Source organism: Microchirus variegatus, assembly GCF_963457635.1.
Source record: "Microchirus variegatus genome assembly, chromosome: 2".
Lineage (NCBI taxonomy): Eukaryota > Metazoa > Chordata > Actinopteri > Pleuronectiformes > Soleidae > Microchirus > Microchirus variegatus.
The window spans coordinates 12210201-12264663 of record NC_139803.1 but is presented as its reverse complement, the minus strand read 5'-3'; the positions used below and the strand labels follow the sequence as shown (position 1 = coordinate 12264663).

General features: G+C 41.4%; 5 protein-coding genes across 6 annotated transcripts; all 5 read right to left on the bottom strand.

The window, feature by feature from the left end:
* Nucleotides 1–1467: 1467 nt before the first annotated feature.
* On the bottom strand, nucleotides 1468–10384 carry exoc3l2a (exocyst complex component 3-like 2a; the record flags this gene model as incomplete). Its single annotated transcript, XM_083910805.1, has 12 exons — nucleotides 1468–2076; nucleotides 3184–3305; nucleotides 5099–5254; nucleotides 5342–5464; nucleotides 6341–6476; nucleotides 6568–6678; nucleotides 6766–6866; nucleotides 6973–7083; nucleotides 7164–7278; nucleotides 7355–8108; nucleotides 8737–8954; nucleotides 9846–10384. The coding sequence occupies 12 exons, from the start codon at nucleotides 10382–10384 to the stop codon at nucleotides 1758–1760; spliced, it is 2805 nt and encodes a 934-aa protein (XP_083766931.1). The 3' UTR covers nucleotides 1468–1757.
* A 3476-nt stretch (nucleotides 10385–13860) lies between these two features.
* ppp1r14aa (protein phosphatase 1, regulatory (inhibitor) subunit 14Aa) lies at nucleotides 13861–22327 on the bottom strand. The gene is made up of 4 exons (XM_083910723.1): nucleotides 22071–22327; nucleotides 17950–18030; nucleotides 17763–17795; nucleotides 13861–15160 (listed from the first exon to the last, which is right to left on the bottom strand). Exons 1-4 carry the CDS (start codon nucleotides 22269–22271, stop codon nucleotides 14966–14968), a joined length of 510 nt encoding a protein of 169 aa, XP_083766849.1. The 5' UTR covers nucleotides 22272–22327; the 3' UTR covers nucleotides 13861–14965.
* Nucleotides 22328–24406: 2079 nt separating this feature from the next.
* On the bottom strand, nucleotides 24407–28696 carry dlb (deltaB; the record flags this gene model as incomplete). Its single annotated transcript, XM_083885787.1, has 7 exons — nucleotides 24407–25122; nucleotides 25229–25445; nucleotides 26240–26601; nucleotides 27764–28021; nucleotides 28140–28197; nucleotides 28311–28550; nucleotides 28646–28696. The coding sequence occupies 7 exons, from the start codon at nucleotides 28694–28696 to the stop codon at nucleotides 24407–24409; spliced, it is 1902 nt and encodes a 633-aa protein (XP_083741913.1).
* Nucleotides 28697–37469: 8773 nt separating this feature from the next.
* LOC310944734 (uncharacterized protein) lies at nucleotides 37470–40060 on the bottom strand (the record flags this gene model as incomplete). Of its 2 annotated transcripts, XM_083910542.1 has the most annotated exons (4): nucleotides 37470–37891; nucleotides 37994–38047; nucleotides 39378–39806; nucleotides 39922–40060. In XM_083910542.1, the coding sequence occupies 4 exons, from the start codon at nucleotides 40058–40060 to the stop codon at nucleotides 37470–37472; spliced, it is 1044 nt and encodes a 347-aa protein (XP_083766668.1). The 2 variants fall into 2 exon arrangements, with proteins under 2 accessions (XP_083766668.1, XP_083766669.1); XM_083910543.1 differs by lacking the exon at nucleotides 37994–38047 and having other exon boundaries at nucleotides 39922–40012.
* Nucleotides 40061–42030: 1970 nt separating this feature from the next.
* capns1a (calpain, small subunit 1 a) lies at nucleotides 42031–48033 on the bottom strand. The gene is made up of 11 exons (XM_083904175.1): nucleotides 47955–48033; nucleotides 47100–47156; nucleotides 46975–47011; nucleotides 46773–46865; nucleotides 46507–46564; nucleotides 46079–46143; nucleotides 45464–45532; nucleotides 44829–44907; nucleotides 43889–44005; nucleotides 43710–43768; nucleotides 42031–43611 (listed from the first exon to the last, which is right to left on the bottom strand). Exons 2-11 carry the CDS (start codon nucleotides 47144–47146, stop codon nucleotides 43585–43587), a joined length of 651 nt encoding a protein of 216 aa, XP_083760301.1. The 5' UTR covers nucleotides 47147–47156; nucleotides 47955–48033; the 3' UTR covers nucleotides 42031–43584.
* Between the last annotated feature and the right edge of the window lie 6430 nt (nucleotides 48034–54463).

The window sequence follows — 54463 nt, the reverse complement described above, 5'->3', positions numbered from 1 at the left end:
CCCCCTGTGGAGCTGCCTCGGATTGTTTTGAGAAGCTCACGAGCAGCTCGGGTTTGAAAAAGCTCAACGGCTGCAGCACGTTCACTCAGAGCAGCAGAAGGGAAGTTCCCTCCTAGTGCATAACGTAAACTTGGCTCCAATAAAAGCATCCGTTGGCACCTCAGTGGACAACAGGAAATCTTTGTTTATTAAAAAACATCCCGTTGTTGGCCTCGTGGGTGTGTGACCCCTTTCGTGTGGATATACTAGCCGTGGTGGAGCCCCATATTTCAGGATCTTGGTTGGCTGAAAAAAAAAAGAAAAGCTGCCACATCCTTAGGATAAACAACAATGGCATAAAGCATGCGTGTGTATACAGTATGTATTCACAGCATTAGTTCTGCGTCAGATCCTCTGACCCTTGCCTGTGAGGTATGTGTTGTTTAACATACTTCTAGACTTAGTGTCGGACATGCCCAGCATACATAGGCGCCACAGTTAGAAGTGGGCACAATAAAACAATCCCAAACATGCTCTTTTCTGAGCTTCAGCTGAAACACAGCATTACAATACAAATGCACAAACGGCAAGAAAAGGTGCTCAATCGACCCAGTCAATGGGTTTTTTATTACGTTTCCAGCGACAGATCCACTTCATTCACAGTCAGAGTTCAACACATTTACATTTACATACACTATGGCCTCACATAAGTATGAACTATATACCAGAGAAAGGGTATTCATATTATATATATATATATATATATGGTTGGGTAAATGAAGTTCTAGGGTGAGTTCAGTCAGGAAGACGACTCTGTTGCATGCTTCACACTTACTGTTTTCATCTCTTGTGCACTCTCAATCTGAAGCTATTAAGCACTTTTTCCAATCACAATGTTGCAGTCTTTTCAAATATGTTGTCTCTTTCTGCTTTATTTATTTATTGTGCTTTTGTTGTGCACACCCTCCCTCCTTCCCATCGCAATCAAATCTTATCTGATCATTCTTCAACCTGCATCACATCAGGAGATTTCCCTTTAAGCAGACGCTCAGGTTTGATATCTTGCTTATTGTGTCCAAGCGCAACAGAATCTTCAAAGACTATTAGTACATTATTCTCATCAATCTGTAATAAATTCCTTTTTATTTAATAGTCCCTACACTCTTAGAAAGTAGAACCATATAAGGTTCTTTGGCTTGTCCTCAAAGGAGAACCCTTTTTGACTCCAGGTAGAACCTTTTTCCACCAAGAACCCTTTTAAAGCCTTTTATTCAGGAAAGGGGTTTTAAAGGGTTCTCTGGATCAAAATGGTTCTTACTGGAACCATTAGTGTTACCAAGAACCCTTTCTTCGGGAAAGGGTTTATCAGAACCAAATGGTTCCAGGTAGAACCTCAGCCCTTGTAGAAGGACCCTTTTGGAACCCTTATTTCCAAGAGTGTACTGATTGAAATCTTTGATCATATTGCATTGCATCTGCTAGCAGTTGTTTCTGCAGGAATGAACAAAGACAGAAACGTTTCATTTTAAGAACATTTAACTCTATCTGTTTAGATCAAGATGGACACGACTATAAATCGTAATGAGCAAAAAAATGCACACGTGGAGATGGAGATGGAGAAATGTGAAAATCGATTAAGTGAGCGTGTACAGTACGAGCAGTACCTGAGGTCACGTTTTCCTTAAATGGCTGGGTACAAAATTTGGTACAGTTTTGGGTCAAGGTGCATGTACATCTCATCAGTGTCGTCACTGCTCTCCTACCACGGACGCCATCAACTAGTCGTCTCTGTGAAATTTATTTGTGTCCTCTATGTTCTCGACGGGCTGAGGCGCTGCATTCCTGGCACTCGCGGTCCTGCGGTTTCGCCTCGGGCGGTGCTCTGAGAACCAGTTGGAGATGGTCATGGCGAGGCGGAGGAGACCTAGGTTGATGCAGTGCACCTCTGAAGCGAGGGGGATGTCGGAAAACAGTGCGTGGTCCCGGCACACGAGGGCACTTCTGCATTCAAAGTCTTTGACAATGTTGAGGATCTCCTGACGCTCCGCCTGCCGCATCATCCCCCGTACATTCAGAAGGGTGGAGATGTGCTTCTTCCTGTGCAGAGGAAGGATATCAGGATGAGGATGAGGGGAAGCGAGGCAGACGGGGTTTTTTAATGAAAGCTGTGTCTGTTTGGTGTCATCGACAGCAACCAGTGCCCCCTCCCTGTGGAAAATTCCTCCTCAAATTGTGACTGTACTGACCTATTTACCATCAAAACACACCTCAAAATCTGCTTTTAATAAATTATTTATATTGTGATTGTATTTTTATTTGGTTTAGTTTAGTTAACAGGGATGATGTACAGAACCGGGTCGATACCAGAGTTGGCTAAATAGCTAATTTGCATCTGTCGTCCCTGGGCAGGGAGTTAACTGTGTCTGCCAGGTTGCAACAGTAACCCGGAAAGGACTGAACTAAGGAATGGAGCCGATTAGGATGTTTGAGAAGTTTCCCAAATAGTCACAGTCTATGGAAGAACTCTGCTGCCGATAAATAAAGCACCCAGACACCTCAAGGAAGGCCGGTGACTTTGATCTCCCAAAATACCAACAGAGAGGGGATGCCATGCAGTAAACAAAAAGGATGAGTCAAGCAGTGAGTTAGCATGTCTCTATGTCTGAACCGCTATGTTTTGGCCCTCCTCTTCCACAGCTCTCCCCTCTTGGAGAGGCACCACTCTGTCTCCTGCAGGGTGGCAGGAACAGGAAGTACTCGGCAGCAGCTTCCTGTCTGCTCCAGGGAGGGTAATGCGTCACGCGGCGGTTGTAGGTTGCCAACCGTCACCTGAGTCTCAGTCTGTGCATAAACAGCCTGGGCAGCGGGGTCACCAACAACCCCATTCCCCCCCACTGAGGCCTCTCAGCCTCATCCATTGACAAAACATACCAGCACTCCTCTCCAAAAATAGCAAAGTTAATGTAGATATGTTTCCGCGCTCCTTTTCCTTGTTTTGATCCATTGTGACACACACGCAAAAACACAGTCTGATATTTTCTTTGTTTGGGCCGAGTGCCAAAGACAGCAAAGCTGAATGTGTAGCAGTAAGCATAAAATAATATACCACCTTTGGGGGTTCGGCGCAGATATAATATCTGTTTTAGACACTTCCTGGTTGCAACAAAAACATGCCAAACACTGTTCATGTGTGAAAGCCCTCACCTTATATCTGGGAACTCTTTCACCAACACAGCAACCTCCATCTGAATGGAGGGAGTGTCCTCCAGCAGGATGATGTCAGCAAGGTGGCAAATGATGCTGTCTAACCAGGATGAGCTTGATTCCTGGAGGGAAGACGACAAAAAAATCTGTAAATGAACTGTATTTTATTTCTGCCACCATGGGTCACACAGTTAAAACAATCAAAAAAAAGTCTGATGATACCTGAAGCAGTGTGGGATCATGGGAATTGTTAACTTGTTGTCTTCATTATCCATTAGCACTGGCTAAATAGGAGGACCAAATAGTTCCTTCTCTACTGTGATGTTTAAAAGTTACATATTATATCTTTAATTATCATGCAACCTAATTTAACCACTTCTTCACTGACCCTCTTTTTGGAGTCCCTGCTCCAAAATGACATGCCCAAACTAAATAGAGTAAATCTCTGCAGTTACAAGCTCTATGTGGATTATGGTTGGTATCAAAATACAGAAAACACTTGTGAGATTCCACCAGAGGTGTACGTTTCACTGAAGATGCCAATGTGTCAGAGTAAATGTACATGGAACACAGCATAACTGAAGGATTTTTTTCTCTCGCCTAAAAAAATATTGCAAAATATCACCTTAAAAATATGCAGTAGGAGATTAAACATGGAGGTCATGTAACAACATGTGGACATGAGCTGTGCAAAGTCTGATGCTGCTGAAGTGAAGCAGAGTGAAATTACAGAGGTTTTAGTAAAGAGATGTCTAGGCGTTCTCTCTTTTGGCACAGCTTGGCACCATCTGTGCCATTTGAGATTTCTTAGGTACCAAATTATTAAAAACCCATTTAATTTTATTTATATGTCACTACAGGTCTAAAAAGAACTTGTTTTGAAAAAAACAAAGTTAAAGTTAGATATGGTTTTATGACGCTTTTCTCGCTGCGTCTGACGCTGCCCCCGGTAGCGGGGGCAACCATGAAGAAGAGGTTAAGTATTAATTACATTAAAAAAACAACATAAAATTCTCTGGTTGTTTTTTTTAATGATTAGTTTTTTACTAATGTGTGGAAAGGTCGCTGCACTAGTTGCGTATTATCAGTGTTTATCCTAACGGCCTCTTCCACAAACCCTCAGAGGAAACACTAGATTAATACCTCCGAATGTCAGAGGCCAAACACTTTAGGTGATTTACTGGGTGAATAACAGAACTCCACCTCTGTTTTTCTAGGTTCTGTTTTTCCTTCGTACGCTCAGGAAAAAGAACGCTGAATTCTTTGGCGCTTGCATTCACTAAAAATAACGGCGTCTGTTTCAGAAAAACCATTAAAAACTAATTTGCCCCGCAAGCCCACGTTCCCAGAGACACTTCATCTCACTCCTCGGTGAAAAAGGCCACCAAGGCCATCAGTGAGCCACATCAAAGCCAGCCAGCTGACAGGAACAGGAAGTTCCCTCTGAACACAGCGGCTTCCTGTTGTCAGCCGAGGTGACGGACACTTGTTTGAACTCGCACACACAAAGGGGGCAAATGCCACACTGACAGGCCAAGTTGTTTTACACCCTCTTCCCCTGCAATGGTAAGTGCTAACGTAAGCCTGCGCCATCCATCTCCATCTCACTGACGGCAGCCATTTTTCAGAGCTCACTCCTGTATCAACACTGTCTGAGTTATTCCTGACTTAGGAAGTTTGAGGGTCACGATCCATTCACAGACGCCAGGCTCTACGTTCGCTCTTTGCCAGCTCTGCTCGCCAATTTTTCACACAATCAGCATTTTGGAATCATTTATCATATTCGGATAAGAACGATTAGCCCTGTCAGGGAACCAGATCACGTCCTTTGTGGGCAAAGCCCGTAAACATGTGTCATCTCTGACGACAATACCTGATTTATTATTACGTTTTTGTGTGCGAGGACCAGACTCACCAGATCTCTAAAGAGTCCTTTCAGCTGTTTGGCCTCATCTTGCAGGCGGAAAGCCATCCTCTTCCTCATTTTGGAAGATGTGCAGATGACGCGTCCCCGCATGATGGCTCGCACGTACTCGACCATCACCCGTCGGTGCACCTCACCCACCAGAGTCTGTCAGTAACGCATCTCTGTTAATCTCTGACTGTCTACATATGACCTGCATTTTTACTCAAACTTATTGAGTGTTACTTATGTTACCTGATATGGCGGGAAGTCCATTCGTCTGAATTTCTTGAAGTGCTGTTTAATGCAGCTTTCAATGGCCTCAAAGGCCTCGGTGTTGTTCAGCCATTTTCTTTTTACCAGTTTGTCAAAGAAGGGCTGAAATGACAGATCGAGATTTGTTGAAAGGAAAGTACATAAAGTCTATCTATTCTATATAGTACATCTATTCAAGTCCTGGAAAGTAAAGGAGAATATGCATAACATTATCTAAGCAAGGGCCAATTCCAATTCCTATCTTAACCCTCAATCTTAACCCTTAATCTTGGCCCTTAAACTGGCCTTATATTGTCACTTAGAAATGGGACACCCCTTAAATGCAGATACGTCTTCAGACTGTGGGGGGCAGAATAACGCGAAAACTGCGTCCAGTCTGTCAACTCCAAAAAAGAAGAACGCATTTACGTCACGATTATTTATTACGATCTGTTTGTCAGTCAAGTTATTAGGTTGTCAGTTAGTTATAAGATGATACTCATCCGCACTCATACTTACCGCACCACGGCTTATTGAAGAGTAAACGAAAGCAAACGATCGCACAAAAGATCGTAAAATTAAAATACATTTTACGCAACAATGACGTAAGTAATCCATAAAATGGGCCTAAACTAAGTTTAAAACTGTTAAACTGTTAAACTGTTTTCATAATTTTATATCTCTGTTAACAAAGAAAATACTTAATTTGTAGCGTACTCGTTTCGCTGCTTTTGGCGCCATCTTTGTTCTGTCAAAACACTCAATGCATTCTGGGTAGCCCTTGCTCCAAAGGGTGGTCTCGGAAAAATCTCAATATTGAGGGCGATACAGCCCTTAAACTCGCCCCTCAACTTAATTTTTCTGAGAATTGGGACAGCACTTGGACTAGCGGGAGCGGCGCGCATTTTTGAGATTGAGGGTTAAGATTGAGGGTTAAGCAAGGAATTGGAATTCACCCCAAGTCTTATTTATGGGACACCAGTTTTAAGTCTTACTCACCCTGATGTGCTCAAACAGTCTGTCGGTCAGCACCTTCACTGACTGGTTGATGATCCTGTCCAAGGAGGAGTTGGCTCTCTGTGCCGACTCCTCGCTTCCCTGTGGGTCGCACTGCCTGCAGCGCTCCACAAACGATCTGGAGGACACACGGGCGATAAATGATGTTAAACATTAAAAAAAAGCATGACAGTGTTTATTTGAATAAAGACATCGGTGTAACTGCTAACCTGAGAGGAGGGCAGCAGTTGACCAGAGCTATGGTCCTGGAAACGTATCCGTCCCCTCGGTCTCCAAATTCTGCCTGAGTCTCATGAAACATCTCCACCTTCCTCTGAAAACTGCAAAGTTAAAAAAAAATTAAATCACATTTGCTACCAACTGTCAGGTATTTCGCTGTTTTTCTTCCAGAGAGTATATGTACTCACTTGTAGAGAAATTCAGCCAATCCAGCCACACAACAGCGAGCCACTCTTGCTCCTAGAAACTGGTTCACGGATGTTGATTTGTCCAAATCCACTTTTAGCCTCTGGAATTGTGAGATACAAGTGATCAGAAAAAAATTTATATTTTCACATTTTAAAATAGCAAAAGATTTAATTTACTTATTTAGTAGAAATGTGACTTCAAAGTACCTGGATGACAGAGCGCGCTAGGTGCGACTGATATTCCTCTATGTGCAGAGTCTGAGCCCATCGCCTCTCCTCGTCATCTAGAACCTGAATCAGCTCTGTCGTCACCTTATCCTGAAAATCACAGAAAAGAACATTAAATACATCTGCTGTCCACTTTTTCAGAGGCACAGTGAAACTTTTAATTTACTTACACTAACGATACTGATGCAGTCATGTTCCAGCCTGTCCACTGTGTGTTGAAGGAGAATAGGTTCCAGAGGGGCATAGTTGATCGGTGTGGTTGTGCCAATGGTTCCCAGGACATCCCTGGTGGAACATGATTAAATGTTAGTCAACCAGTTCAGTGTTGAGGCTGTTATACTGTAGCATGAACGCATCCTACCTGTTGTAGATGTTGTAGAACCAGTCCAGCAGCGAGTAGACGTCTGTGATCTGCAGCGGGCCACTGGTAATAGTCTGAAGACGTTTGGCCACCGCTCGGTGGTAACTTTCCAAGTACACCTGGAAGGCAGCGAACTCCTCTGGGTAAATGGTCATAGCATTCCTCTTTGCCGCGTCCAGGTCATCCACCATGCGGCTCCTCAGGCGCTCCAGGTACGAGGCCAGTTGTCCTGCCTGGGTGTCCACCTGATGAGGCAGGCTCCAGTCTGCGGCCTCTGCCACAGCCTGTCTCCACTTTATCTTCAGACGCCGGGGACGCTGGCTGGGCTGGGTCTGCGGGTTTTCTTCTGCAGAAGAAGGCTTGGTCGCCTCTCTCAGGGCCCAAGCGGCATCACTGTGCTCCTCCTGTTGGATCACCAGCACCACAAGCGCAAGGTTGGGACCAGCACTGGGCTGCCGAAGGGACTCTCGCACTACATCCCACATTTCCTTCTGTAGGGCCTCATACAGGAGCTCCACATCCTTAGCCTTCCGTCGGCCTGAGTCCAACGTTGCATTGGTGCTGAGAGAGTCGTCGAAGGATGCGGATGAGAAGGGCATCATGCCGGGTGGAGTACTTGGGAGTGTGGGAGTGAGGGTTGGAGAAGCAGGGATTGGCAGGTGTGACAGCAGCTCACACTCTCGCTCCAACTCCTGAATGTGGGTGTCTGCCAGGAGGAGGTCCCTGTTGTTGACCAGCTGTAGGATCTCCAGCACTGAGGGGAAGCAGGAAGAGACAGATATGTTTATGTTAACATGCACAAAATGGAGGACTGAGCATTGAGAGTATTTCTGTCTTTAAAGTAGTCGTGCATGTGCCTGACTGACATATTGGGTTATTTGTCGTCAACTGGTCTATTGTGAGTCAAGGTTCCCTGTGGAGGCAGTGAACGGTGGCTTGGTTGAACGTCTGTATCCGAAGGAACCTGGAGTAGGAGGAAGTAAGTTCATTTCCTCATTTTACAACCTACTGTTGATGTTAGTGTAGGTGACTCAGGGATCTGGGAACGTCGGTCTCATTGGAGACCTTGGTAGGGGGTAGGATTATGGGAAACTCCAGTTGAGGCTTTACCAGGTATAATGAACTGATACAAGGAAGATTATTTGAGGTTTAACCAATATATACATGTATGTTGGTTATCATATATCAGATTTACTGGGGGCCAAGCCACCATTTTATCAGAACGATTAAAGTGACGTGTTTACCAATGAATGGCTGTACTACTTCAAGACATCCAACAGTACCCCCTTTTTCATCAGTGCCATATTATTGTAAGAAATCAGTCAATGGGGCACTGTTGGACCTCCTATAGAACCATCCCCGTTTCTTTATGATTTTATTACCTGAGAGAGGCTCTCTTTTTTTCACCACCGGCTCCTCCTCATCTGTTTCCTCCTCGGTCTCCTGAGAGGCCTTGTCTGACATGGAATCCCTCGTCAGCTTGCCCAAACTGACCATCCTGAGGAAGGAGGACCGTCTGGAGGCCTCCGCCTCGCTGACCGCGCTCAGGTCCCCGCAGGGCAGGCTCTCCCTGCGCTCCTGCTTGCGTCGACCTGTAATGCTGCACAAACAGCCACAGAAGCAGCAAAGAACGTCAGTGACGGCTTTGAATTCTGATTGCTGACTGCATGATTGGCACGAGCACATACAGTATGAACGGGAATGCCACTTAGTCACACTGCTATACTGTTAAAAATAGTTCCATTCACTTACCACTGTAAGTACACGGCGTGTAATTGGGAAACAAAAGAGGTTCCGTAGATCAACAGATTGTTATGGAACATTGCATAACTCGGCAGGAAAAACAACAGACTATACAGTGTGTTGTTGTTTCACTGACCAGCGACAGTGTGACAAGTGATTTTCCATTTTTCCGTTGTATTTTTTTTTTAGTTTGATGCATCAAAATCATAGAAATCAACTTCCTCAGGAAGGTCATGATTCCCTCTGATCCGCTGCGTAGAGTTTTCTTTTTCTAAAAAGCCCAGACTGTGATTCTTATGCTTTTGTTGTAATCTTATAGGAAGGCTTTTAGAACATTGCATCAATCAAATGATTAATCTAATGAAATACTGACTGTATGGACTCTTTAGTTAAAGGTGCATTATGTAATAAATAATATCCTAATATGTCACAGAGACTCAGGAATAATGTTCATATAACAAACTGAACTCACCAACAACAAAAGTACAGCCAAAATATTTACATTAAAAAGAAATATTTTGCAGACTGCAAATCTTGTTTTGGCATTTTGGCGCCACCTACCGCCGTCTACCAATCATTGCAGTCAGTAGAGTCTCAGCTGCTGAGCAACCACGGGTTGCCAGTTATGTCAGAAAATGAAACCTAAAAAACCTTGGTATTTTGAATTTGAATGTAGTAAACGTTTGTGGCCACATTCTTACATATGGCACCTTTAAGAACACATTCCTGCTGCCCAACCCCTCCTCACCGAAGCAAGGTCATGATTCCCTCTGATCCGCTGCGTAGAGTTTTCTTTTTCTCCCTCTCTGTGGGGAGTGTTTTTGAGTCTCCGGGGCTGTAGTGGGGGTAGCTGCCTCCCCATACGCTGCGTCCCGAGATGCGAAGCCCCTTCCCCAGTTTCCCTAGGGTTTTGATGGGCGACACTCCACAGATCCGCTCCAGGGTACCTCTCAGGGGTCTCCCTTTAGGGTTCCCGGCACCGTGCTTCTCTGCGTTCACCTCGTTTTCCTCCTCCTCTCCGTCACGGGACGACCTGAACTGGTGGTTGCCTTTGAACTTCCCCATGATGAGGCCTATGTCGCCTTGTTTCTTCTCGCCCTCGTCCAGGTCCATGTCCTCAAAGGGGTTCAGGTTCTTGTTCAGATCCTTCAGGTCGCTCAGGTCCTTCAGGTCGTTGAGTTCATTCAAGTCCCTGAGGTCCAGCCGGGGAAGGATCAGTTCACCGTTCACTCTCGGGAACTCGTGGCAGCTCTTGGACCTTCCCGGGAGCTTCTTCAGAATGGGCATGGTTGCAAGTGAGATTTAAAAATAAACTGAAACACAAGAACATTGTTTATGAGTGTTTCAAGAATCAAGATTTTGTCAAAGCAGCTGGGATAATGGGATAAAACTACTGATTTTATATAATGAACACAATGCATGACTACATCACTCAGTATATCAGCACGTGGACAGTTTACATAAGCAGAATCAAAAACATCCTTTCAGCTCATGTGATTTCCTTCCCTAAACAAATGAGGAAATATGTATTGGAAACATTGTTCCATTGACATAAGCAGCACTGCATCCTTTCATAAATATTATAGCACTTCTAAACAAATACCTCAGTGTCAGTCAGGTCAGGAAAGGTTGACGTGAGAATAACTGACGCGTGAGTGACAGGACCGGTGTTTAAAGTGAAAGATTCACCATTTTTCCTCATTTAAGAGTGTTGAAACTTTTGTTTTTTCTAATTTTTCCAGATATACTTGGGGTATAGAGAAAGTGTCTGACGTCTTGAATGTAATGACTACTTACAGTAACTCTCCTCTAAAGTGTCAGGGGAAGATGACACAGACCGGATTTGGCGCATCAGGCTTCAGCAGCGCCGTGATGCACGTTATTTCCCTAAAGTGATAGTTCCTGTAAAAATTCCTGATTTGTGTCACTGTCTTCTTTCATTGAGCCCAACGAGAAATGAAAGCACTCCCCACAGGACCCCCCCCCCCGAGTATTTTAGTGGCCCTATAAATGATTAGTGGCCCCAAAACCACACACTCTTGACTACACAAGAGAGGGTTTTTAAAGCAAAACAACTGCAACATTGGGTATTAAGACTGTTAAAGCCTCATCAGCTATATCTGTATCTTAAAAAATGTCCACAAGAATTAAGGATTTTATCCTTCCCGTCTCCAAGTGTAATCCCATTAGGAAGGGATCTTTCCACAGTGAGCGTGGAGGGGAAGAAAAAGTCGTCCAAAGCTGTTTTAAGTGTACACAAGGGCATGTGAGTATTGTTTTCACGAGATATATGAGAAAGTATTAATCTTTTATTGCTGTTTTGACAGTTTGGGTCACAATTATTCCCTAACGCAGAAGCATTTAAAGCCCTTTTTACGACCTGTCCAGGAGTTTACCCCGCCTTTTCCCCTATCTCTGATCCAGTGAATCCAATTTCTTCGCCTCTATTTCCATGTGCGCCTGAATTTAAAATAAAAATTATATAAACTCAAGATAATTGTCTGTAACTGAAGTAACAGTCACAATTAATTAATGACTCACAAACCTAGAGTGTAATGTACCAGATCTTTATCTCGTACATAGTCCACGTCATTTGGTAATGATGGTAATTTGGTAATGATGGTAATTTGGAAAATAACCATGAGATCTACGTTATACAGAGTCATGTAAAGAAGACAAACTTTTACGCAAGAAACATCCATCTTTAGTGCTTTTTTTTGTTTTGTCACTATTATTTGATCGGATTATCACAAAAGTGTGGGAATCCTGTTGGGTTAAAGAAAAAAAGGCTGTTCAAAATGTATGATTCCCTCTAAAGGAAAGCATTTTCTTGACAGAACAATAAAGACAGCAGACATCAGTGAAGATGTTCCATCAGTATGCAACAGTTGGTGTGCAGATCACTATAACAAAGGATGCAATTTCCTCGATTACAGGTCAAACCACAGGTTTTTCACAGCAAAGTGAGACACATTATTGATTAAAAAAGAGAAAATGTTCACATACAAATGCAGAGAAAACAGTGAAAAACGCTGAGGATGAGGACTCACCTGATGCGATGAGTGCAGCGTCTCAGTACACGGTCATCCTGGAGTGTGCTGGCTGAGCTGGCTGCCAGGCTGCAGAGTGTGTGTGTGAGAGACTGATGAGTGTGAGAGCGTGTCTGAAAGTACTTGGTGACTCAAGAGAGCAATGTGGCTGCCTGCGGTTTCCTGACGGGATCTATTGTGGTGGAAGGTGATATGTTTTCCTGAGGAAAGGCCCGTCCCGTCCTTTCTCCCCCTCCTACGCCACTGACCCTCTCTCCCCACCTCCCCAACGCCCCCCGTCCCTCCATCACCATCCAACCCCCCCATCACGCCCGCACCCCTGGGACCCTTCCAACTGCTCTAATTGCATTAGCTGTACAGCAAAGGGAAGATAAGATTTGAGCAGTGCTTTATGTTTTCATCAGTGTGTCTGCATGGACATTGGGCCCTGACCTATTTCGACGAGAAGTTGAACGATGAACCACACTATGAGGACGATTCCAGAGTCAACGGCCTTGAGTGCAAATTCCATTCGTGCGCCATCTGCAGCGTACTTTTCCTCAGAGGAAGAGCTTAAGTGGACAGAGCAGAGCTGAAGTGACAATCAACACACTGCTGCTGCTGCTGCTGCTGCCACATTGTCTCTGCTTAAACGCTGGACTTCAAGGTCACTGCGGCCATGCCGCGGCTCTCATGTCACATAAAGAAAAAAGGGGGCTGCTGGAGGACATAACAGTTGAAGGATTGATGAGAGGAGTGTGTGTTTGTGTGTCTGCGTGTGTGTGTGCGCATGCGTGTGCATTTAAAAAGCAACAAAGTAAAGCATCAGCATGTCAAAAGAAAACCCCATGGCAAACATACTGTAACCTATGGCTCCCTGCTGCCACCCAGTGTATAGTTTGGGGCAGGACAGGATTTTGAGTCCAAATTTTGAGTTATTTTGAGTCCAAAAATTATTTGGACCTATTTCTTTTCTAAATGTAAAAAAATAAAGCTGCAATGATTGTACAATGATTAATAAATTACTAAATTAATCATCAAGTGTTTACAATTAATCAGAAGAATGTATTTTTTCAATAAATAAAACAAGTTTTCTGATTTTTCAGCTTCTTAAATGTTAATATTTTTTGGATTCTTTGCTTCATATTACAAAGAAATCATTAAAACGGAATAACTTTGGTTTGTGTACAAAACAAGACATAAGAGAACATCATTTTATGGACCAAATAAGTACTAAGGAATAATAAAAAATATATAATTCACATATGGGACATCTAGAGATGAATACTGGTGCCATAGGTAAGAAAGTGGCCAAAAACAGTTACTACATTAAAATTCAAAATACTGAGGTCTTTTAGGTTTCGTTTTTTGAAGTAACTGGCAACCCGTGGTTGCTCGGCAGCTGAGACTGACTGCAATGATTGGTAGACGGCAGTAGGTGGCGACACATGCCAAAACATGATTTAAAAACATAAACATGATTTGCAGTCTGCAAAATATGTTTTTAATGCAAATATTTTGGCTGTTCTGTTGTTGTTGGTGAGTCTCTGTGACATATTAGGAGGATTTAGCGGCCAGTTTGCTTCAGATTTATTACATAATGCACCTTTAAACTACACAAATGAACTAAATGAATGTGTTTCTACAGAAAATATTACAGTACAACCCAAAATTTCATTGCAACAATAACGTGTTTATTTCTGTATAAGACAATAACACATTTGTAACCTGAACTCCATTTAACTAAACTTAAAATACATGAGGTTATATCTTGTGCAGTACTTATAGTTACTAGTTAGGTACAATACTAGACTTGAGTATTTCTATTAACAATTCTACAATTGTTTTGCTCATGCTAAAAACTGTACATTATATAGTCTGGAAGAGTGACACACCACTCATGTCTTATTAATAATATCTGTCCGTCAGATAAAAGACTGTTAGCTTAGAAATAGGGTGAAAACTACTGTCGACCGTCAATTTCCCAGGATTTTGAGTATAATTATTAATAAGGGGAAAGAAGAAAGGAATTGGGCTTTTAACCAGATGGTCGTTGGTTTAAATCACATGCGTTTACTACTTTTATGTAAAAATGATGGGTTACATGCAGAGGTGACTAATTGGTGCAAAAATAACCAATTCTAATAAAGAGAAAAGTTGCTAGGAGACCAGAGGGGACTAAATAAGACATATGAATATGTAAAAACATTGCCCGTGATACAAGGTAATCTTCAGGACTGGGTAAACCAGTGCCTACTGACATATTAATCTCCTGAAAATGACTTAAAAAGGTCAAAAGGATTTATATTTTAATAAAAGTGCCAAACCAGAGCAACCAAACACACTGGTCATGTTACTCTTTTGGCAGAAATAAAAAATACTCCCTCCCTTTTATAGCCACTTTAGGCAAGAGCTTTGATTTATGGAGGATGCGTCTTTGGAAGCTTATTAAAAAAAAAGGTTATTTAAGGCTGTTATTGCAAATGAAGAAGAAGAGTGGTTCAGTCCACATAAGGAGAGCGAGAGTGGAAGTGACTTAACGTCCTTTCTGGCCACCGTAGGTCCCCCACTCTCTCTGCAGTCTCATCTTTAGAGGTCACTGAATCTAACATTCTGGATCTTTAATTATAGAGTTTTGTACAATGGTCAATGTTGAATAATGCTTTTACTATGGTTTATTTCTCTTATCATAAGTAACATTAGTAGTAGAGAACTCTCGCTTCCCTACAGCTCCATGAACGACAACTGCCGTCTAGTCCGTGTTGTAAAAACAGTTTGGAACGCCCCCCTCCCTGACTTTACGAGACAGATATCTGAATGGTACTGATCTGTGCGAGGGTCAGAGGGTCTGGTTTTGGCCTCGAGCGTGGTGGTGGTAGTGGTGATGGTGCTGCTGCTGCTGCGGGTTGTTGAAGTGGTACGGCTCGTGGCGGTAGTGGCTGTGGCAGATGACCGGGTGCTCGATGCCTTTGCTCTGCAGCTCGTCCTGCTTGTGAACGCCCTCCAGCTTCCCCAGCAGCTCGTCGACGAAGGTCTGCAGAAGAGCACAGGGTGTCACGGGGACGCAATAAGCCGCTCAAACTTGTCATACAGTTACTCCAGAAATATACATGTATCTACAATTTTTTTTTAAATAATTAAAAAACACCAACACTGGTGTATCCCACTGACAAATTTACATTATTATGTGAACTATTATTGCTTTTTATTGTATTAGCTATAATATAAAGTTTTGATACCTGAGGGCCAATTTAGGAACCCAATGTTGGACTGAGGGCCGCCAAAGGAAAAGAAAAACATTTGTAATAATTTTAATGACCAGATTGCAGTTCTACAGTTTACACTTATTGGTCTGTATACAGTAATGTCCAATAAACATTTAACAAGCTTAGTAAAACTATTAACTGTAATTCATTGCGGGCAGCCAGAAATGTTTCTGCAGGCCGCCATTGGCCCCCGGGCTGCATTTTGAGAACCAATGATCTATATGTTCTCAGTATTTTAAAGGCGCCATATGTAAGAATGTGGCCAAAAACGGTTACTACATTCAAATTCAAAATACCGAGGTCTTTTAGGTTTCGTTTTCTGACGTAACTGGCAACCCGTGGTTGCTCGGCAGCTGAGACTCTTCTGACTGCAATGATTGGTAGACTGCGGTAGGTGGCGCCACATGCCAAAACGTGATTTCAAAACATAAACATGATTTGCAGTCTGCAAAATAATTTTTTAATGCAAATATTTAGGCTGTACTGTTGTTGTTGGTGAGTTCAGTTTGTTATATGAACATTATTCCTGAGTGTCTGTGACATATTAGGAGGTTTTTATGGCCAGTTGCTTTAGATTTATTACATAATGCACCTTTTAATATCTTATATCCTTTTATTTTGTATCTCAGGCAGGTTTAGTCATTTTAAAAGTGCCATCTATAAATGTAGTTTTGAGCTGGTCCCACTGTTGCTAGAGAACCTCAACAGAGGGCCAAATTTAGACATATCTGGAACTGAAAACAATCCCCACCGGATGATTTATTTACTCCTGTTTCCGTAATATTTGCTACAGTTCCAAATAATCCAGCTGCCTGACCTACATGTTGTCAGTCTGTTAATCTAAATCTTCCATAAAAAAAAGGGGGAATATATGAATATATGCAGAGTTTAGGCCTTTAAACGCAAGAATAGTTCCTAGAAAAACTAAGGAGCTATGATTAAAAGGAAAAAACTGTGGTTGTAATTCACAAATGTCACTTTCTTGGGTAATTACTTTATGTGGAAAACATCTGGCCACTGACAGTTAACCTCGTGTCTCTATTTTCACCATTAATAACACAAAAGACATTGTAAAACAAACAGCAATCACCACAGTGGACAGTGCACCATGCAGATTCAGTGTTAAGTCATTTTCCAAACCCCCTGTTTGTTTCAACAAGGATTTACAGGCTCGTCTCCAAAGGTGGAAGACATCCCAGAACTGTCCCAGAAGGCTTCACTCCAAGGCCAAGTGGAGGAAGTTCCCACTCTGTGTGCTACGCCGTGTTACGACATTTTTTTTTTTTTTGATGGATTAACGTGCGGCGCAGCACACAGATGTGGTGCATTTATGTCAACAGAACAAGAAGAGGTGAAAAAAAAACACAATAGTCTTATACAAATACTGACCCGGGCATTTGTTGACGGGTTGCCAAATGACGTTTCCGACTCCTCCATCTTAGACGCAGAAGCTCATTTCCTTCTTTGATCAACTATTATGATGTTTTTGAATATTCTGCAATCTTCTAAATTCTATTCACTGGTCAAAAATAGCTGGATCAGATAAAAATGGAAAATCCACCAGAATCCAAAAATCTTACATCCAGCATTTTAGCCGAGTCATGTTCTTCTTTTTGGAGAAAAATATTTGTTAAACAGTTGGAGAATTATGTCTTTGAAATGACTCAAATGTGTATTTAACAGCTTCATAATTCATTAATGGTCTAAAACGACTGTATCTGGAATAATATCAGTATATACTCCAGTTGTTGATGTTATCGGACACAGAAAAGTGGTATCGGGACATCCCAATGGAGGCTGCCGTTGCTTGAACCTTTTTTCCTCTGCCACAAGGGGGCGCACATGGCTAAAAGAAACCATTTTGTCCTAATGTCATGAGATGTTTTTTTTTTTGTTTTTTTTTTAATTCTATGAACGATAGGTGCCAGGAAATAATTAAATTTTCTACACCCATGTGCCTCAAACACCTTTCTTTTGTACTTATACTTAAATTACTGTCTCTTTAGGTCAAGGCTGATTGTTGTTTCTTATTTGTGGCACAAGTATGCATAATACTACAAACCCTGCATTTGCATAAGGTATTGTTTAAGGCCAGACTTGTAAAAATAATAATAATGATAATAATAAAGTAAACCCATCCTTTAATGCAGCTACATATCAGGCTCTTATGACCTACATCGCAGCAGCAGCTCCTCAGTCCGACTAGAACACAGTGTCCAGAGAGACTCGTTTTCTGAGCTCTCGCAGTGGAAAAGAAAAGGAAGTGGAACACAGAGAGTCATTGTTGAGGCGTGTGGGGGAGACAAATACACATCTGCATATTTAACGTGCACGTGAACTGGATTCATCACGGAACGCGTAAAAACATACCTCTGTGTCGTTACTGCACTTCTGAAGAAGCTCCTGTTTAAAAAAAAAAGGAAATAAAAAAAGGAGCGTTGTAAGAAGCCACAGTCACATGAGTCACCTCGTGATACTTTAGTATCTTATTATTATGATTATTATTATATAATGTTGAACAAATACAGTTTGGATGATGGTGGTCAGCGTTATTTACCTGTAACTTTTTCACCCTCTCCTCATCGTTGGGCAGGTCGATCAAGTCATCGATGTTCACCTCCTCTGGCATGTCAGCCTCCTGTAACACACACACACACACACACACACACACACACACACACACACACACACACACACACACACACACACACACACACACACACACACACACACACACACACACACACACACACACACACACACACACACACACACACACACACACACACACACACACACACACACACACACACACACACACACACACACACACACACACACACACACACACACACACACACACACACACACACACACACACACACACACACACACACACACACACACACACACACACACACACACACACACACACACACACACACACACACACACACACACACACACACACACACACACACACACACACACACACACACACACACACACACACACACACACACACACACACACACACACACACACACACAGAGATCACCATACAACATGGACAAACTCTGTTTTTATACATTATTGTGACTCGGCCTCTTACAACATCTCCTCCTCACACATTCCCACTTCAGTCTTCTGTGGTTTTCCCCTACAATACCACGTGTCGCACAAACATTAACCAGGAAATAAAGGACACTTTGTTACTAAGACTTGGCCTATATTTTTTTGCAAATGTTTTCCCCCCTGTATCAAAGTTCAAGTCAATATATTGGGTTATTAATTGAATATATATGCCGTTTAATGATTGTAAACATTTGGAAATAGATTAGGCCAACAACATGTGCATATCTATCCGATTGATAACAATGATTCATTCAGGTTATATCTTGTTTTTTCACTGTTCTGTTCCAAAAGAGGCTCCCATGGTAAACGGTCTGTATTTATGCAGCGATCCTTAAGTCTCGATGACCACTCAAAAGTTGCTTTACACAACAGTTTTTGCCACTTTTGTATAGGACAATTATGTTTAGCGTGTTTTTCTATCACTTATCTTGTGCCGATGTGTCTTTCACAAGGACACATTGGCATTTAGACGAGCAGAATTTAAAATTTTGTGAAGGACAGTATGCAGGTCCAAGCCTCCATGGGGCCCTAAGCAAAATTGGATTTTGGGGATCATTCACACACCTACGATAATAAAGGTATTCTACTTATTCTACTCTGTCACGAAAACGCTTGTAAAACTAAACGTGAAAACGTTTTGTTTGACACCAGATTGGCAAATTTACAGAAAAATCTTTCAATTAATATTTGGCAAAATCAGCAACTCCCCCTACTGGCGACACAGAGAATCAATACATAAAACCAAACCGTTTATAAATGAAATATTAAGATATTAAGGTCTGAAAATCTAAAAATGTGCACAATCTCTGGGGGGTATTAAATTGTGTGACACAGCATTAAATAAAATAATATACTTCAATAATAATGTAAATCAACAGAGGCACCCGGAACAAGGTCATAAAAATGGTTTATAAAGTTAAATAATCACATCTGACAATGATGTAAAAACTCAAAAATTCTAAATAAACTACAGCAATCCAAACTTTTCGCTCTTTTTTTGAGTTACTTGCTCTTGGGGGCCCTCTAGTGGTCACGGGGCCCTAAGCAGCGGCTTAGTTCGCTTATGCCTTGGGCCGGCCCTGGTAGTATGTTAATTAAATGATATATATTCTTCAATAATAAATGGAGGTAACTGTCTGGTAGTGCTGGTAATCAGTGACACAATAATATTATCGCTTTGTCATTATATTGCAGTATATTTCAGCATATTTTTCAGTGAGGGTTCAAACAAATATTAAGGCAACAAACTCTGTAGCCTGCATTAATGACGTGAAACTCAACCACAACTGTTACCGGTGGTGGGGTTGCATTGTGGGTAATGAAGTCCCAAGTTTGGACAAGGAAGAAGAATGTAAAACAAGAAAGAGCCTGGTGTTCACTGAGTTATTGTTAAAACCAGGAAAATGTTAAAAATAAACAATCATTTAAAAGTCAAATTTCTTCCTCACAGTTTGCAATTAACGGCCTGAACCCAGTGCACGTGCCGTGTCGTGTGGGTTTAAACCCTGAAGAGCAACAATGTGTGGTGCAGAACACAAAAAGGGCCCTGCTATGTGTGAACAAACGGTCATTGTACTGCTGCAGAGTGAAGGGACGCTCGTCCCACAGCCTTCCACACCAACACACTGTAATACAGTGTCTGGAATTATCATTCGTTCTTATTACTTCAATATCATGTTCTTCTATACTGATAAAAGTACAATAAACACTGACCGGCTACAATAGCTGCCTGCTTTTATTGTTGTTGTTTTTAAAGATTAATAAAAATAAAAGTATTGAACCACATTATCCAAAATACAGTATAATTAAAATAATTGACCAATAATCATCTTAACATCAGGTGATTTTGTGCTCAGAAACTTGATTAAGTGCACCAAGTGGAGCCAGATGTTTTCCTCCAAAAGCTGGAAGTGCAGATCCAAAATGCAGACTAAAAGTATTGCTGTATAATCCGTGTTAGTTGAGCAATCTTGTGTCTCTTACATCACTATAATCGTTGCGCAAACACACTTACAACTAAGTATTTCCTTTTATAGTGCCAGACAGTAAAGATAAAGGCAATAAATAATAAAAAACATGCATTTCCACATTGAGAAAGTACAATATGGAAAGATATTAACAATATGCCTTTAAAAAGGTGAAAACAGAATGTACATAGTAGACATTTACCTTGATATTTACAGTATCAACAAGGATTGAACATGAGATATTGTACATGTACATTGCACTATTATAAAAGTATATTATATATAGCATATATAGCATGAGCTGAGAGAGCCGTGCTACAGTCTAAGAGCTGCAGGCTGTTCATTTAATGTTTAAAACCACAATTGGTTAAGAGGTCCAGGACGGTGATGGAAACGGTCGTGTTTAAAGCCAGACATGTTCTTGTGTATAAAATACTGTAAATATGTAAATATTTGGTGATGGGATAGAGTAAAGTCTATAAATTGAGTTGTGTGTAATACAGGGATGGGGTAGGTACATACGAGGTAGGTTTGAAAGTGCATTATGTAATAAATCTAAAGCAACTGGCCATAAAATCCTCCTAATATGTCACAGAGACTCAGGAATAATGTTCATATAACAAACTGAACTCATCAACAACAACAGTACAGACAAAATATTTGCATTAAAAAAAATATTCTGCAGACTGCAAATCATGTTTATGTTTTGAAATCATGTTTTGTCATGTGGCGCCACCTACCGCCGTCTACCAATCACTGCAGTCAGTAGAGTCTCAGCTGCCGAGCAACCACGGGTTGCCAGTTACGTCAGAAAACGAAACCTAAAAGACCTCGGTATTTTGAATTTGAATGTAGTAACTGTATTTGGCCACATTCTTACATATGGCACCTTTAACTGTTCCCTATACTAAAAGTTATATTAATGGTTTTAAAAGCTAGTCTGCAAACTCCTTTTTCAAAACGTGAATTTTGCACACGTGTTTCAAAATAAACTATCTATGACGAGAGCAAAAGCCCTGAAACCTGGAGCCAGTTTGGTCCTGATTCCTTCATTTTCACTGCGATTTCAATTCCCAATCAATATTTATCCAACTTATTTTTACACAGCACCATCCTGCACTAAACCCTGTGTCCAAAATGTCTCTTCTTGTCCTGCGTCTCCACTCCCTGAGAGACATGCAGCACAGTAGGGCTCGGATGATGAACTTTTTACCTCCTCCTGGGACATAAAGGGCCCACAGCCTCCTCTGGCTCAGGCCCCACACTGTCCATGTAAGGCAGAAAACCTTCATCACATACTGTACATGCTCTCACTGCGAGAGGACGACGACGACAGGACAACAGGACAGGAGGAGGCTGCACATCTGCAGGATCCCTGTCCTTGTAAGGAGAGTGGTGTTGTCCCCACCTTCTGCTCTCCATTCAACACATCATACATCATCACAGGAGGCTCCACTGCAGAGGCAGCTCAGTGCGTCATCATACTTTTAAACCTCATTTCTGCTGGAATATTTATGTTTTCATGCTCAAATATTTGTTTTCTTGCTCATAAAGTAGGTCAGACAAAAAAACTCACCTGTCCCGCGTACAGTGCGTCCAGGCGCTCGTCGATCCACTTCTCCACGTCCAGTCTCCTCTGCAGCTCCTTCCTGTTGTACTTGACGGTGACGCGCGCGTTCCTCTTGGAGATCTGACACCCGTGCTCCTCAAACGAGTCCGAGAAGTCCGAAGTGGGGTCACTCGCCTCGGGCGTCGTCTCAGTCCGATCTTCTGCCATGATCGTCGTCTTGCAACACTGTGTAGAATAGTCGGACTGGTTTGTGTCTGTGTCTGAGGCGCAGGAGGAGGAGGAGGAGGAGAGGGAGGCGACGACAGCGCAGACTGGCTGCAGAAGTTTTCCTCCTCTGCTGATGTTTAGTTTTACTGATAAACTCCCAACCTTACATCTCTAATATCTGATATCTTGTCACCTCACAACTTGATCCTCAAACTTTATCAGCTTGGTATCTCTCACTGATCTGCAAATGCAAACTAAGACATGAAGGTGTGTTTATAGAGAGAGAGAGAGAGAGAGGTCAGTGCAGGGAGTAAACACAGCTGATGAGATGTTACAGCTGTAGGAGGAAGCACCAGGTGTGAGTCATCACAGTAATCTGGGGCGGATTATGATCCAGTGAGGCCCTGTGGGGCACAGACAGGAAAAGGGCCCCCCATGCATAAAAATCCACACTGGCACAAAGATGCTGCAAAAGAAAAGAAAAAAATAAGTTAAACTAGTACAATTTGACGCGTTTTTTTTCCGTGTGCCTAGGATAAACGCCAAGATATACGCCAAATCCAAAATGGCCGACTTCCTGTTGACTTAAGGTCATGGCGTCAAGAGGATTTTTTGTTCATTTTTTGATCCCACTGAATTTCGCAAAATTTGTCGCAACTTAATGTTGGCCCGCTCCATAGGCAATTGACCTGCGGGGGCGCTACTGAGCCATTTTTGAATTGTTTTTTTTTCCGCAAGTCCATTATTTTATTGAATTTTTTCTGCCAGTTCTGATGTGCGTGGCAATTTTTGTACGTTTTTTCACACACATTTAGGGGGTCAAATTCGAGTTTATTAAAAATAATAATAATTATAATAATTCCTTGAATTACAGTAGGGTCCTCGTACTTGCTGTAGGGCAACACCTGGCTAATAATAATAATAATAATAATAATGATGATATGATTGAGGGGCCGTATTAGACATATCACATCATTTTTTTTTACTTTTGTTATTTGACTGAGGGCCCCTCCAAGACATCAGGGGTGGCTATTAAAGCCTATGTTACTGTTTGAAAAACACATTAATATAAGCATATATACTGTATATCACCCAGTTTGCCACACTCCCCAGTCAGAGAACCACTGGATTATAGCATCAACACATGTCCATACACACTGGCATCAGAGCCAATATACAACTTAACTTTACTGGAATAAAACTGTTCAGGAAGAATTAGATTGATCACCTTTTAAATGTGTTTCTATGTTCACGTAAGTGCCGTTTTTTGGCCTATATAACACACTAAATGATAATGAGATGGAAACTTCAAACCGAGAATCACATTAGAGCAAATATTTTATTCCACATCACAACCACCACACAAACGAAATTAAATAAATGTGAATGAAAATGTGTAACAAAACACAAACTTTGGCATGAAATTAAAAAATGGCACATGGAAAGAGCAACGTGATCAGTAGTAAGACATATAAATATATATATTTAAATTACAGCATCGGGTGATAAAGCACGTATATCCCTGCGTTGAGCATCTTTGGGATATCTCACATCAGCCCACAACAAACTCCACACAATCGACACATATCGAGCGTCTTATCTTCATTCGGCATCGTATAAATATATCTCTGACAATCAAAGTGAACACACAGATCAATTTCAAATAAATAAATAATATAAAGAATTAAAAAATAATGATGGTACGCACAATAAGGAAAAAATGACCAAAGGAAGATTGAAAAAATAATGAAACAAAGTGAACTTAAGAAAGACAGGAACCCTTAATTAAAACAGAGCAGGTTTTTCCAAAGGTTGGGGTATTGTAACTCAGTATTTGGTTTGTGTTGTAGGTCCAATGACAAGTATTATTAGTCTTTGGGTATTATACACGAAAAAGGAGCTTTGCCCTGTACAGTTTTTCAAATAATCTTTGTAAATCATCTTCATCAGAATAGTTAATTCGTCAAACATTTTTGTTTCTTATTCTCACACATTATACGATCTATTATTATCCCCAGGATGAGCAGAGCAGCGTTTTCAGCAGCTCTCATATCATGCTCTTGTCATAACAAGAGGTGTAGTAACAAGTGCTAATAATTCCATTTTTTTAAAACAGTGTCAGTGTTTACTCTGTTTCATCTCAGCCCGGCTCCAGATCCCAGAGCGGGTTCGTCCCTCCACATGAAGTCCTGCCGCTCACCTCTGGACGGACCGCTCTCCACAGGAGCGTGCCTGTACCCAGATCTGCCGTCCGGGCAAAGAGAGAGGCTGAGGCGAGCCGTGCTGTTGCTGATCTTGAACATGCCGTTTGGGACCAGGAAGGAGTCTCTTTCACTCCCACCCACGTTGTTGACCGCCTCCAGGTCGTTGTAAACCGCAATGTCGCTCAGCTGCTTCCTCCCTTGCAGCCTCCTCCTCCTCCTCAGGAAGACGATACCCGCCACCAGAACCAGCACCAGGATGGCGAGGACGCAGGAGATGCTGAGCGTGGCGGAGGACGGCTGAGAGGTTTGACGCAGGGCCGGTTTGAAGCTGGGCTGCAGTGTGAACTCACAACTTGGGCCCATGAAGCCCTTAGGGCACTGGCACACTGGCCCCGTGAAGTGGGTGAAGCAAGTGCCGCCGTTCTGGCACGGGCGAGCGCCACAGGCGTCCGAGCGCACGCTGCAGTTCTTGCCCGTGTAGCCCAGAGTGCAGGAGCAGGTGTAGTCGTTCACGCCATCTTGGCAGGTTCCAGCGTTCTGACACGGGCTCGAGGCGCAATCGTCGGTGTTGATCTGGCAGTTGGCACCAGAGAAGCCGGCCTGACAGCGGCACAAGATGCTCTGGCCTAGATCCAGACACTCACCGCCTGCAGAGGAGAGGAAGGAGTGTGTTATATATTATACAGTATATACAAACTTCTATTTGCACTTTAGCCACAAGGGGTCACCAGAGGACTCTTCTTCTTAACTCACCATTCAGACAGGGCCGGTTGCTGCAGCGGTCCAGCTTCTTCTCACAGTTGGAGCCGGTGTAGCTGGGAGGGCAGCGGCAGGTGTAGCCGCCGGTCAGTGTCTCCACGCAGGTGCCGCCGTTGAAGCAGGGCCCGTCGGCGCACGTCATGGCGATGATCTCGCAGTTCTTGCCGTAGAACCCTTGAGGACAAGTGCACGAGTAGTCGTTCTCCAGGTCCTGAGGAGGAACAGAAGGTGTGGGGTTTAGAGGAGATATCAGGCAACTGTGCGTGTTTACAGTTTGTTTCAGAGAAAGTATTTTTCTTTTACATAACACACTACCGTTCAAAAGTTTGGGGTCACCTGGAAATGTCCTTATTTTTGAAGGAAAGGCCCTTTTTTTCAATCAATATAAAATTAAATCAATCATATATACATTGTTAATATGGTAAATGACTATTCTAGCTGCAAACGTCTGGTTTTCAATGGAATAAATACATAGGTGTATAGAGGCCCATTTCTCTCCAGTGTTCTAATGGTACATTGTGTTTGCTAATCGCGTTAGAAGGCTATTGGATGATTAGAAAACCCTTGAAAACCCTTGTGCAATGATGTTAGCACAGCTAAAAACATTTTGCTGGTTCTATGACGAAAGCAAAGTTGTCTTGACTATATTTTCTATTCATTTTGCAACTCTTTTGATGAATAAAAGTGTGAGTTTTAATGGAAAACACTTTTGAACGGTAGTGTATACTGTTTTCATTCATTCATCAATGAATTCACTCAGTGTGGAGCCTTTAGCAGTCAGATTTTATCTTAAAATATGTGCACAAATTATTTATCTTGAGTGCAAATGATTAAAATATCACAATGCAGGACTTGTTTGTTTGTTTGTTTTTTGGTGCAAAGCTCCTAAAGTCCATGCACTTGATTCTTATACTCTCAGGGTTAATCTCCTATGTGCACAAGATAAAATATCACCATCTGGAACGAGGCTCTTTTGTTTGCCTGTGTGTGTTTGTGAATACTCACGTTGCAGCTGCCTCCATTCTTGCAGGGGTTGCTGTCACACTCGTTGGTCTCCAGCTCACAGTTGGTGCCTCCGAAGCCCGGCCTGCAGGTGCAGGTGTAGCTGCCCTGTCCCGTGTTGGTGCAGGTCGCTCCGTTGGCGCACGGCTTGTGGTTGGTGCAGTAGTTGAGGTCCTGGTCGCAGAAGAGGCCGCCCCAGCCCTCCTGGCAATTGCACTGCCATGGCTGGCTGCACGTCCCGTGCAGGCAGCCTGGGTATCGGACACACTCGCTGCAGGAGGGGCCCTGCCAGCCCATACGGCACGTACAGCCCCCAGGGGCCTCGCAGTAGCCGTGCTTCTCATTGCAGTCCGCCGAGCAGATGGCTGTGGAGGAGAGGGAGGGGAGGGGAGGGTGTGTGATTACAATGGGCACGCCTTGTCATACAACCGACACACACACACACTTACTAGGCCCCCCCTGTCTGACCCCAGCTCGCCTCCAGACTCCACTGTTGGTTAACTATTAAGCCAAGCAGCTGGCAGGCACACTGCCGGAGAAAAATGCTTTCTTTTATCTCCATCCCATTACACACACACACACACACACACATCACCTTGAAAGATGAATGTATGTGTATCTCGGGGAGGAGGGGGGGGGGGGGGCACAGTTCTTTCTCTCATTGTAACAGAGAACAAAAGGCAGATGGAGAAGCACAGACTGGAAAAACACAACACTACAGGACAACGCTAAAGAATAAAGGAATGACTCTACTGTATCATTCTCAAGGTTCAGGTGCCTGTGCATCTGAGCACAAAACAACCTCAGGCTGAACAGGAAGAGATCAATGATGTGATGTCAAAAAAAGAAGGAAGAAAGACTAATTTGGATTGAATGTCCAACATTTGGTAACCCTTTATATGATTTTCACATTCAACACTCTTCCTTTAAACTGTTTTGCATCATGAAGGCCGGAAGTTCTCAAAAAGATGCCTTTTTTTTAACCGTTTGGTGTCACATACACACATATAGTGCAATTTGCAATCTCAAGTGGACCATACCATTAAAGTAATAGCATAATAACTTATAAACAAAGGTTTTACAGTTGAGGAAGCATCTTTTTACAAAACATTATGAACGAAACCTGAAATTTCTTGAGAAAAATAGCGCCTACGTTTACCATTTACACATAATGATAAACATGTATACATTTATATGCATTACAACTTGCAGATCACAGTGGATCTACACTGAAAAATATTATGATCGAAACATAATGCAACATTTTCACAAATTCACCCCATGGGCTGGATTGGACCATCAGGCCATGACACCCTGGTTTATACCCTTCTTATTCACTGTACAGATCAATTGATCACCATTTATTGATGTTTTAAGGGAGTCATTGAGTTTAGTACTGCATTTAGCTGTTTTATAATGTCATTACAGTTGCCTATTTTGCATATTAATATGTGATGATATGTGACAGGCTCCCCTGCACAGATCCATGTGAGTGCTTTGCTCCATGAGTCTATAAAAAACACTTACGTTCAGAGCAGTAGTTTCCCTTCCAGCCCTCCAGGCAGATGCGGTTGCCCTCCTCGTCGCAGGTGTAGTGGCCCAGCGTGTCGTCTCTGGGCCTGCAGTAATCCGCGCATCCGTCTCCAAAGTAGTACTCGTCGCAGAAGACGTGATAAGAGTAGCGCAACTCGCTCTGCTCGCCAAAGTGCACGTCCTGGGACCAGTCTTCTCCGATGGCAAGTCTCCTCCTGGTCGCCAAACGGCTCACGAGGTTGTTCTGGTTGTCTAGAGGAGGAAGAGAAGGTGTTTTGGTTTTTATTTTACAATATTAAGTAGTACTTATGTGCGTGAGGTGCTTAATTGACTGGAATCAGTCCAGTGAATGAGTGAACAATTAACCTACCAGTGTATTCAGTTGGAGATTCAGCATTCCATGCCTCAATGATCAGGGAAAAAGTCCCCTGAAACAAACAAATACATATATTAACTTGTGTTTTTTATGTTTTTAAATGAATAAACAAACAATTAAAACACATGAAAGCTTAATAAACATCAACTGAGAATCACTATTTACCGGCCACTTGAAGTGAAAAGGCACCCGGATGGGCGCGCTGCTGGAGATGGAGGTGTGATCGGCCCTGATCACGTTGGTGTGTCCGGTGCCATAGGTGCACGGTGGCTCGGCGGAGATCACGTCCTCCGCGTGTTTCAGGCATATTCTGAAAAAGATGTGGCAGTCCCTGTGTCTCCTGCAGATGCGCTGCGCCGTGTGGAACGAATTGATCTTGAGCTCAAAGACACCAGAGGACAAAACCTGTAGCGACAGAGGAATGATGTCAGACAACACTGTACGTCCTAAAAAAAACACACACATGATGAGGTAACTTTATTTTACGCAAAACAACTTACTGTGTGCGTTAAGGTCAGAGCCAGCAAGTATGTGATGAGGAGCTGCGCCATTTCTTCCTCTCCGGTGAATGCAAAAGAGTGAAAAGTAAGAAGTTGATGCCAGCATTCGTCGTGCGCAAAAATATTCCCAAAAGTTCCCGAAAAAAATCTCAACAAAAAGTGAAAAACTAAGACATATGATCCTTTTGCTCTTCCTTAAATCCGTCTTCTCCTGACTGACGCTCTTCTTCGTCCTACAGCAGCTGGCACTTGTTTTGGTTCTGGTGCGTAAAAGCGCACGGGGCTTTTATATAGTCAGATTGCGCGCGTCACAGACAGAGAGGTGGAGCCGAGACGGGACCCTCAGGGGAGCAGCCTGACACAGCAGGTCTGCCTGGGGATTTAGACAACATACATTACATCTGGAGCGTATATAGAATATGCATAAGGAGCTGGCGCGAGGCAGATATGGCGATCAATGCATGAATCTTAATCATCCAGAAAAAGTGATGGAACTGGATCCACACATTCTCTGGTGTTAGTGATCAACAGTTTGATATGAAATAATAATGTGGTTGGTAAGATTCTTTTTTTCCATTCCAAACATGGAAACAATGAATTATACAAGTTTGTCAGTTGTTTTTTGAGCACTAGTATAAGAGAATAAGCACAATATCCTCATTTTGAGAACACAGCATCAAATCATTGAGATATTTGGACATTTAAGACCACTGTCTTTGCAGAGAGGGTCAAGATTATGTCTGTTTTGAGAAGCAGAACTCTTGTTTTGATTGTTTCAGGAGCTCTGAGTGCCTTCTATTTGTTTTCTTGTCTTTGCAGCTCACACACACACAACAAAGATCAAACGGTGGAGGAGAAGAATAGCAGACGGCCTCGTCTTATTTACATTCAACTTTATAATTGCTCCGACGCGTGTGAGGTGATGGAGAGTTTGGCGCACAACTTGGCAGGTCCGCATTGTGCGCGTCTATAGGGCGGCTACTGGGGGCCCCTGCTGTTGTGCCATGAAGTGTGTGCGCGAGAATCAGAGAGAGAGAGAGAGAGAGAGAGAGTGGGGGTGCAAGGGTTTGGACTATCATGTTGCTTTTGTCTGGACCTCATATGAACAGCTGTATGGTAATCAACGGCACATGGTCGACACTGTGGGGGCTCCAACCCCTGCTATTGTCTCCCAAAGCGTCTTAACTCCCCCCACCAACGCGCACACACACACACACACACACACACTTATTGATTTTTAGGAAGGACTCTGCTCGGCTTTCGGTTCGAGCACCTGTCGTTGGCAGGGATGCGGTTTTTTGGAGTAAACACACCTAAGCTGCTGTTGACACTGGAGCAGATTGAGCAAATGCACACTCACAGATGAGCCCCTTTTTTAAAAAGTTTATATATATAAATGCAGTGCAAGTATAAATTGGTGCAATCTGCATGAATTAATATGAATAATACATAGTTTAATGGGGGGGGGGATAACCCCAGAGGTGTCATAAACTGCTTCTTATAAATTTCACACTGCACATGCTGGATTATGTGCATGCATATGTATGGTGGTGATTGGGGGAGGGGAAAGGGGAAAGGGGGGGGGGGGACCCCATTGATATTACAATGAGAGTGAGGGACGCGTGCCTGCAGTGGCCCCCCCTGCATATCCTGACACGCTTCCCTGCAGGACAAAGAGGAGGAAACACAGGCACACGTGTGGTGATAGTTTTCTGGTCAAACTTTCAGTCGTAAAAAGTTTCTATAGGAGGCCTTACAGTACAAAAAAAAACAATATAAAACTATGGAAGTAACATGGTCATACCTGCATTCTTTATCTTCTTTTTTTCTGTTATTGTGCCTACATCTGAGTCTCCTAATAAAAACAGCCATTTTTTGACCAGTTTATTAACAAAAAAAAACAAAAACAGGTAAAAGGAGTGCATATGACAGATCCAGCCTCAGATGGGCACATCTAGACACTGGGGCTGCTGTTAGCATCACTTAAGATTACACGTATTTAAATGCAAATAAGTGTAATGAAAATTTGAAATTTATTCCAGGAAAAGAAAAAATAAGCACCCATCTTTTCTGAATCTGTACATACACTACAGTATGTACAGTTGGGAAGAACATTCAGCTCAGGAGTGATAGAACTGACCCTGAAGCCTTAGCTTCAATTTGAATTGACACTATCGTTCAAAAGTTTGGGGTCACTTAGAAATGTCCATATTTTTGAAAGAAAGGCACTTTTTTTCAATGAATATAACATTAAATGAATCATAAATACATACATTGTTAATGTGGTAAACGACTATTCTCGCTGGTTTTTAATGGAATATGTACATAGGTGTATAGAGGCCCATTTCCAGCAACCATCTCTCCAGTGTTCTAATGGTACATTGTGTTTGCTAATCACGTTAAAAGGCTATTGGATGATTAGAAAACCCTTAAAAACCCAATGTCAATGTCTTGACTATATTTTCTCTTCATTTTGCAACTCTTTTGATGAATAAAAGTGTGACTTTTAATGGAAAACACAAAAAAATGTATAGGTGACCCCAAACTTTTTGAAAAGGTAGGGTATATTTAACATACAACCTTTCAAATGAACATATCATGTGCCACATCAGGTGTATTTTCAAAACAGCACTTTGACACTTGTGACTATGAAGTGTGTGTTTCCATACACACATCACCTGTCACATAAACATAAACCTCACATCCTCCTCCTCCTCTCCTGCTCCTTAGAGACAGGCGGACACATCCACAGCTTACCTGCTGCATCGCTCTGCGATGGAGGAAGTGTGGTCCGTGCGCCTTTGTGTCAGGAGAGCAGATGGACGGTGAGCCCTCTCTGCGGCCATCCTCAGTATTAACTTGCAGGAGTGTGACACGAGCGTGCCACGGGGCATGGGAACCAAAGAGGAGTCATGTCATCCCCCCCCACCACCACCTCAGACCTCCCATTAGTTTGAAGAGGCCGGCATCTGCCTCATCCACAGCCCACAGCAGCTTGGGGATCCTTCTTCTCCCTTGAGGACGCGTGGAAACGCAGCGAGACGGAGGGGGCTGCTGCAAATCTGACCCAAGCAGGCCCTCGAGGGAGAAGTTGGGCTGTTGTGGCCACTTCTGCAGCCCCAGCCTGCTGTCGGACTGCGGGACAATGGGAGGTGTGAACTGGGTGTGACGTCCTGACTGTGTGTGTGTGTATATTTCAGTGTGTGCATGCAGCCTCAAATTTATGCATGCCATTTGTTTGATTAGTCGATCTCATTAAGATGCTGGACGCAGAAACACCGTCCGGTGCTAAACAATGCACACACAGTCCCCACCACCTCCCGACTCAGCAAATTTATGGGTAAGACAAAAGGAGGAGGAACGAGGCGCACACTCAGCCAAATGACTGACTAATTATAACAGTGACAGAAATACTGTGTCCCTCTGTGACGTTTCTTTACTGTCCCTGGTCACAGGTCATGAAATTGGTGGTTTGAAAATGTTTAAGTCCTTTACCTCGTTCTTCATCAGCCATCTGTGCTGCAGTCGACCGTTCCTTTCTTCTTCTAGAGAGAGAAAGAGAGAGGCCTAAAATGTCACAGACAATCAGAAATGAGGACATAAATGCAGAGTCACTCTGGAGGCACAGATACAGATCTGGATACACAAGGAAGGTGAGGTAAATTGAGCACAGGTGATACACATCAGGGCAGGGCCAATCACACAGGGAGACTCCAGACACAAATAAGAGGTGGACAGAAAAACAGAGACAGCCAGGAAACTCTCCCACTGCAGAATAAAAAAAAAAAAAAGTAAATTGCAAAGTCCAGGCAGGAAAGACAAATCTCAAAAGTCCAAAGGACAATGGCACTGACAGGAATACTGGCAGAACTACAACACGTCAGAGCAATATTTGCATATGTTCAATGACATTACTGTATTTATTTATCGTTCCTATCCTTTTATTTTTATTTAAACGTGCATTGTGTAATAAATCTAAAGCAACTGGCCATAAAATCCTTCTATGTCACAGATGAATAATGTTCATATAACAAACTGAACTCACCAACAACAACAGTACAGCCAAAATATTAGCATTAAAAAAAGTATTTTCCAGACTGCAAATCATGTTTATGTTTTGAAATCATGTTTTGGCATATGGTGCCACCTAACGCCGTCTACCAAACATTGCAGTCAGTAGAGTCTCAGCTGCCGAGCAACCACGGGTTGCCAGTTACGTCAGAAAACGAAACCTAAAAGACCTCAGTATTTTGAATTTTAATGTAGTAACCGTTTTTTGGCCACATTCTTACATATGGCGCCTTTAAGTGAATGCATCGACTGTGAGTGGAATCATCCAACTTATTTCTCTTCTCTTATTCTACCGTTATTTAAATCCATTAAACCAACCCGTATGTGATTTCCATGACTAATGAGCAACAATTTTCATCATCATCATCATATTAGAGTTAAAGAGCCAATTATTATTTTTTCCCTGCCTCAGGGTCGTGGGTCTGATCCATCCGTTGTGGAAGGACAATTATATAAAGGTCAAAGGTCAGGGAACCAGCATGATAGGATCCAAGTGCATAGGTAAATTGAGGTAGACTGGAAAAATGTTGAGTGTTTTCAACTATAAACTATATTATTTTCTAACAGTTTGGACATAAACTAAGATCTTTGGACTGCGCTGATGTTTGACTAGTTATGTAAGGTATAATGACCTATTGATCCAAAAATGGCTGTGTTTATCGATAAAAAAAAGTTTCCAGTAAGTGAGCTTGGCTGCCGGGAATAGAGCTAGAAATAAGAAAAAGCACAATAATCTCAGAACAGAGCAGAAATGTCTCCGACACATCCCTCGTGCTTTCTAATAAACAGAACCAACGTCTCAGGGTAAATGAGGTCTGAGAGCGAGAGGCCACATATGTTTGAGTTTCTCCAGGTGGTTTTGAAAGGTTCTGAAAGGGGATTCATGCTTCAGAGGAACGGGACTCTGGATGTCGTTATAAATCCACTGAAGTGGTGTTGTAGAGTGTTTTCATAGGAGGGGGTTTGACAATCTAATCCAATGCACTTATATTTATAAAGCACATAAGCTAAGGGATGAACAGCAACAATGGAATCCATATACAACAATAAAGCATGCAAAGTAAGATTGTACATTAACCCTTTAAGGTACACACCAAGAAAAAAGCAAAGGGAAAATGATTTCTTTGCATTTTTTATTATTTTATTTTATTTATTTATGATAATAATGAAAATCAATATATATATTTTTTTTTAATGGAACCTACAGTATTTCAGATACAGGCCTCTACCAAACGGTTGAGACGTCTGTTCATAATAAACCTGGTTTGCATAATTCATAAAGTACAAAATTCATAAGTCACATTAAGTGTTCGTGTGAGTTCAGCTTGATGCATTGTTCAATGAGATATAGTGTGGTCAACCAAATGGTTGAGTAGTACCTTAAAGGGTTAAAGGCATAAAAAGCAATAAGTCAAAAATGAGTTACAAAAGGCCTTTTCCTCTGCTGTGACTGTGTTTATGTATCTGGCAGCCGGACAAACACTTTGTATTTGTATGAGGTTATGCTCAGACAAAATGTGATTATAGAGCCTTTAACATATGGAGAGAAACAACCTGTCGCGGTGAAGTCAATGAAATGTAAATGTGTGGATTGCAATTAGTCTTTTTGTCAGGACAACACAATGAAAGAATCTCGTCCAAGCCTGAGGATCACAGCTCTGCCTTATTTCATCACCTTTATTTTCAGGCCGCTGCCTCGACTCCTGCAGCAGTTTCAGTGGCAGATGGAAGATAAAAGGGGGGAGGAGCGAGGGAATGAGAACAGGTGGGGGTTAAAACGGAAGAAAAGGAAAGGGCACCAGGGGTCAACTGGGCCAATAGAAAGGGGGAGGAAACGTACATATAGACTTGCATAGGGACAGATCGATGGAATGATTTTTTTATTTTATTGTGTTTCTTTACATCCACGTCTTTTTGCCAGATGTCGAGCGACTTTTGCGACACATGGACATTTTTGGTTTGGAAGAAGATGAAGAACTGAGCAAAAATAAAAATGGCTGTGTTGTTTTCTTCAGTCACTGTAACACTAAGTCATTTATTTTAAACAATTTAAACCTATTTTGCCGACATTTAACCCAGTTTAATATACAATAGCATCTGTTAGAAGGGAGGCATCTGAACAGAAATATTTAGCATCACGTTGAATACAGACAAATGCAGCCCTGTAAAGGCATTCTTTTTACCGAATTAAACCAGGAACGCTCTTAGTGTAAAGGCTCACTTTCAGTTCAGCACAATAGACAAAAGTCGTATTTTATTCTTAAGAGATGGTACGACAGCTAGGATGGAGTAGAATACAGTTTTATAGGCATTCAGAGTGAATAATGCCCTTTCAGAGGGGCTTAAGTCTCAGGTTTAAGGGCTCCATAAAGAGCTGAAGGTAAAGACGACCAGACCACAATAACTGAATACAGCTGCCTATTCAGGAGCCCCCAGCCCCCCAACCATGCACACTCTAATGCCCCCCCCCCCCCACTCCCCCCCACTCCTGCCTTCCAGCCATGGAGGAAACCGCAGCAGACTGTTGAACTCCCGCTACATCCCGCCCCTGCTCCCCTCCTGCTGCAGCATCCCGGGCCAGCAGCTGTTTAACCAACAGAGGCGAGAGGAGGGGGGGAACAATGCAGTTTGACTTAACTCTGTCCCCTTCTGTGTCTTCTAACATGTGTATCTTTGTGAGGACCGGGCAAAAAAAATTATGACAAAATGAAACGTCCGCTCCGTATGAATGAGATGAGAAAGGAAAATGAGCCACAACTCCCAGCCTGAAAGAGTCAACGTTAAAGCTCCAGTGTGTAACTTCTCTTGCCAAAACACTGCTGTAGCGCTTTTCCATTACATGCCACACAGTTACAGCACCACTCACCTCGGCCCATCAGACTTCTATTTAACTTCAGAGTAATGTAATCTGTGGCTAATTATAAATTTAGAATCAGCTGGCGTCTGGCGCGATATAAAACAGGATTTTATTCCTCCCTGACTTTGCCAGTTGTCTTCCAAATGTAATTATGTGAGAAGCAAACCTGGTAAAACTCCACTGACTGATGCTCTGGTCTTTAAAAAAAAAGGACAATTGTGCTGCTTAAGTGAATTATTTCATTTTCAGCATTTTCAGTCGCTTCAACTGGTCATTTATAAATAAAACACCACCACCTGCTGGATTAGCAGGAAAACTACACCTCTGTCCAACAGACAAATGGGTCAAAATGATGTTGAATAGTAAGTAAAAAAAAATAATTAAAAAAAATGTGAGGCTGAGAGCTCGTAATAAAAGTAAAAAACACTTGCCAAATAGGTGAATGTTGAAATGATGGAGTTACAAATGGACGACTGTGCTGCAGGTTTCCTCACACATGGTCCTCTCCCCACTGTAAGGAATGAATGAATGTATAAGTGAATGGATGACATGCATGAAAAAGGGGCGAAAAGTCATGTTTGATAGAAACACTTTGTTTGTTTTAAGAGAACACCAAAACAGGATGTACAACACTCACCTCGTCGTCAAAATAAAAGCAGGTTCAGGTCTTTGTCTTTTCGGTTCATCATTTTCATGTGAAAAAACAACAAAAAAAGAGAAGTTATTAACCGTTAACCGTCTTGCAGGTGAGACCCCCAGGCTGCAGGATCCAGATCCAGTTGCAGGGCTATTATTAGCATCACTAGCATTAGTAGTCGTAATCACCTCTCACACTTCCTTTAACACAGTTCAACTACTAAAACTACAATGCCCATGTTCATCGTTGTGAAGGAACATGTCACCCAGTGCAACAGTGTTGGCTCATTAATCTGCTTTAATAGCTTCACGACAGCAAAGACTAAAGGACACAGGATACACACAATACTTTGGTTTGCTAGTTTGTTTTGGTCTTTGAATATTTGACACTGAAAAAACATTTGAGGATCAGTTTTCCCACTAAATCTCCAGCAGTTATCTTTTTCCCGACAGCTCATATCGTCAAATTTAAGATTATTTACTTGGCACAAATGTTAATCTACATATAGACAGTGTTTGAACTAATGCATTTCTTTCTATGAATTATGGCCACAATAGATTTTTGGTCTGTTTAAATACATGAGTAGTTTATTCCATGTTTTTTTAAAGAAATAATTGAAACTTTTATATTCAAGTGTTTGTAATGTTAAAAACTAAAAAAACAAAAACTAATCCAGACAATCACAAATTATTCAGTTACAGGAATTTTCAAACAACAGTATTCAACACACCTTGTAGAGCTTTCAGACAAATGGACCATATAATGGTCAGATGCAGAAATCCACTTACCATTACAGTACATGTGATAATCTCCAGACACTGATGCAAGGACACACAAATGGATTTGACCGACAGCTCCAACGTAAAGACTAACTCTCTGAATGTCAACATTAAAACTATTTAAATGCTTTAAAAGTGGTGAATCATAAAAAGTGTTTTACAACGTGAGTGGAAAGTCTCACTTTCAGTAGCAAAAAAAATTCAAAAATAATAACAACAGAACAAAAAAAAGAAAATCAAACGCTCCACATGTTCTTTCTTTACAGCTAACACTGGTTCTTCCTCAGTCCTTTTCATGTAACTATGTTTCCATTCCATTTTCAAATATAGCCATGGAAAATCTGTAGAGTTATATCAAAAAATACAGTAACCAGCAGTGAAGTCCGACAGAACTTTAAAAACAAACAAAAAAAATAATCCTGCGCCTAAAGGCCATGGAGGAAGTCAGTGATACAACTCAACAACTCTGATGCATGGTTGCTATAACGCTGGCCGTCCGTTCAGTTTGTCATGCATGAGCGCGATGGCGCCCCCTGTGAAGTCTCTGAGAACCTGCACCATCTCCCGCTGGAGCTGCAGCGACTCGCGCACAAAGTCGTGCTGAGTCTCGGCCAGCTGCTGCACTGACTCGGACAGCAGCTCCAGCGAGCGGGAAACCGTCTCCAGCAGCATGTTGGTGGCGTGCTGCTCTTGGAGACTCAGCGCAGAGTTGTGTAGCATGCTGTCCCGCGTGCTCTGCGGGGCCTGACCTGGCATCGACGGTTCGGAATCCATCTGAGGTTGTCCTTGTTTTGGGATGCCGTTGTTTCCTTGATGGTCCTCCGTAGGTTTCGCTGCCGGTGTGGAAGGAAGCAAGTCTTCCCGCTGGTCCTCGTCCGAGTCTACAAATGCAGCTTCAGTGTCTTGAGGTAAAGAAGAGAGCACATTAGCGATTCCTGATTCCTAAAAAAGCGGCACTGTTAATTCAAGGATTTAGTTTAAGCATCAAAGACCCAGCACCTCACCTTCTGGTGCAGGTAATTCATACTGCACGTCAAAGCCAGGTTGTGACGAGTCTCCTGCATCATTTAAAACATTCAGATGAAGCCACTTTCGTGAAGTTCACCTAAATAAGCTCGTAATTCCGCCGTCAAAGTATATAATTGCTATCACTGCGATAATCTTAATGTATTTTATGAAGAAACAATACCTTTAAAGGTGCAATATGTAAGAATGTGGCCAAAAACGGTTACTACATTCAAATTCCAAATACCGAGGTCTTTTAGGTTTGGTTTTCTGACGTAACTGGCAACCTGTGGTTGCTCGGCAGCTGAGTCTCTACTGACTACAAAGATTGGTAGACGGCGGTAGGTGGCGACACATGCCAAAACATGATTTCAAAACATAAATATGATTTGCAGTCTGCAAAATATTTTTTTAATGCAAATATTTTGGCTGTACTGTTGTTGTTGGTGAGTTCTGTTTGTTATATGAACATTATTCCTGAGTCTCTGTGACATATTAGGAGGATTTTATGACCAGTTGCTTTAGATTTATTACATAATGCACCTTTAAGTTACACAATGTGGGATGTGCTCTCGGGTATTTATACAAATATGACTACATATTTGTTATGTTTTAGTTTTCCAAGATGAAAAATGACAGCTTAAGTTCACGTAGCTTGCGTTTTGACACGACTTGTAGAATACTAAAATGTGACGTTGACTCAACAGACGGTGTCGTCACTGGATGAGCGCAACATCTGACACAAGAATCAAACCGAACTGTAGATCAGTTAAAAAGACTTATAAAATTTCGGAAACAGGAATTAATCTCCAATATTTATAAAAGGAAATCTTTAAAATCTCATGATTTAACAAAGGATTAACATGTACCGCATCCTAATCCACAACACGATTCTCACCGTCCATCTCGCCATTCACTGTTTGTTATTCTGTGATGTAAAGGTCAACAGGAAACTGATTCAATATGCACTAGCTTATAGGGCGATACAGCGCTACCTATGAATTGTAGATCAGTAAAAAAGACTAAAAACATGCAAGGAAATTTAACAGAGGAGTCTGGTGTATTTAGCAACAGCACTGCTGAAAGCTGACGACCGTGAGCCAAATCACAACCCGTTCAGCCGTTTTTCTGTTCAGTGACAGGGTCAGACGGAGTCTGTGCTCCGCTCATGCAGGAAGTACTGAACGATTCAGTGAATGAATCTTTGTAATTCACTGATTCTACTGATTCAGTACACCAAAAAGTCACTGTGTGTGTGTCACAAATAGATGTCACGGCAGTTTTTGCACAGCTGTGCTATGATGAAATACATACCAGTTAAAAACAAAAACAGTTGTAGTTTAACTGTTAACTCATGACATAAAATACATTCTTTTTTTTTACCTGACTGTGCAAGTCCGCTCATGTTGTATGAGGGTGGTGGTGGCATAGCCATCTCGCCATTTGGCGAATTCTGCAATCCCATCATATCCTCCTCCTCAATTTCCTCATCCTCATCTGGCACATCGTCGTCATCTCCCAGCGGGCCAAGGTCACTCATGATCTGGTCTTCCTGGTCCATCTCCAGGATCTGAAGCACTATTTTCTCCGTCTGATTAAGGTCTCTGGAGAGGCGCGAGTTGAGACCCCTGTTGGGCACTGTCCCTGACCGCATGGCAGCCACTTTCCGTTTGGTGTCACACTTGAGGTCAGACCATTTCTTGATGACCTCGATGACTTCTCGCTGGCACTCCCCAATCTCATTGACCCGTGCAGTAATCTCTGCCCATGTACGTTTCTTGGTGTCTGTTGGCACGCCACGATTGAATTTGCCTTAAGGAGATAATTAAAAAAGAGTGTGTTAAGTGATAACCAAGATTTGATTCTTCATAAATGTAATTCTGTGACAGTATGTGACCATAATGTTATTTGGGAAGAACACACATACCCACAACAATTGTGCGGTGCTTCCTCACTTCATCCAGCAGTATGTGGACTTCACTGAAAGTGAAGCGGGCTTTTCGCTTCTTGAAGCGCATGGCGCTGTCTTGGCTGTAGTACAATGGCGAAGGTGATGGCGACGACATCGTCCACACGCGCTGTCAACAACCGTGGTGTCCAGCTGCTCTTGTAGTCACCTCTGTGCTCGACTTCTCCAGCCGTCTGTCCAGGAGGGACGAGTCTGATTAACAACACAGTTAAAGAAATAAAAGTTAACAGTTAATCTGCATCGCTAATGAATCATTTTTTTATGACTACAACGACAAAATGCCCTTCAAGAACGCTTCAAGCTTCACAACATTCAAAAGACAAAAAATGTGTCTGAGTCAGATCTGTGGACACATCTTACCATCATGTGCTATTTATAGTTCCTTATATACTGTACATACCTAAACAACAACAAATTAACATCTTGATTTCTCTGCGTCTGTTCAGTGACCCTACACCGTGAAACTTTTACATTTAGTCTTGATCAGTGAATGAAGTGGGCTGGTACTGCACTTTTATTGACATAATAACTAATTCACGATACAATTTCCGTCTGAGATCAATAATGTACATACTATATCTATATGACTGGTGCATTATGCTGAATAGCTGTGGTGTCATTGTTACACCAACAAAAGACTTGACATGTACTACTCACCGATGACATCTGCACACGCGTTACATTTTAATTGATTAATGGCCTTGGAATTACTATAATAACGAGCTCAGTTGACACAGTGGCGACTCTTTACTCAGCCATGCGAGGAAGTGAAACTGATGCTAGTTAAATAAATAAATATTATCAACGTGTTCTCCATAGCGTCGTTGCACGTAGAGTTGTTTTCATGCGGTCCAGCAGAGACATTGTACAGGTTTTAGACACACGAGAACAGTTGCAGTTTAAACACTGAGTGAATGAACAATGGATGATGCTAGCATCACTGCACATGCGATAGCATGGTTAGCTCGGTGGGAGGGAAGGGCACTCGTAGCTGCAAGCAAGTTATACCACAACCTATATCACCACGGATATTACAAATAAACAACAGTTCGTTTATTTACACACTGTAGGATATATCCATTTGTCAAAGCGCATTCTACTGTTATATACTCCAGTTAACACCGGGTTAGCTCTCCTTGCTGCAAGGTGCTAGCTGACGCTACGTTGCAGTCACAAATGGCTAAGGAAGTGTTTCGGCAACGTAACCCCGGCTGACGAGTTGTGCGTTGATATCCAAAAATGTGTGACGATGTGACGAACATACCCCACAGTCAAAGAAGTTAGGATTGAGTCCAAAGACGTGAAGATTAACTTCCTTATCACCAGAATAGCTTCTGTCAAGCTAGCCAGTGTGAAGCTAACGCTTAGCAATAAATATGTCCGGTTAATTCTAGTGAGGTTCGGTGGCGCGTGGACTGGAGCAGGTGGCTAAACATAGCTGACCAGTTTGACATTAACATGATAGTAGGTGTTGCGAGACGTTTTACTGGTGGTTACACGTGTACCTTTTACAATAATGATTACGATGATCTGAGATTTCACTAGTTAAGTTCCTTTATTTCCTTACATAAAACTCGTCATAATGTGGGGTTTTATTTCTAAGGGGAACATATAACTTCCGGTGTCGGTTGCAAGCTTTACTCGACAACCAGACAACAACATGCAAACGCGCGGGTTCTTCTCGAGTGCAGACATTAGCTTTGCTTTGGTATTTGTCACTGTACTAGCAGTAAATATGCTGGTGTGCACGTTGCACAAAAATAGTAATAATACAATAATAATAATAATTTAAAAATAAAGAAATAATGATCGTCACGTTTCATCTTAACGGCAGAGGGCGCTGTCGTCTGATCGTAATATGGTTTCCTGGTGCAGAAGAAGACGTCTCACGTTGCCTTTGGCAGCAGATCGTGAAATAATTTATTATGGTAGTCCTTAATATTATTCTCTTAATCCCAAAAAGGAAAGTGACCCCAGCCTCATTACATACAAATAACATACACTCCTTCTTTAAGTAAAAAAAAAGAAAGAAAAACAAAGCAGCCATGTGATGCTAAAACATTTAATATACCATTTATTTCAAATATGGCACAGGTAATTTTAGCAAACATACACGATACATAACAAAATGATGGCGGCTGCGACTGCATGGTTAAAACTCTTTCTATTGGCGACATGCATTAGTGGCACACACACACACGCACATCAGTTATATATGATCACACACTGTGCTGGCATCATCTCTGATGCAGGTATTTAGGATAAGTCTATGACAAAAAGTGATAAAGTGATCAGTTAATAAGTTGACAAACGGTTTCGCCACCAGCAATATTCCACAACAAAACACGAGCCAGCCCGAACACCACCTTACCTCCCAGGATGTTAATATACATTACAGAGACGATAATGGAATTGTATGTGTTGAATATATACTGTACATTAATGAATTACCTTAACCTTCACTTTAAAAGTACATTTTAAGGATTTATTTGTTGCTTTTTGTTGCTGTAGAGAGCATTGGGGTTCGGGTTAGTGGTGCAGAATGATGCAGAATAACAGAGTGTACAAATTATTATGTGCTTGGTGCAAATAAACCACAATTCATGCACTTTCCTCACATTTTTGTAAATGATCTCTCACCATTTGCCTAAGACTTGGTTTCACAAAGACAGAGTTGCTGTGTGGAGTTATTTGGAGTGAAAAATAGTGTTTATTTTTCTTGTTTCGGTAAAAAGAAACTTCAGCCGCATGGGAGGAGAATATTTATTCCACATTTGAAGAATTAGGTTTTTGACATTGCAGATGTAACTACATCAGCACAACTTGCACCTCTAAAGTGTGTGGCCTGCTGGGGATTATTAGAAACAGAAGAAGAATGTAAATGCTAAAAGCTGAACACTGCCCAAACCCAAGCCAAGGGGAGAAAAAGAATGATCTTAAATAGGTGGCAGCTGTGTTGGGGGGGAAAAGAAAACAGACCTAGTACAACACACCTTCACCTTCAACGTCTGCTCTGTGAGAAAAGGTGTGCCCACTGCCGAGTGTAGTTAAGGTTTAGTTCAGTAGCAGAGTGTATGTTCCTTACTAAGCCTTTTTTGTTCAAGTGTCCAGCATCGCTCAATTCACCAATTTAACCTGTTGACTGTATCTTTGTGAAACCAGTCCCAGCCGCAAAAACAACGAGAGCTTTCTATTTTCACATTATCACGCTATCAATGCCATTCAGCATCTGGATGTTGGCCTGTCTCTTCTCATATAATTCTGACCTGAGGGAAAACAGCAGGTCATAATCATCAGATGCCAAAGAAGGTGACCAGGTAATGAAACATACTAACATCTTAATAAACCTAAATCATGTTGGCTACACACTTATCCAGGTACCAATGTGAGAGCAGCTTTGGCTCTTTTAATTCTGGTCTGGTGAGTAATGCAGAACAACGAAGGATCTCCCAAACTCTTGCATGGCCTTAATATTCTGAATCTAAATCTAAATAAGCCTGCATGCATCAGAGATTCACCGAATAACACAGGACATCAATGGGTTAAATGAGAAAAAATATTGTGTAATGCACAGACAAACAAAGTGGTTCCAACAACAAGCGGGAGTAACATCGTCTGTACTCAAGAGTACATGGTCAACTGAAGCCACTGAAAAGACAAAAGAGTAAAGAAAATGACCTTTAGGTAACTGATCTGACAATAAAGTAAAAACCATGAAATGTTTAAAACATCCGAGTCAAATTTACCTCCTGAACATTGACTTTAATGGTCCCATTGTTATCCTTATCCAGGGTTTTGAAGGCACCTGAATCAGAACAGATATTCAGCCCACTACACATTCACATGATTAAATTCCAAGTCAATGTTGTCACACAGATAAGGCCCACATTATCTGGACATTTTACGAGTGGTCTTTGAGACTTACGGCACATGGCATCCAGCCTCACAAGGCAGCCAATGTAGTTATCGAAATCCATGTTGCCGTCCTCATCACTGTATCTGCGAATGATCATGCTGAACAGCTGGTCATTGAGAGGGAAGCCTGGAGAGGAGGTGGACACAAGAAACCACTGTCACTGTACTGTTACTGATTATTTATAGATAGGTTGACGTGCACATTGAAGAGGAGATTATGACTGCACTCCTCTTTACACAAATACATTCAAACTACTGCAATGATATTCAAATCATCAAGCCTTTACACAGCAGCTGGTGATGTTGCCCATGTTTTCCAAAGTGTTTGCAGACGAGAATCCTAAGAGACATCACCAATTCCACATTTAATGGACTAATGTAACTTACCGGCTTATGAAACAATTACCGTACTCAAATCAATATCATCTTTGATTCTCTCTGGTGTTTGTATTCAATGTAGGGCTGCAACACTTACTAAATTATTTAGCAATTATTCTGATAACTGAGAAGTGGGATTTCTTTTTTCATTTTTATAACAAAACAAACAGGTTATGTGATCATTATTTTTTCTTCTCCTGTACTACAGTCTGATAGACTACGAATCAACAATGATTTTTTTTTATTACTACATCTATGAGAGTCATCAGGCAGCAATAAATGTTTATTTTCACAAGTGATTTATCTGTCAAGTAATCAGATTCCAATGATCTTTGGGTATTCGATTAGATACTTGGTTGAATATATGTCAATCGGTGTTTCGTAAATTAAAAAATGATGACATCCACAAAGAAACTAGAAAATGTTACCATTCTGGAAGCTGAAAAAAGAGAGTCAAACCAGTTAATAAATTATCAAAAATGTCTAATCTATTTAATGGAGAAGCAGTCAAGTGAGTAACACCTTTTCACCTGTGCAAAAATTAAAACAACAACTAAATAGAAGAAACTCACCAGCAGCTCTGAAAGCGTTGGGCAACTCATCTGCACCAATGACACCAGAGCCATCCGTGTCATAGGACTTGTACACACCCTTAATAACAACAACAATAAGATTATTTCAAACACTACCAGCATCTGAAGTGGTGAATCTAACTAGTGTAGTAATGTCACATTGATTTACCGCCTAAAAAGAAGGGCAAACTGATGCTTCCCATCAACCCAAAGAGCCACCAAATCTATTGCGAAACCTAAATTGATATATTAAAAAAATATAATTCTGTTTAAATCTAATGTCATTGACAGTTTCTGATTTTCTCACACTGGTAAGCTAAAAGAATCAAACACCAAATCCATCACCTGAGAGGAAATTGCATGATCTGTCCCTCAGTGTAGCCACTTTAATAAGACTGTACATCAGTCAGCTGCAGTAAAGACAGTGTGCAGTATCCAATGACACATTTGGGATCCTGCACAGCCAAGTCTGAGTTCTTTGTAGCTACAATCAGTAGCTGATTAAAAAAATCATCACAATAAAGCGTTGTCTGTGTTCACTGTTAGAAACAGCAGTTCAGACTCACCACAGGAATGTAACTGTACAACAAGAGACCACTGTGAAAAAAACCTTCAAATGGGCGTGCTTTACTTGCCTGCCATTTCTTGATATTGTTCCAGATGTGTTTGAACTCATGGAAGCCCAGTTTGCCAGTACTGTCACTCTGAAACGGCGTTAAGGACAACAGTCTCCTCATTTAACTCGAGTGTCAACAAACAGCAGTAGCTGTGTGCACACTCTGTTTGCCCAGGGTGTATTTCATAAGTCTTCCTCATGTGGCATCACTTTTGCTTATGCGTGTATTTTGTGTACCCTGCACATGATCTATCTTTCAAAAAACTTTGTATTATAGATGCTATAATAAATAAGGTGTATTATTATTTTACAGCAGTGTACCCAATGAGCTCTGACTTCTACTGAGTGTGTAACTCTCACAACCATCAACGTCATTAAACCTGACAATCCAGAACTACAGGACAAAATGAAAACAAATGTTAAATGTTACACCTTTCTTGTTTAGCAAATAATGGTCAGAAGGTATCAACGCATGTTCCTTGCTGTAATGAGCTGTGGGTGTGATGGAATGTGGTGAGTCAACATAACTCCTTTTATAGCCAAACGCCTTTTCTATGAATTTCCACTGTGCTGTCGGCTGTATACTGTTACCCCCAATCACACGACACACAAAGCTTAAAAATGACAAGGATACATCCATGACTGCCACCATGCTTCTGCAAGACTCAATGCTGAAGCCATCCGTCTTTAGATCTCCATCTGAAAGAACAAAAAAAAGTAATAAATACAAAACAAATAATTAAATCCATACACATATACACAGTATCGTGCAAAATTATTGTTGTTTCTGTGCCTTTCAAATTCTGTGATCATTGGCATTTGGATTGGAATGATGTGACTGAATATTTCTTGACATGAAATCACAGGACAAACACAGATTAATAACATTAATTAGGGTTCCACTCAAGGTTTAAGAAAGCCAGGGTTGTGCTATTGCTCAAGTGTAATTAAGGGTAACATTGCAAAAACAATAAATCTAATGGTGGCCGAAGACTTTTGCAGAGTACATAAGTAGAAAGTGAGAGCAAGACTCCAAAATTGATAGATGAAAACATGTCTTACGCTTTGAAATGATTCTATTCAGGATGTTCATCAGTTCAGCTGGGCTCACCTCCATGTCCTGCAGCAAGTATGCAATAGTATAAACATTCTAAAGCCTGCAGTAAGCTGTGCAGACATGGTGCGTCACAATGGGTGATAAAGAAGCATTTGTGGGACAGTTAACACCAAGTCTAGAATGACTTTCTCCTCGAATTTAGAGAATGAGATCTAATAAATAGAAGAACAACATAAATTGAGAGAGCAGTACAGGCAGATGCATCACTCACATCTCCAGCAAGTTGCTGGAAGACTCTGCGGAACTGTTTCTCCTCATCACTCTCATGCTGCTCTGCATATTGAAGTGGCCTACGTGGTGGAGGCTGAAGGGCAGAAGGATCACAGTTTTTATTTTTAACATCTCTGTAATCATCAAGAATTAGCAATACGAAATAAATAAATAAATCTGGTCATATAATGTCCATCACTCACAGGGTCAGATGGCACAAACTGGGACGGGTCAATGTCGCTACAGAGACAAGAAAGGTGAAATGACAAGATTAAAACCACAAAAAAAAGATGTTTGGCTTGAGAGTGTACGTTGAACAGATTTTTACCTGACAGCTTTAATGATGCCACTGAGGAGCGATTTGGCTAAAAACATTTTGTACTAACTGTGAAGGCAAAATGCAAAACAAGTCAGGGAAAACCTTCATACCATAAACACCAGCCCAGTGAACATTTTTAAAACATACTCGCTAAAAAGAACCCATGACGTAAAAAATGCATATTGTAAACAAAGATCGAGGTACAAAAGCGGCAATAATTCGCCATTCATTATGAGTGGCAGTTATGTTTATGCCATGCTAACCTGCTAAATGTTACAGCAGCTGCAGCAGCACTGGTTCGACTTCTATATCAAGCAACAACATGCCTCGGGATTTCCTTTAATTACTCAGACACAGTTGCTAGACAGCCACAGCCACACCCACTAGCTTCTCCGACAATTTCCTGTTTAGGAAACATACAAGATACACAAAGACTGCGGAAACTTAATGACTAAGTATCCCGTCTGTATATGAAGTTTAAAATGCCCACTTTACACGCATTGGCGTTAAACCCTGGAGACGCTAACTCCAGGAAGGAACTCAACATACGACACAGCTAATGTCAGTGTTATTACGCTACGACATGTTACCATGTTAGCGTGCGTCAAATACTCTAAACCAAGCAAACTATCAGCCGTGGGGGTTTAAGGAGGGGCGTACTCGAGCTAGCATGTAGGCTAGGGTAAAAAAAAAAATCCCAATAACTTCAGCGTTAGCAAAGCTAACGTTTAGCTAACTGACACGGCTTGAGAATGCTATCTGTCAAAGTCAGCAACACTCGGAAATTACTGACGTAAACACCCATATAACCCTACACCGAGTTTACAGGAAACGATGCGTTATTAGTCTAACATTAGTATTTACCTCGGGTCTGCAGCACACAGAGAAGTTAAGTGGGGGAGCTTGCGCAAGTTCCACTGAACTACAGTTGGCACAAACTGCAGTGGGAGGCTGTTCGTCAACAACACGCCCCGACTGACGCTGCATACAGGAAGTGACGTAAACGGAAGTAACCTCAGTGTTCTCCCCAATGTGAATTACTGATAATACATCCATGGTGCGAATGCCTCCAAAATCATACTGCAGTGTGAGAGCACCTTTACAATGTAAATTATATTATTGAACATTTTACTTTATTTACATTACATCCATGGTAAGTATATGCATGTACATGTACATAAGTGTAACTAAACACTAAACCACATCTCCTTAAGGGATAATACCTGATCAGTTAAAAAGACTGATCTATAGTAGTTTGGGATTATTTTTAACCATCACTAAGTACCAATTTCAAATAATACCTCTGATCTGCATTTAACTCAATGACTACTACAAGCAACCAAGTGTTTAATTCATAGGTTGTGTATAATAGATATGTGTATATGTCTGTTTGTGTTGTGATCTGTGACTGATCCATAGCTCCATTAGCTCCTCTGCAGTGCATCTTATGCAAAGTAACGCCATAATCGTTTAGCTTTGCTTTGAAAGCTTTTAAAGATTTCTTAAGAGATGCATTTCTTAAGTGGAGCACTAATAAGAAGCCCGACATTCCCTCAGGAGATTTGTCAGTGGACATGGGCTGAGTTTCAAATTGATCACAGCACAATGAATATTTGAACACAGCTTAATGAGAAGGGAGAGAAAATTGCGTTGTCATTTATTTTGACAGAATCCTTTTCTCTGGTAATTGGGTCACATCAGCAGCGATTACCCCAGACTCAGACGTGAGTGAGCAAAACTGTTAGAGGAACTTTTTTTCCTTCTGTTGTTCAGCGATCGAGACGACGTTAAGAAAAAAAAATGCTTTTGTCTGTGCAGATGGAGAAGAGCCGGGTGTATTCATAAGGTCATGTCATTCATGTGGCACACAGACCTCAGGGCGAGCGGTGCAGACTGTGTTTCTGATCGCTCTGTCCTAACAGAGACTTGCTTGTTTATTGCAGTCCTTTTCTGAAATGGCATGACACCATCTAAGGAGAGTGAACAAAAGTGTGACAGCTGTGTAAAGTGTCAACGCTGAATTAAACCAGCAGGTGGAAACAAAGAACACTTGACTGAGTTGATCTTTAGCAAAGAAGGCATCCTCTGCATTGGCTATGCAAATAAACCATTTTACATTTTAGTGAGTGTAAATATGTCCAAAATGTGCTATATAATTATATAATAATAACTATTTTCATTCACAGATGTTAAACCCTCTGCACTACATTTTAATCAGCACTGAACAGCTCTGTCTGTATTAATAATATGTTAAAATAGTAGGATATAAAGATTCTACAATATATTTTTATACTATTTCTATATACTATACTACACACAGCAACAATCTGCTTTACATTACGAAGCCCTCCAACCTCAATGATCACACAGTGCATGCTGTAGCAATTACAATCTAATTAAATTATCCTCAAATTCAAATTCAGTAAGAGGAAAATGTAACATTTCCTACTGTCGATTTCCAATGATTTTTTTTTTTTTTTTTGCCCATAGATTTATGGCAGCATTTGGCAAAAACATGTTCTTTTCCTGGCTACAGTTCTGACTCTGTGACACCGTGACAATCGACTCTCTTGTTTTTGACTTTGAGGAACTGGGGGTGAGCTCATCTCAGCGCTGCTCTGTTTTTATCACAGCTACATCTCCTTTTAATCCCCTCTGGTCTGCACTATCCTGGTTGCCTTGACAGTGCGGTGCACTTCTCTGTGCAACAGAAAGTCTGTGCACTACTATCCCACACGCTCACCACACAGGGAATAGGATTCATTTATGCAACGACAACACGTCGGTGAACTGTGCATAAGTTTGTAACATTCACTTTGAAAGCACCCACTGGTTTTTGAACCTCAAAACTGTTTATTTTAGATTATTCTGCAATTTTCCCCAGAGAGAATATTCTTTGTGCACTGAAAACAATGGATTAGACGGTCATAACTGCTGTTTACTTGGTTTCTAAATTGCATAGTATGGTCATCTAATGGTGTATTGACACCTTCTGAGACACTGCACCATGGTTTCTGCAAACAAAACACACCATGTAAGTGGTTCCCTGTGTGTGTGTGTGTGTGTGTGTGTGTGTGTGTGTGTGTGTATATATATATATATACACTGTCTATATATGATATTGTTGAGCTGTTGTGAGTGCACCTGTAACCCAATATTTAAGAAGTGATAATACATAACGTGCACTGCAGAAACAGTGATATGTGTCCTTCAGGTTCCACTCCAGCTAAAATTACTCCATCCATGAAATAGAGGTATCCATGGTTACATCAGGAGCCGTGTTAAAGGGTGCCTCTGTGTATCTCTGTTCTCCAGCAGTCTCCACCCTTTCCCCCCCCCCCACATTCATCATTTAAAAGAAATCACCGCGCCACCTCAAGGTATCCAACAGCTTATGATTTGGTTTTGCAAATGAGATTTGCAGTGTGTAATTTTAATCATATTGATAGAGATAGACCCGGCTGTTAAATGTCTGTGAATTATGAATGCAAACCACATTACAGCTGCAGTCACCTGCACGGCTTTGAGGGAGGGAAACACAGAGCACAAATTTCTGGGGGCTGCGGGAAGAAATATTGTATAGCAGCATCCCCAATACGACATATTTGCAATCTTCAGAACAACCTGTTACCTTGACAACACAATTTTATCATTCAAGCCCATTGCTACCTTCTCTCACAACAGGAATGAAATGTGCCTTAAATGTATACCGCTGCAGGCGTCTACATCTCAATTCAAGGTAGAAACGAGACGTGATGGGCTGTGAGATGTGCAGAACATTTTTTTTTTTAATCATGATTTGATTTCATAAACACTGTACACTGGACTGTGTGAGAGGATTTTTTTTGCCCCCCATTATAGCAAAGAGGGTTTGCTCTGTAGTGCTTAACAGAAATGATGTTGTACAGTAAAAAGAAGAATGTGATATTTAAAGATAAAGCTGCTGTATTTCTTATGTGCGTTTTCCAAATATTGTATTAGTGTGGTTACTGTTTCCATTGACTGACTCACTGACTGCAGGTATATGCCTATAATCAGTTTCTCATTCTGACCATTGTTATGCGAGTCATGATCATGCCCATCTGCTGTTCTCGATTCCTCGCTGAATTTCACAAGCGTCCTGGGAGGAAAAGATTTTGTTTTGCCAAAAAAATCCAAATCAAATTGACAACAAGGTTGCACAGCCGCTCACCATCCACACCCACAGCATTTTTGATTTTTACCCCCACAAACACAGAATTTGGATTTAATTCTTATGATTAATCTAGTTCCACACATGCTTTTGTATTGTAAATGATTCCTCGATCCCTTTCACAATGCCAGAAATAACATTCTGGTTGTGATACAGTACATACCTTCATTCTTATCTCTTTGTCTTGTTCCAAACAGGTCAAATTTATCCACTCACTAAGGCTAAAAATACAGAGACCAACCTTTAAAAGAATCGAATGCATGTTGCCTCAACTGCTTGCATTTCGTGCCGCTAAAAAGAGCCCATTTATTTTAATGATCTCGGCACAGCGAGAGCCGTGTGCGTGTGATGTCACTTTCCTGGACTCAGAAGATTAGGAGTGAATTTGACGGATAATGAAAAAGGTCAAAGGTGCAAACGCGTATGTTTCATGTAACACTATGACTGAGAGAAACAATGGAACAGAACGCAGTGTGATTTATGGCTGCGCTTTCATTGGACACTTTTACTTGAGCAGAGATGAGTCAGTGTCAGCTTGGACTGAGTCGGATTCCAGCTGAGGTGAAGCGATAATTATCACATACCATGCAGCTACCAAATGACACGGGCTACATTTCATTGTGCCCACACCCGATATCAACCCTGACCACTGCTGCGGAGAATCTTCAAATTAAATTTAATATATTCAACTTGTATAATCAGGCTTCCAGTGCCCTGCAAATGCTTACAGCCATATTACGACTGCTCATACAGAAGAAAATGCTGAGGAAAACTAAAATTTAAAATTTTTCTTTTATCCAGAAACATGACTGCAGTGTCAGTCTATCAGCGGCTCCTCCATTTTGGCTCATACTATAATATTCATGCAAACACTTAAGGAATGAAAGCTTCTCATTTATTTTTCCTGACGAGTGTCAGCAAAGTTTTATAATATATATCATCACATAAAACATCTGCTGGATAGCTCAGCACAAAAGTGGGTATCATCATCATTACATGATTAGTTCTGAGATAATGAAATCTCAACAATTGGATGGATTGGCTTGAAAGTTGTGGGGACCGGAATTAGGTTTGACATTCATATTAGAGTGAGGTACAGTTTGATTGTCCAGTAAAGGTGATATTAAATCAAGATATTCCATCATAATGACAATATTTGTATGACGATATTTCACCCAATTTCAAAATAAAAGTGCTTGCGTTGACGTTGTTCATGATAAAAATAGTTTTTATGATCCAAAATTAATATTTTGGATCATAAGCTGCATACTAGCTCTCTAAAACTGATATTGTATGTTAGTATATGCACATTTTAGCTTTTAGCTTTTACCTTATGGCTTTTAGATTATCATATTCAGATAATATGAACATGTTGTGAGGACATAATGCATTCTCCATTTCCTGAACCTTAACTATCACAAATAAATCTCATCCTAAGTCAATACCATAAAATAGTCACATGCACACACAGGTGTTTCCACTATACCTTGTGTGAGGACGTCCTTGTGTTGTACCCAGTCATTAGTGGAGTCGCAGGCCTTTAATCAGCCCAGTTAACAGGAAACACCTGTATGGGCGTGTGCTCTCAGCCCCATCAAACCCCATCATCTTTGGGTTTGTTTACATGTTCAGATTGTGATCACAGAGAAACATTTGAAGCCCCCGCCGTCTCTCAGATAATTCACGAACTGAAACAAAATGTTTGCGTTTGTGCAGATGGACTCGCGCCAAAGTTACTGCTGTTTTGAAGCCATTACAACAAAAGGATTTGAAGCCGAACGATGCCATGGGGGGAATTAAATGTAGGGTCCGTTGTTTAACACCCAGCTATACGCCGGTGTGAATTTAATGCTGTTTTTCACCACATAACTGACTCTTATATACAACTTCATCCATTCACATGTATCATGCTTTATTCTCACTAAATATAGCTTCTATTGAAGTAGAGCTGATAATAACAGTTGAAAAGTAGACTCATTTTCCCATAGACTTCTATTCAAATTGAGTTATTTTTGCAACCAGCAGGGTCACATTCTGGTGTCAAATCAATATATTCTTACTTCCTGGTTGGCTTTTAAGGAGCAAATGGAAGTAAATCAATTTTAAAGGTGCATTATGTAATAAATCTAAAGCAACTGGCCATAAAATCCTCCTAATATGTCACAGAGACTCAGGAATAATGTTCATATAACAACTGAACTCACCAACAACAACAGTACAGCCATTAAAAAAATATTTTGCAGACTGCAAATCATGTTTATGTTTTGAAATCAGTCAGTAGAGTCTCAGCTGCCGAGCAATCACAGGTTGCCAGTAAGGTCAGAAAACGAAACCTAAAAGAGACCTTGGTATTTTGAATTTGAATGTAGTAACTGTTTTTGGCCACATTCTTACATATGGCGCCTTGAATATATACGGCCTATGATTGCAGTTATATAAATTGTCCAGCTTTTACTTTTTACGATGAAACAGCAGCCTGGTTTTCTTTAGAGAAATGTTGCTATTTTACTTTTCTGCAAACCCTTTGGAAATGTTGAATTTGTACACTTTGAATATAAAAAAATGTCTTTATGTCTTTACGTGTCATAACGATAAGTATTAAAGGCTAAATTCTAACGTGGAGATGAAGGAGTTGGTGGTTCAGTGAAACCAGGTTGAAGCCAAATGTCAAATGTGTTTTTTTCCCATAATACTTTGTTTTTACACTATTAGAAAATCCATGATCTTTTCCTAGCCCTAACCAGCTGCATTTTGTGCCTAAACCGTACCATAATCATAACCAGATAATGGTTATTATCACTTTAATCTCCTCATTTCAGCTAAAACACTTGCTATGATATACACGTATATAGATAAGTCATGTGATGAGTGAGGTGGAGAATAAAAGGAAAGGAAGACAAGTGATGTTAAAATGAACATTTATAATGACTCTTTGTTGCCGTCGCAAAAATAATCTTTAAAAAACAATTCAATTATTAACACTGAAATGCTGACTTCACTGGTAGTCCACGAGTCATAAAACACAACTCACTGAATTTCTTTTACAAACACAGTACTACAGTTACATTAAATAGTCATTACCGTTAAATCTATTCATGAATAATGTTCAAATAAACCTAATAATAAAAACAATGACACGTTTAAAATCCTCTCATTCCCTCACCATAGTAGCTGCTGTTTT

What these genes read in the sequence shown, in the direction of transcription:
- ppp1r14aa (XM_083910723.1), bottom strand. Translation starts at nt 22,271, where the DNA reads ATGGCAGAAGATCGGACTGAGACGACGCCCGAGGCGAGTGACCCCACT. An exon ending in AGAGGGTGAAAAAGTTACAG is followed by an intron (nt 17,796 to 17,949) that starts GTAAATAACGCT and finishes TTTTTTAAACAG; the next exon opens with GAGCTTCTTCAGAAGTGCAG. An exon ending in AGTGCAGTAACGACACAGAG is followed by an intron (nt 15,161 to 17,762) that starts GTATGTTTTTAC and finishes GCTCTTCTGCAG; the next exon opens with ACCTTCGTCGACGAGCTGCT.
- capns1a (XM_083904175.1), bottom strand. Translation starts at nt 47,146, where the DNA reads ATGTTTTTAGCCAAATCGCTCCTCAGTGGCATCATTAAAGCTGTCAG. An exon ending in TCCAGCAACTTGCTGGAGAT is followed by an intron (nt 46,565 to 46,772) that starts GTGAGTGATGCA and finishes TACTTGCTGCAG; the next exon opens with GACATGGAGGTGAGCCCAGC. An exon ending in ACAATATCAAGAAATGGCAG is followed by an intron (nt 44,908 to 45,463) that starts GCAAGTAAAGCA and finishes GTTGTTATTAAG; the next exon opens with GGTGTGTACAAGTCCTATGA.